Raw genomic sequence first — 72,089 nt, 5'->3', positions numbered from 1 at the left:
AAGAGAGAACATGGAAACTGATGCAATTAGCAATTGCATTCTGGCTATCTGCCCAAAAAAAACCCACGTGAATCAACAGCCAGATGAATTATTTCCATCCATGCAAATTCAGAGCACCTATGGATGCTCTTTTGATTCACCTCCAGGATAGAGTGGTACCTCTGGGTCACGGTTTGACTCCAGCCAGCATATGTCCCCAGAGGGGACAGAGATGGCACACCCCTGCCCTGTGATGTACCAGACAAATCCTCCTCTGCGGTGCACTACATACCAGCTTCTTCCTTCCTGTGGCCTTTCCTTTTGCCTTTATTTTGAAATGAACTATATCTGCCTTTGGACCTCCAAACAGCCCCATAGCACGGGAGATGATAAGTCTATCCAGAAGTGTTTGCTGAGCCTTCTGCCTGTCTGTTGAGAAGAGCAAGGCTGTGTGTGCGATATGCAGGGCTGTTCATGTCACTCCTTCCATTTAGCAAACAGAAACATAACATACCTTTAAAAAACATGCATTGAATTTGTTCCTCTTAATCTAATTATCAGATGGGTTCTTTTAATGGAGAGCATGCAGCTGGTTCCCATCTCCTCAGCTGTAGCTCACTTTTAATGTTCTTGTTTGGGTTTTTTTACCTGCTTTGGGATAAATTGAGAAAAAGTTTCATGAAATGGCTGCTGTCAGAAGGAGCCGCCCAGCTCCCCTCCCAGCCACACACCACAGACTCCCACCAGCATCCTTGTTGCCAGCTCTTACACTTGTCAGACCTCTCAGCAATTCCCTTCCCTTCATCAAGTAGGCAGAAAACTATTTGCTCCCTAGGTGCTGGATTGGTTCTCTGCTGGCTCCGAGAACTGGCCCAGTTCATTGAGGGGTCAGAAAGCAGTGGCAGCAGCAGGAACATGCTGCTGGAAGCAGGGAGGGGAGGATGGGAGCAGGTTATCCTTTTGGGGCAGCTTGCAGCTAGAGCCATGACCTGACACCAAACAACGGTGGTCACACGCCACTGTTCTCCTGGCCTTTCCTTTGTGCTGAATCCAATGATGGAGCAAATGCAGAGTGGGTTGATTCAGCTGGCTAATCTGGCTGAAAACAACTAATTTTAATGGCATGGTGTATTTTGCTGCAGTTATCAGCCAGATGAAAAGATTCTCCCTGTGGGCACACAGCCACCAGGTGCAATATAAGGAAAGCGAGGTGAACAGGAAACCTGGACAACAACTAGTTTGTAATCCCAAACCACACCCTAAGGAAGTAGCTGTATCAATCCAGCCACCCCACTGTTACTGGAGTAGTCAGATCACTAGTTTGCTTCCCTACCAGTGCTCGTCTGCTCTAATGAACGTATTTGCAGTGCAGGAAGGGTATTTTTATCTTACTTAGCCTGCATGAGTAGAATTGCACTTCAGCAGGCAATTTCAATCTCTTCTGATTTGTGGACTGTGACTGGAGAGGCAGATCCTGCACAGTGGGACTAAATCTGTTGACTTCCTTTCCTTTGTGGCTTTTGAGGTCCTTGGAAGTTGTTCACAGTGTCAACAACCGTAGACTGAAATCTACTGTGCAGCAGAACTGCAGGAAGTCACACTGCCATCAGACTGGTGATAATGTTATGACATAATTTTCTTCACTCTCTCTTTTTTTTTCTTTTTCTCATCACGGATAATAAAATCAGAGCAGATGATGGTGCACAAGGCTGGTGAACAAAAATGGGAACTTTGAGTTACGCTTCCTCACTCTGGTTTCCTAGTGGACAGCACAGGACAAATTACGGAGACAAGGATTTCCCATTCTCTTTATCTGTGAGTAGCTGTCCTCAAAGGAGATAAGCAGTTAACATCCTTTCTTACAAAAGTAATGCAAGATCCTTTGTTGCAAGAGACTCACAAATCTAAGTCTGTGTATGGGCTACACTAGTAACTGTGCCTTGGCTTGGCTTGCAGATGTTCCTCTTTGGAGACACTGTGCCTCTCCCCATCACTGTGCAGAAGACTGTGATTTTGTACGATAGGGTTTTAGTAGCTTTACTGGCTTGTACTGAAATACAGACTCTTGCCTTTTATGCCACCCTTTCTCTCTCTCTTTTTAAACTGGCTTTATTCCCAGATCTGGTTCAGAGCCCAGCCCCATAAACGATTTGAGTCAGTACAATTGTCAGGGTGAAGGTCTGCAAGAGGAGGAGTGTGAATGAGGGAGATGGCAAAGGGAGGTGCAGGCAGGATCTCCTTAAGCTGTCAAACCCTCATTTTTCATCCAGCTGGAGTTCAAGACTGGCACATTTAGTACATCCGTAATTTGACCCAGCCCCCTTGGCTTAAAATGTCCACACTTTTTTTACACTCCTTCTGGTCCATATCTTGCTGATGCTTGAGAGGAATTGCTGCTGAACGGGTCATACATTTTTCCTCTTAAATACAGGGAGATGTGAGTCCTCTTAATTTCACATATTTTGCTGCAAGATAATGAAATCTGTGAATGAGGAAAGACATATTAGCATACAATTTACAGTAGTAATGGAGTAATCCACTGGGGACCCATTGTGGTTTGGGCTTAACACAACAAAGAACCAGCCCCGTGGCCACTTACTTAATTCCCCCTTCCCACACACACACTCTCTGGGATGGGGAGAACAAAGGCCAACTAGAAGCTCATGCATCGAGACAAAGGACAAGGAGAGTTCTTCACTGATTAAGATCCTGAGCAAAATGACTCAACTTGGGGAAAAAGAGTAATTTGATTTCACACCAATCAAACACACACAGGACACAACAAAAAGAGCAGGGCTTGCATACCTCACCCCACCCCTCCCTTCTTCCCAGGCCCAAATCACTTTGTTCCCAGTTTCTCTCCCTCCTTGCCCCCAGCAGCACAGGGGGACAGGGGATGGGGTTTAGGGTCAGTTCACAGGCTGGTAGTTCTTGCTGCTCCTTCCTCCTCAGGAAGAAGGATTCCTTACAGTCCTTCCCTGCTTCCCCACAGGGTCCCTCCCATGGGAGAGAGTCCTCCCCAAACCTCTCCTTCATGAGTCCTTCCCATGAGGTCCAGAGCAAGTTGCTCCAGCCTGGGCTTCCCACAGAGTCACGGGCTGCTTTGAGAACAGCCGCCTCCCCTGGCGCTGCGGTCTTCCAAAACTGCCACTGGCAGCAAATCCAAGCCCACTGGCAGCAAATCCACATTCACCTCTCTTGGCACCTCCAGGGAATGTTCCACCACGTTCCTCCATGAGTGTAGGGGGACTGCCTGCCATCTCTACATAGGCTGCAATGAAACTTCTGCTAGGACACCCTCTTCCCCTTCTTCCTCACCAACCACTGGCACAGCTCTGCCTTTCCAGCTCAGCTCCTTGTAACTGCTTCTTTGCTCAGGTCTTATCTGAGTTCTTTCATATGTTAATCACAGAGGTCCATCTGTTGTCTCTCTAATGGCTCCTTGGCTGGTTTTGGAGCAGGGGGAGCTTCTCAGCTTCTTACTGGAGCCACTCCTGGGGCCCTTTCCCCACTACCAAGAAAGCCACCAAACTGCACAGGACCTCATAATGTATCTCATGTAAAACAGGGTCTGGGATGGCTGTGAGTTTCATCAGGTAAAAACAGGGCACGAGTTCTCAAAGGAAAAGCTTAACCAAGGCGATTACATCTTACCAGCCAGATTTCTTCACTGCATTCCCGGGAGAGAAGTATCTGAATGCCTGATTCAGTGGTGATGTGCTCCTACACATCACTCCTAAAATAGCAAAGGTTAACAACACATAAAATGTCAGCCCTAGGTCCCTGAGGTAAAATGCTATCCTGATAAAAGGAGCAATTCTCTTCCGTCCTTCCATCTGCAGAATCTGTAGAAGCTGGCCTACACTTAAAGAGCTTTAGCAGTGCAATTAAGTGAGTTAAGAGCTGGGTCTTTTTCTGACAGAGTTACTCTGACAAAAGCCATCATTTGCATGTAGCTGTACAGACATAGGCAGGAAGAGTGTGTCTTTAACCTCACTGAAATACAGCAAAAACCCCACAAATCGCTAGTGTAGACAAGCCCTTAGGCTCCAAAATATGTGAACATAATTCCTTTTGTGTGTTGCTTATGTTACAGGCCATCATACAGTGCCTATCATTGTAGTAGTTGAGTAGCCTCTATATACCAGCAAAACAGTATTTTCCAGCTAGAGAACAAGTTCTGATACTCATAACAGCAAATGACATTTCTTTCCAGATCAAAACATGGGGAAAGAAATTCCTTCCCAGATGGAGTCCTCACCATCACTAGTGGTGTGCCCACCACCTCCCAGTAACCTGTTTGACACAGCAGACAGCAGGCTCTTGCTAATCCTCTCTATTCAAAAAGAGGGCAGTAGCAATCTTTGCTGGTTGAACCTTATCACTGTGGTGCAAAGTGCTGCATTCAGGTCAGTGAGTTTCATTCTGACCCCCTCACTACATTTTGCATGCAAAATGTAATTGTCTCACTGTTGATCACTTTAACAGAATAATCTAGTCCTGAGGCTTTGGTGGTCCCAGAATAGGCTGGTCTTGATTAGGACTCCCAAATCGCACAGAAATAAGTCAGAGTATCCAATGCCACTGGTTTGATGAAAATAATACTTATTTAGAGGCAAGTGCTCTAATGCACTACAAAATATCAAATAATTTTAATCTTTTTACACCTACGAGTCAGGAGAAAAAATCCTTCAGTAGGACTGTAAAGTCCTGAAGATTCAAAGAAGAAAATTTCTCTCATCAAATGTGAAAGAAACAAGACAACTTTTGCTATCATTTGTTAATTGGAAAAGAATCTGAGTTTTCAATTAATTTTCTTATTTGAAAGAGCTTGTTTTCCTCAAGTTGTAAAATATATTAGAGGAAAAACATGTTTTGAAAGAAGTTCTTTTTTTTATTTTTATTTTTTTTCCCAGTGACTAGTGGCAAGATCTTGCCTTCTAATGCCTTACAGGAGTTAGCTTGATGATTCTTTCTGACACCCTAAAGACTCTACAAAGAAGTGAAAGGATTAAATATATTACTTGGTCACTGTGGAAAATCATAGCCAGGGAGTCAGAACACCAGGAGCCTAAGGTTTCTATGGCTATTTTACAAGACAGTTAGCTTCATCTTGTCACCCACGTAGAATTGCAGCACTATTTTATTTTCTTTGAACAAACAGGCTTATGGCCATTTTACCAGGAAAGATCATGGAGAAGCTCATCTTGAGTGAGCTCTCACGGCAAGTGCAGTCAGGGGATCAGGCCAGCCAGCACGGATTTATGAAAGGGAGGTCTTGCTTGACCAACCTCATCTCTTTCTTTGACTATGTGACCTGCCTTTTGGATGAGGGGAGGGCTGTGGATGTTGTCTACCTGGACTTTGGTAAGGCCTTTGACAGTCTCCCACAGCATCCTCCTGGAGAAGCTGGCGAATCATGGCATAGACAAGTGTACTCTTCGCTGGGTAAAAAATTGCGTGGATGGCCAGGCCCAGAAACGGGGTCAAGTCTAGTTGGCAGCCAGTCACCAGTGGTGTCCTTCAGGGCTCCGTTTTGGGGCTGGTCTTGTTCAATATCTTTATCAGTGATCTTGATGAAGGGATTGAGTGCACCCTCAGTAGGTTTGCAGATGACACCAAATTGGGTGGGTGTGTTGATCTGCTCGAGTGTAGAAAGGCTCTGCAGAGGGACCTGAACAGGCTGGATCCATGGGCCGAGGCCAGTTGTATGAGGTTCAATAAGGGCAAGTGCCAGGTCCTGCATTTCAGTCACATCAACCCCAGGCAATGGTACAGGACTGGGGAAGAGTAGCTGATCTGCCTGGGAGTAAAGGACTTGGGGGTGCTGGTTGACAGCGGCTGAACATGGCCCAGCAGTGTGCTCAGGTGGCCAAGAAGCCAGGAGTAGTGTGACCAGCAGTAGCTGGGAGGTGACTGTGCCCCTGTACTGAGCACTGGCGAGGCCGCACCTCGAATACTGTGTTCAGTTCTGGGCCCCTAACTATAAGAAGGACACTGAGGAGCTGGAGTGTGTCCAGAGGACAGCTACCAAGCTGGTGAAGGGTCTAGAGAACAAGTCATACGGCTGAGGGAACTGGGGATGTTTAGTGTGGAGAAGAGGAGGCTGAGAGACCTCGTTGCCCTCTACAGGTACCTGAAATGAGGTTGTAGTGAAGTGGGTGTTGGCGTCTTCTCCCAAGTAAGTAACGACAGGACCAGAGGAAATGGCCTGAAGCTGTGGCAGGGAAGGTTCAGATTGGCTATTAGGAAGAATTTCTGTACTGAAAGAGTGGTCAGGCACTACCCACAGAGGTGACTGAGTCACTGTCCTTAGAGGTATTCAAGAAGTGTGTAGATGTGGCACTTCAGGGCATGCTCTAGTGGCCAAGGTTGTAGGGGTTTTTTGTGGATGTTTGTTGGTGTAGTGTGTGTGCTTGTTTGTGTTTGCTTGGGGTTTTTTTGTGCTGATGCTTGCTCTCAGTGATCTGAGAGGTCCTTTCCAACCATGACGATTTTGTGATTCTGTGATTTACTGGTCTCACTTCTAGAAGGCCACTTAGTAATTGCAAAAGCTCAGACAAAGGTAAACAAAAGCTTTGCACAAAGTCTCAGCCATCCCTATTTAGAATGGAGGCTGCTTGGTATCTGAAGAACTGAACTCTTAGTTACCAAGGGATATAATAAAATCTTAAATAATCTGCAGACTGTTAGAGGACAAATAAAGGCTCTGGCTGGGAAGTTACTGAATATTCAAGGATTTCCAGTATCCTGTTTCCTAGGTACCATTAAAACCTCACAATCTTAAATTCCACAGCAACTCAGCTCCCCCTGTGATACCATTATGTATACATGGCTGGACACGAAGTATGTGCCAGCTCTCACCTGACAGCATATTGCTACATGCTATAGCATGTAAAATCATCTCTGTCTGCTGACACAAGAAATCCCTCTTTAGCATTGCTTGTTTTAAACACCGGTATGGTGTGTGTTTGCATGGGTATTTGTACATAGAAGAAACTCATCCTGTCGTTATTCACTTGAGAGAAGAGGCCAACTCCCACCTCCCTACAACCTCCTTTCAGGTAGTCGTAGAAGGCAATGAGGTCTCCCCTCAGCCTTCGCTTCTTCAAACTAAATCCCAGCTCCCTCAGCCTCTCCTCACAGGACTTATTCTCCATACCCTTCACCAGCTTGGTAGTTCTCCTCTGGACACGCTCCAACATCTCCATGTCCTTCCTGTAGTGAGGGGCCCAGAACTGGACACAGTACTCGAGGTGTGGCCTCACCAATGCCGAGGACAAGGGCATGATCACCTCTCTACTCCACTGGGCACAGGATTCCTGATGCAGGCCAGGATGCTGTTGGCCTTCTTGGCTACCTGGGCACACTGCTGGCTCATGTTAAGTCGGCTGTCAGCCAGCACTCCCAGGTCCTTCTCTACTATTGAGCTTTCCAACCACTCACCCTCAAGCCTGTAGCTTTGTTTTAATTTGTTTTCATTTCTGAGTGCCTCTGATGTCCTTATGGATGAAACATCCCTGACGGGGAGCTGGGTGCAGCCACTGCTCAGAGACATGGCTGAACCTGTCCTGTGGTGTGTGCGTTTCCATCCCAGCGGCTTTGTCTGATGCTAAATTGTTCCTCACATTGCCTAACTGTCCTCTCATCTTTGGTAACAGCTGTGTTTAGCAGCTGGCCATTTCCTCGCAAACTGGTGAGCTCACTGCCTTCAGACCCGTGTTAGAGAAGTTTACACGTCACTTAGGAACAGGCTGTTCTTCACACACACTACAAAGGCCCCATCTGCATTACATAACAAAATTAACCTGCGTACACCACTGCGGCCACTTCGCACTGCTGGGGCTGTTGGAGAGACCTGGAGCTCAGGCTGCTTCCCGTGGCTCTGCAAGGCAGGAGGATGCAGCCCCCTAGCCTGGCTGGTCCCCACCATGGACCCCCCTGAGTCAGGGCTCAGCCCAGCAAGACTTCAAGCCACCACCACAGCAAACTTGGGCACTCATGCAATTTTTTCTGAAACTTTTCCTTGTCCATTTTTGATGTAGCTGTTGCTTCCTGGATTCATACCATTAAAGCTGTCTAATTTGGTTGCAGAAAATGTAATTGGATGGATCGCTGGTAATGTCAGCTCACCAGACAGCAGGCCTAGTGACTTGAGGAAAAGAAGCAAGCAGAACCAGAACAGCCAGACTCCTCTTCTTGCCCTGGCACTTGCTGGCTTTTGCACCACTGCGGGCAGGTCACTCAGCCTTCCCATGTCTTAGTAAAACAGAGACCCATCCCTGGAAAATGTATCAAGGTCCTCAACAGAAGGAAGTCCACAGGGTGAAATGTGGGGATTACTGCTAAATGTTAATTGTTCAGATTTTAGAAAATAATCAGCTTTATTACAGCATCCACAGTTTCAAGGCTGCCCTTAACAGAGACCCAGTTGCGACCCCATCTCCAGTACTGTGATGGTGTGTAGTTCTAGCACAATTCCACAGTCATTCATGTCACTCTTTTCACTCTGGATTAATAAATCACATTTTCTTAAACAGTCTTGTTTTATGGGAATTTTTGGCCTGATTAGGGTGTTTTCAAATATATGTGGCCACATCCAGTTAAGGACAAAAATAGCTTTAATATGTTGGATAATATATTGCTAGACTGAACAACATTCAGCAAAATCACCCAAATGAAAGGTTTGCTGCTCTGCTGTTATGATGTAGGGATCACTGATAGTACCTAGTGAAATGCTAGGTGAAAGTCAGGCTACATTGCAAAGCCAGATACAATTATCTTGCTGTTAACAAACTGTGTAAAATTACCAAGTTTGTCTAACCTTGAATTCTTCCTAGTTTCTGGGGAGTTTATGACCCAAATTCCTTGAACTACATAATAAGATGATTGCTAAAATATTTTATTTTGGTTGTGTGCGCATGAAATGGGGCAGACCAGTAATACACCAGAGACTGTGTAGAGCAGCAGCTGTTACATTTCTAAAGAGTATTACTGAGCTTTTTATAGTTGGCTGCAGTTGACATCACAGCTAAATAGAGTCTTGCTCTAAAATATGTTCCATCCAGCCTATGCAACCTTAAAGCCATGCATTGCTAGGTTTTGGGTCACAGGATTAGGTCACAGGAAGCAATGTGATGCCAGCATGGAAGTAAAGGCCTCGGGATGTGTTTCCTTCTTTTTCCTGAATCTATCAGGAGAAATGCTCTTGAAAGACTTCTTCAAGAAGAGCAGCTGCCTCTGGAGAAGAATGACAGGGTGAAACCTCTCATCTCAGTGTTCAAATCTGGCCCCAGTCAGAAATGACAGACAGCTGTAGTGACCTAGCCAGCAGGTAGCTCTCTTAGTGCCTCTCAGATCATTGTCCAGACCAAAAGAGGCTAACATCACAGTTCCTGCTTTTACACTGGTGCCACCGTGATGCTGCTGGAAGTTGGGCAAAAGCAGCTGTACAGTAAAAACCATTGGTAAGCAGCATCACACACCCAAGCCCCTTTCTGGACTAGACCAGCAGCTTCCAGAGCTTTCAGAAGAGTGCTCTGCACCATACTCACTATTAAGAAATTAACAAAGCTGTTTGGGGTAAGCTTATCCAGAATTTGAGGGTATTGAGGATAATTGTCCTTGAGCTGCAGTACAGACCTCCTGAACAAAATCTCTGCGCTGCTTTAAATACTGTCACACCACTGCCCTGAGAACTTTCTGCAGTAGCACGAGGGAACACAGTTTGGAAACAAGTCCCATAAACCTGAAGAAGGGAATTCACCACAGCGTTTCAGAGCACCTCCTGCCTGTACTCTGCAATCTCTGGAGCTAACAGAAGGGGACTAGCAACTAAGAAAAAGAGTTTGGAAAGAGTTTGGGCCAGGACAATCCTCCATGCTGTTCACCTGGACTACTATGGCACATAAAAAGCCACACACTTCCTCCACCTGCTAGAGAGATATGGCATGAGATACATTATGTGCTTTTCCCCTGTGCCTCCCTGGCACTTCCCCTCTGAGTCTGTGAATGAAGATTGTTTGGTTACCAGCTATGGTTTCCTCAAAGATCCTAGAAGACCTCATGGGGAAATTTTGATGTCTTCTTTCCCTGACCTGCTCTTTTGCATCTTGCAGGGACTTACCGACCTGGAAGAAGTCCATTGAAATGGGCATGCCAGGGTTGTCTAGCTTACCTTCACCAGGAAGGGCTGTGAAATGTGAGGAGATGGCACATCACCACAGTCTGAGAGCCTTCCCCGGGTGCTGATTAGCGGGTGTGACAGCAGTGTGTCATGGGTAAGAGCTACTGGTACAACGCCTTTCAAAATCTGCCACTGTTTACTGTCTCAAGGGTGTGATGGCACATGTTTACCTTAAAACTGCATGGACAGAAGCCTCCTCTGTGCTGGAAAACTGCATAATGCTCATAGCCAAGTGTACTGGCATGTACCTAGTGCAGCAGCCAGGAATGGTCAGCACTGCTTTCCCCCTTCCAAAATGTCAAAGGAATGCCTCTTTAAACATGTGATACCAGTGAACACTGAAGTCCTCTCCAGCCTCACCCCAAGGTTGTTGCTACCCTCTTTATACTTTGCTCCCAGCTCGCACTACCCAGAGGGACCAGCGCAGAGTGTCACATCATCTCCTTGCCAGGTAACCCATGGACTTCATGCAGGGCAATTGAGAGCAGTGCCCTACAGCATCCCCACAGCATTACTAATGCTGCCCTCTGCTCTTCTGTGCTGTCATAAAAACACAGTTCTAACAATAGTATCTCCTTTTACAAGCACTGCATTTGCTTCAAGGAGGTGAAAAATAACAGTTTGCTAATAAAATCCACACTAGGAGTATTTTGCTACTATAGTTCACCAATAAATAGGTCTAATGGAGGCACTTCCTCACAAAAAAAGTGCCAGCCAAAGCAGGTACATCCCTTGCTTATTTCTACTGCATCTGCCAGAGACACTCCTGGCAAAGATATTTCCCACTTAGCTTTCCCCTTCCTTTATACCATGCTTAAGGGTCAAATCCCAAATGGTCCAAACTTCACACGGCAAAAATAATTACAAATATTTTAACTATGGCTGTTCTGCAAGTTCTTCAAGGAGCACTTCATGACTTATTTCTTTAATGAATTCTACATGCCTACATAGAGAATATCAACAACCTGGACCCACAGATATAGAGAGGATTTCAGAGGAGTTGCTCACCTTTTGTTGTGAATTAAAAATTAGTGAGTGCATTAACGAATAAAGAAGGTCTGGTTGGGGTCATTAAGGTTGGGAATAACCTTGGTGACAGTGACCATGACAAGGTGGAGTTTAGTATTTTACAAGGGAGAAGCAGAACAGTAAGTAGGATTGCAACCTTGGACTTCCATAGGGCTAACTTCGGACTCTTCAAAGACCTACTTGCAGGAATCCCACGGGCTAAGGCTCTGGAAGGAAAGGGAGCCAAGGAAAGCTGGTCAGTTTTTAAATACCGCTTCCTCCAAGCCCAAGATAGGTGCATTCCTTCGAGTAAAACGTCAGGTAGAGGTGGTAAATGACCTGCATGGGTGAGCAAGGAACTTCTGAAGAAAATCTTGTGGAAGAAAGAAATTAACAATTTGTGGAAGAAGGGACTTGACACTTAGGAGAACTATAGGGTTGTTGTCAGGGTATGTAAGAAGGCAACAAAAAAGGCCAAAGCTCTTTTAGAACTTAAAACTGTCAAAGGAAGTAAAAGAGAAAAGAAAGAGCTTCTTCAAATACATCAGTAGTAACAGAAAGAATAGGGAAAATGTGGGCCCACTGCTGAATCAGGTGGGAGCCCTGGTAACAGAGGACGCAGAGAAGGCAGAGTTACTGAATTCCTTCTGTGCTTCTGTCTTTTCACCCAAGACCAGCCCTGGTGAATCCCAGACCCTGGATGTAAGAGATAAGGCCTGGAGGAAGGAAGACTCTCCACTGGTCAAAGAGGACTGGGTTAGAGATCAGTTGGGTAAATAGAATATACACAAATCCATGGCCCTGATGGGATGCACCCACGAGTGTTGAGAGAGCTGGCTGATGTTGTTGCTCTACCACTCTCCATCATTTTAGAAAGATCATGGCAAACAGGAGAGGTGCCTGAAGACTGGAGGAAAGCCAGTATCACTCTAGTCTTTGAAAAGGGCAAGAAGAATGATCCAGGAAACTAAAGACCAGTCAATCTCACCCCCATCCCTGGAAAAATGATGGAGTGACTAATTTTGGAGGTCATCTCTAAGCACATGGAAGAGAAGAAGGTTACCTGTAGTGGCCAGCATGGATTTACCAAGGAGAAATCATGCTTGACTAATCTGATAGCCTTCTATGATGTTGTGTCTGGATGGATAGATACAGGGACACCAGTGGATGTAGTCTACCTTGACCTTAGCAAGGCTTTTGACACTGTCTCCTATAACATCCTTGTGAGCAAACTCGGGAAGAGTGGGGTAGAAGAGTGGACAGTGAGGTGGATTGAGAACTGGCTAAACAATAAAGCCCAGAGGGTGGTGATCAATGGTGCAGAGTCCAGCTGGAGACTTGTAACCAGTGGAGTCCCCCAGGGATCAGTGCTGGGTCCAGTTCTGTTCAACATCTTAATCAATGACCTGGATTAGCAGACAGAGTGTATCCTCAGCAAGTTTGCTGATGATACAAATCTGGGAAGATTGGCTGATTCACAGGAAGGCTGTGGGGCCATTCAGTGAGATTTGGACAGAAAGGAGAGCTGGGCAAAGGGGAGCCTAATGAGGTTCAACAAGAATAAGTGCAGAGTCCTGCTCCTGGGAAGGAACAACAAAATGCACCAGTACAGGTTAGGAGCTGACGTGCTAGAAATCAGCTCCATGGAGAAGGACTTTGGAGTCCTGGTGGACAACAAGTTATCCATGGGACAACAATGGGCCCTTGTGGCCAAGAAGGCCAAGGGTATCTTTGGGTGCATTAAGAAGAGTGTGTCCAGCAGATTGAGGGAGGTTCTCCTCCCCCTCTACTCTGCCCTAGTGAGACCACATCTGGAGTATTGTGTCCAATTCTGGGCTTGCCTGTTCAAGAGGGACAGGGATCTACTCCAGAGAGTCCAATGGAGGATGATTAAGGGGCTGGAACTCCTGCCTTACTAGGAAAGGCTGAGAGACCTGGGGCTTTTCAGTCTAGAGAGGAGAAGATGAAGGGGGGATCTAATTAATGTATATAAATACATGAGGGCTGGGCATCAAGAAGGCAGGGACAATCCCTTTTCACTTGTGCCCTGTGATAGGAGAAGGGGCAATGTATTTAAACTTGAGCACAAGAAGTTCCACCTCAACATGAACTTCTTTACTGTGAGAGTCACAGAGCACTGGGATAGGCTCCCCAGAGAGGTTGTGGAGTCTTCTTCTCTGGAGACTTTCAAGACCTGTCTGGATGCCTTTCTGAGTCATCTGCCCTAGTTTTTGGTCCTGCTATGGCAGGGGGGTTGTGCTCGATGATCTTCAGAGGTCCCTTCCAACCCCTAACATTCTATGATTCTGTGATTCTGTGTTTCTGACTGTGTGATGTGGTCCACAATTTGCATCTGCTGAAAACACCGGCAAGAGTTTGAGAACTGACCCTGGGAAATGTGGACACAGAAAAGAGGTCAGGCAGACCTGCAGTGTCTGGTCTTCTGCAGCTTTTTGTGCATACACACTTTACATGGTCCTAAGTAAAATTCCCATCTGAAACCAGCTTTTCCACTTTGGTTAGCCAAAGGAATCTGGTGAAGCTGCATTGCTGCAAGGTTAGATAAAGGTCTGGAGAGGAGGAAGCAGGCACTAATTCTGCTCTGCAACAGGAACCCTTTGTGTCTCTGCCAGCATGCAATAAACCTTCCCTACAGCAATGGGACCACAGGCAAGTTTATGGTGGGGTTTGATGTATAAGTCTGGACAGCCCAGACCTGGCTAATTGCTCTTAATGGCAACCTGCTGCACTGGAAAGCTGAAATACAAAGACTTGTTTCAGATGAAGGACGTCAGTGCTCACACACACATTCTAGACACTTCATTAAGATGAGGAAAGAGTGCAACATACTGCAGTTTGCTTGTGTGGGCACCTGTGTGGCTCTTCTCATCTCACAGATAGAAATTATCCTGCTCCCTCAAGCAGAAGCCTTGGTCCATGCAGCCAGTGGAAAGATCACCATTTGTCTGAAGAGATGCAAAATCAAGCTCTGTGGGCAGGGAGGATCAGTATTCGGCCTGTCAGGATTTTTAGTGGCAGGAGGTTCCCTGTTTCTCCTGGACTGCTCTGTACAGGCCTTTACTCCTCCTTCCTTATCTGATAAGAAAGATAAAACACAGAGGAAGGAGAGTTCAACCAGGAGAGATTAATCAAAGGAAATTCCTTATCTTCTCACTTTTGCCCTTTGAAGACTCCAACTTTTTTTTATCCTGGCAAAATTTGAGAGAAATACAGCCTTTTTTAAAATGCTGCAAAACCAGAATGCTGCTATGCTGGCACTGACCAATACACACAAGATATAAAAAAACTGGGTGATGCTGTGATTGGTGTGATATTGTTCCCCTTTTTTAAATGTCCAGCCACTGGCATAAAGATGTTTTCTACATCAGTGAGACTGAGGGAAGTGGCAGAAGATAGCAGCAGTGGAACTGCAAATGGAAACCTACACTACAATGCTGCTGCATCCCTTTCTGATCACTCAGCCTTGCAGCAAACTCTGGTCACTCCTTTCTACCTTCTCTTACCTCAAAAACCGTAAGACAGCACCCCAGATATGAAGATACAACAGCAAAAGAGGAAAAATGTGGTCTTTCAAGGACCTGGGGGATGGCTAAGACGGCAGTAGAGAGCTGCTACAGTCAATGGCACCTGGAGTCACTCTCCAGCTTGGATTGGAGTTGTCTCATTTGGAGTAATAAATGTATTTGCTCTTTGGCATGTGTCCAGCAGCATGGAGAAACTTCTGGGGAGTGGGGAAGAAAAGCCATCAAGGCAAGAATTCTTAAAACCTCCAAGTAATATTTATAAGACAGGCTTGGTCAAATGCAATAGAGACGGGAAAGAACTGGAGGGACTAAAAGATAACAGATAAAGAGATAAAAGTCCCAGGAAAATGAAAGCGAGGAAGACCTTCAGACAACAAAGGAGAGGATTAGACTAAGGAGGTGACAAGGGTGTGCCCTTGGCAAATGGGGTCAAAGTAAAATAGAAAAATAACCCTACTAGAAATAAAAGCAGAGGAGCTGAGCTTGAATAATGGGGGAAGAAAGCCAGCTGTCATAGGAAATGGAGATGAGAGAACGAGAGGCATTTTGAAGGTCTGATGCAAGAGCTGCCTGAGCAGAGCATCCTGGGGGTGGGCACCAGCCCAGGGGGAGTGCAGGGACGTCCTAAAGAGTGTTTGCAGAGAGAAGTGAGGAAGCACACAGGATGGTATTGGACAGTGTTTGCAGAGAGAAGTGAGGAAGCACACAGGATGGTATTGGACAGTGTTTGCAGAGAGAAGTGAGGAAGCACACAGGATGGTATTGGACAGTTTATCTGAAATGGCAGGAGGATGGGATAGTGGGGGAGGAAGATGCAGATACTTTTCTGTACAAATGCGTGGAGCTTCTGTTTAAGTCAGACACTAGAAAATTGTGCCATGGGCTTACAAGAACCTGGATAACCCACGGGAAATAATGCCTACTGGGTTAATTGTGTGGTATTTTCCTTTCTTTTTCTTTTCTTTAGTGTGATTTTAAATAACAAAGAAATATGAGTCAATTCATGCACGGAAGATAATTCATCAAATGGCAGAGAAACTTCTGCACTCTCCAACTTTGATCTCTCAAAACTGCTGATTTAATGATCAACTGCAAATCCCCAACTTAGGTGGCACTGCCTACCTTCCATCTACCTGTTAAAGCTGAAAATCTTCCAACCTGTACAGAGTTCGGAAATTCTTTGAAATTAAACACCCCAGAAAAAAATGCTAAAGCAAACCAAAATAGTTTTGTTACAAATGCCGTGATAGACAGGAGAACAACAGTCCCTTGTCTCCAAAACTTAACTACAAAATAAGCTGGGAAGTATTTATAATTAATTGTAAGACTGAAGCCAGAGCACCAGCCTTGGCACATGCCTGAGCAGCAGCAAGGAAGAGTGGAAAGTCAGTTGAAGGATTCTCCAGTCAGTACCACTCAGAGAGGGAAGACTTGTGGATAGCACCAGAGCAGCCAGGAGCAGAGAATGATACTGGATCCATGTTCATATTGTAACAGGTATCTGACCTTACCAAGAAAGCTCTAGTTCTCTGTGGGTCTTTTTTCTCAATAACCATGAGATGTAAGCTTTACAACAACAAGGGACACTGAGACAGATACCAAACACTGCAAGACAGAAAAAGAGAATCTTGTGACTGTCCTTTGCTGAATGTAGAAGAAAGACCTCACCACATGCAGGGGATGATGATAAGTGTTTAGGAGTCTGACAAGAAAAGGTACAAAACAATGTCTTAACACTGCTTGCTAAGGCCAAGGAGCCTGAAAAGGAAGGCAGGAGACTGTTCAGAGCTTTTTTTTCTGTTTCTCAGTGCTTTCAACAGAGGATGTTGCCTTTCCACTATATATCACCCTGCCCTCCCCCGCCAGCCCTGCTGTGTGTGTGTATTCTGGCAGCACCCTGCAAGGCTGCCTCTCCTAAGTGCGTGCTGTATGAAAGGGAGGTAAACAGGGTCCTGTCTTTTTCCTTAGCTTTTCTGTTCTTCTTTGTTTGTTTGTTTGTTTGTTTTGTTTCACTGCAGAGAAAGAGCTTATTCCTTTGCTTGTACAGTGAGTTAATTAAACATTACTGGGAGTTCAGATAACTCAGTAATTTTATGGAGACAACCACCTGCATCAACAGTTGTTATAAGATGGGGTATGACCTTGTTCAGAGTATGCAAGTAAGCAAAGCAAGATGTTGAGTTCTATTACATAGCAGCTTTAGGTTCTCTCACAGTACCACATGATATAAAATCAGAGAGATAAATTGCAACAAAAAATTGTTTAAGCCTAGAGCTTGCTGCCACAGCAATCTCTGTGGGATTGGCCACTCACTGGGGAGGCATCATTGAGAGTAAGGTACATGCATCCTGCCATGCTCAGGGTATCTCAAAACTCAAAGGCAGGCTGAAGTTTAACAGTGTCTAAATTCAACCCTAAATATCCCCTGCCCTTTCTACCAGCCTCTCCTACCTCCAGCGAGCTTCCTCCCTATTGCCCTTTTCTTTCCCCTTTCCCACCCCCACCCTCAGCTTTCAACTCACTCACACTCCCAAATCCTTGATCTTCCTCTCCTTCCAAAGGCCGGGAGCCAGCTGCCAACCATCAGACATACTCTGCCCTTGTCCCTTTGCTACCTCTGGGTCTCTTCTGAACCTGGGCATCTCACCCCAAATCTGTTCCTGTTGGGATTTAGCAAATGCAGCCCCTTGATCTTTTCATATGCATTTGCCAGGTTTTTAGGCCTCCCCCACTTTCTTCAAGGCTTTCTGTATGTCTGAAGCTCTTATCAACTCCTTGGAACAGAATACACGAATGGCACCACCAGGTCTTGAAGTCACGTCTCACACCTCTCAGGAAATGGCTTACCCCACCAAGTCACATCCCCCTCCTAAGCACAGGGCTTAAGTCACAAGATAATACTAATTCCTTGTTGCCAAAAACAGAGAGAGAAAGCAGTTTAATTTTCAAAGGAAAATAGATCACACATATATAGATTTAATCAGATCCTAGCCAAGCAAGACAGTTATCTTTCAGAGAAGACACACCTGCCTGTCACATTGTATTTATTTTAATCCCGTGGAAGATGCGTTCATAGAGTTGCTGGGCAAGACTGGCCCTTTACTTTATGAGCTGATATAACTGGTGGCACTGCAGCTGGGCTGGACTGCGTGAGCACTGTGCTGTGATGGGGACTGATGCCACCAGGGTCTGACATCATTCTGGGTCTCCAATGCAACAGGGTCCATCACGTATTTCTTACCTGTAGGGGGGTTCAGCCCAGCCCCCCTTGGTCACAAGTCAGGATTCAGGATACTGCAGCCACACAGCCATGGGTCAATGGTCAGCCACACCACAGGGACAGCAGCTGCTCCCTTTCACTCCCCAGCCCCAGTGTGCAGGAGTGTGGCTGAGTCACGCTTCTGACCTTGTAGTAAGGCACTGGATCCACTTTACTGTCTCACAGGTGGAGGGGAGCTTGAGGGTCAGAGACAAATACAGCCATCTCCGTTTTATCGATGGTGAAGCTGAGGTACAGAAGTCAGCATTTTGTCTGGGACCACAAAGGAGACCAGAGAGAGAGCCATGAATGCAACAGTGGCACCCTCCGCATGCAGCACTTTTCAAACAAGGCACCATACTGATCACCCCCACCACACACCTGCAATGGGAATGGCATTGCTCAAAGCATGAGCGTGCCATTGCCCATCCCTCCACATCAGGTATGCTTCCCAGGATGCCCAGGAAGACAAACCCCCTCTTCTCTGTAGAGTGCTGATCCCTGTCTTCAGGGAGGCTGCGATCTGTTCTGGGACTCCTCTAGGAGAGGATGATGTGCAGGGTGAGGCAGTGAGGACATCCTCAGCACCCTGCTGGGGCTCTGGTGAGGAGGAGCTGTCAGAGACACAGCTGAACTTCCAAGATGGACAGGCAGCTCAGGTCTCTCAAGAATACACTACAAGACTTCTACAAACTATGCCAAAGTGAGGAGTTCACACAGGGAAGACCTGATATGCCTTTAAAGCATTTGAAGGCTGGAGGGAGCTTTGCGACACTAACTAGAAGCAATTGGAGGGAAATTAAGCATTCAGCTAAAGATTTCCTCTTAGGCAAAATAAAAAAACCCTCAAAACTGAAGACTGGCATGCAGTAATGATTTTTCCTATCAGGGCCCTGCTAGAGAAGCTGGAATTTATACAGCATTTTCATGCCAGCAGAAGCTCTGGAGCAAATGTAGTTATGTGTGCAACCATAAAAACGTGCCCGGTCTGTAATTAATTTTATTTGTGAGATAATTATACAGGCATTGCTTGTTCAGTATACCTTAAACTTAAGCTAAGTCTTAGCAGCAAAAATGTGGTTTTGGTTTTTCTTAAACTTTCTGTAAATTAATGAAATCAGGTTTGTGTGAACAGTGTTCCTTTTTTTGGACAGTCTCCTAGTACAAGCTTTGGAACCTGTTGGTCAGCTTCAATTAAAGCTGATGTACGAATCAAGATCTCCAAGATACCAAGAGTCTTTGCAAGTTTAGTCAGGTAGACAAGAGAATGCTTAATTTGCACTACTAAAATATTCAATCTCAGGTTTAGACACCAGATAATTCAGGTTAAAGACAGTCACCAAAATGGAAAAAAAAAAAAAAAAAAAGCTTTGCTGGAATGAGAAAATACCATGAAAGAGCTGTCTCTCTTCAGAGTCCTAGAAGGAACAAAATTATGTGATAAGCTAGAGGAGTTTGAACACAGCCAAGGCTGCACTAATGGTTAAAAACACTGCATGGTGCATGGCACATCCCATCGTGTCTCATCCCCTCCAGGACTGAGCAGCAGCACTGCTCCTGTGTGTTAGTTATCTAAAGGGGTGCATTTGTTTTGGCAGCAGACACAACTGAATGTCACACTGCCACCTACTCCTGCTATGCTTTCTGGGATGTCTCCCGAGCCCCAGCTTGTCAAGCCATGTAAGGCAGGATCTTAAGCTGCACATTTAAATGATGACCTTGTGGCTCTCAATAGCCTGAGAGGAGCTCCCTAGCTGGATGTGCAAAAGGCTGAAAAGTCAGCAGGCCCGGAAACCCTGCAAGGGCACATCTCTTTGTCCAAAATCTCAGTGTTTCAGAGGCTGTCTTATAATTGCTGGATGCTTGGAATTGGTAGCGGTGACATGATAATATGTTCTCCACCTGCAGCTTAAAGCTGTGTTTTCATGGCAGGTACAGGTGCATTTTGTATTTTGAGAGTCCCCTCAGTGCAGGTACCTCAGTGCAGGGATACTGCCAGCACGGACAATAGCATAAGGAGTTTCTTGATAAATAAATGTAATAATCAGCCTCCAAAGCAGGCTTTAATCCCTGTTATCTACACAAGACAGTCTGCTCTTCCCTTATAGATACCTATCTCACTTTTAGACATCTTAATTTGAAAAAGTAAGCCACTTCTGGACTTAGGTCATAGCTTCTGCATCTTGAGGGAAGAAAACCCCCTCCTTTGTGCCTAGACAGGGTACAAATCATAGAATCATAGAACCATTAAGGTTGAAAGAGACCTTCAAGATTATCGAATCCAACCGTAATTCAACTACCACAACTGCTAAACTATGTCCACATCTAGCACCACATCTAACCACTTCTTGAACACCTTCAGGGATGGTGACCCCACCACCTCCCTGGGCAGCCTGTTCCAATGTCTCACCACTCATTTAGTAAATAAATTTTTCCTAATATCCAACCTAAACCTCCCCTGGCACATCTTAAACCCATTTCCTCTCATCCTCCTCACTACTTAATAAGTATGCAGAACAGGAAGGGACAAAAGTCTGAATTACTTCCTAAATGCTTAGGCACAGCTCCATGCAGTTGCTGGCACCTTCAAGGCATTGGAAATTTCCTTGTCAGACTCTAAGGGGCACAGCAGGATGCAAAGCTTCTTGTTGGGGAAAGGAAACTCAGCCAAATCCAGATGCTGTGTTTTTCTTGCTGCAGGAGGCATGCTGCAGCACCTCACTGGCACCATTTTAAGCACACCACTGGGATGACATGCTGTGGGAGCTGCAGAGCAGCGTGCCAACACTGGAAGGGGAGACAACTGGTAGAAGAATCAGTAAAGAGCTGTCTTTTGTGCCATTCTGCTCTCCTAGGAGTGGGCAAAAGCCTCCTACTGTGATCTCCACCTAACAGCACACTCCTTTACAATTAGAGCACTCTCCCCCTTGCCTCTTTTCCGTCTTAGATCCCCTTCAAACCACATCAATACAGAAGGGTGGCCACGAGGATCCAGCAGAGGAAATTAGTGTGTAATGCTCTGAGCAACAGGAAAATAAAATTCCTGGACTCTGGTCTTGCCCCAGAATTGGCTTTTGCATCCAGCACGTACTGCTAGTACACAGGACTCATCACCAAGATGTATCAACACGCTCGTATCACCGAGTGCGCTCAGAAAAGGAAACTGAGGCAGAGAGAGTGGATGTATACAGGGGCCAGCAGCAAAGGTGTGCAGCCAGGCAGTGAAGACAGGCCTGCAGTCACTCACAGGTGAACTGTGGGATCATCTGCTGGAAAACACAGTGGTCTGCAGATGAGTGATTCAGTGACTGGACATGAGCCCTACACCCTAGAGCCTGAGTGTGTAATTCCAGGCTGCTCACGATTCAATCCCAGCATTGCAGGGGCACCCAGCTTGTTTTATGGAGCTTCCTACTCCGTATTGCAGAACTAGCTGTCAGACTGCTCTGGTGTACAAGATCTATTACAATGAAGTTTTTTTCTTCCACTGTAACAAAGTGGGCTTTTGTTTTCAATGACCTATAAATGTTGTATCTGTGTCACTTACTGAAAGCTTTCAGGCCTGGGAAACGTCTCCACTAATTTCCTCATCAGGGGAAGCATGTTAGCTGCTGTTACGAGATAGCTATTGGCACACCTCCGATACAGCAAAGTGCAAAGGGAACTGAAGAGGCTTTTGGCCTGAAGGGTATCAGTAGCAGTCAAGAGATCAAAGAGTAAGCCCATTTCCAGATTTATGAGTTGGGAATAGGTCTGTTAGCTCCCAGTACTGACTCTTCCCTGAGCATGTATTCAATATATGTTGTTGAAGTAGTTGTCTTAATGGGAAGTCTGACGCTGAAAACCAACACTCCTGGACAGTCTGTCTCAGTTTCATCCTCTTCTAACTCATCATCAGATCCAGTTGGTGGCAGTCCTAGGAGCACCCCCAGATGGTGCTGAAGTGCCTGGGCATTGTGAGCGGGAGCACAGAGGCATTAGCAAGTGGGTAGAAAAAGGTGATGACACCACCTTCTGTCTCTGCCCAGTCTGCCGGGGCTCTCCAGGTGCATTTAATTTGCATCTTAAAAAGAAAGAGCTGTTCCTGCAGCAGACACAGCAGGAGGCTGTACACCAGCCGCACAGCTTATAGTAAGGAACTGCAAAGTGAGCAGCTGAGAAGAGATAACTTTTGTTTACTTTGAGTCTCACACCATGCAAGATCCCTTGCTCTCCAATGTGGACAGCTGCTGGAAAACACCCACCTCTAGACCAACAGCTGGAGGAAGCAAACTCCATACCTCTATCAGCCCAGATGTTGTACTGAAAATAATCCACCTGTGGGATTAGGCCCTACACGGGGTGCCAACAGCCCAACACCATGTTGTTTTTTCCCACAGAAGGTGTATGCAAACCCTGCTCTGCTCTCCCTTTTGCTGCCCGTGTTTCGTGCAGAGGCTCGAGGGCTGCCAGCCATCACACATCCCGTCGGGAACGGTGTCGAGACCTGTGGGCTAAGCAAGGCAGCAGAGGCTCGAGCAGGCACCCCATCGAGGTGCTGAGGGTGAGGTGGATCAGCAGGGTGCCCAAACCTCCGCGCCCACCTGTCCCAAGAGGCCGTGCCCTTCCCGTCGAACACCCGCCCCTGCCGAGCCCCCTCCCCGGCTATAAAGGGCAACGGGGCAGCCTAAGCGCTCTCCTCCCCCGCTGCCATGGCTGCGCTGCACGTCGGGGAGCCCCCAGCGGAGCCGCCCGACTTCCCCGCAGGCAGGTGGGCGGGCGGTGGTGGGCACGGCCTGGCCTCACCCGTCCTCAGGGCCCTTCCTCCGGCGGAGCCGGGCCGGCCGCCCGCGGGCCGGGCCGGGGGTGCGGCGGAGCCGTCGGAGATGGGGCCGGCGGCCTCGCAGCGTCGGAAGCGGACCAGCTTCACGGCGGCGCAGCTGGAGACTCTCGAGCTGGTGTTCCAGGACACCATGTACCCTGACATCTATCTGCGGGAGAAGCTGGCCGACGCCACGCAGATCCCCGAATCCCGCATCCAGGTGAGGGGCGCCGGCTGCACCGCCCAGGGCCACCCCCCGGCCTCCCTCCTGCCCTCACCGCTGCCCTCTCTCCCCAGGTCTGGTTCCAGAACCGACGAGCCAAGTCCCGCCGCCAGCGGGGACCGCCCCACCCCAGCTCTGCCGTCGAGCCGTCGCCGGGCTACCCGCGGCCGCCTCGCTTCGGCCCCCTACGGCCCCCGCAGCGGCCCCGCTACGCCCTCTCCAGCCTGACCCAGCTGGTCCAGAACAAGAGGGGCACGGCCCCCCACGAGTGGTCGCCGGTAGCCCCCTTCCCCCCGGGTCCCGGCTTCGAGCGCTTCCCGCCCAGCCAGCCCGGCGGCGCCGGGGCCGCCTCTTTCGCGGGGCCCCCGGCGGCAGCAGCCCGCCCCTGCCCGCCGGCTCGCCCCTTCTGCGGGCAGTACTCGCCCGTCTCCGACGCCGAGGACACCAGCGGCTACTCGGGGTCGGGCTCGGAGTGGGAGGAGAATGCCCTTTCCGCCTTCCGCCTTCTCTGAGAGCAGCCGCTGGCGGGGCGCGGGCCGGGGGGGCTCAGCCCCGGCCTGCGTGCGACATCCTCACCCGTCAAGCCCCGTCCTGGGGAATGAGGGTCAGGGAGGATCTCGCATCCCCGCACTAGCTCACCCCTGCTCTGCGACTGTTGCACTTTATCCGGTAGTCAGTGATGTTACCTATTTATTTAAGAAACATACGGGTCAGCTCCATCAGCTGAGGGCATTTTTCTACGCTGTATTTAAAGACTTCTGTTAGGATGTTTTATGTTCTTAATGAACCTTCTTTAGTAAAAAAGCTAACCAAATCCACTGTGGGGATGGGGGCTGGTCTGTTGTAAATTTTTGACAGAGGGGAAAAAAAAAAATAAAGGTTTACATTTTTGCTCCAGTTGTGTGTGTACCCGGGGCACAGGTCAGGTGTCTTACCTTGGCTGACATGAGGCAGAGAACAGAGGTGGTGGATATCCCAGCTGCAGGTTCTCTTCCCAGGTCCTGAAGAGCCAGGGCTGCAGTTCAGGTGTCAATAAGAACCCTAAGGACAGGTTACGAAAACTGCCTTAAACCATCTCTCTCACTATTTGCTTTAGATGGGCTCTGAACAACCGCTCCTGCACAAAAATGTGGATTATGTGGCCCAAGCAATATACCCACAGTTCATTGTCATGCTCTGTCACTTACACCAAGGTTAATGTTAACTACAAAAAAAGTAGGAGAGTGTTTAATGAAGACTGAAAGGCCTTTTTAGATCTGCATTTGAATATTAGGGATGAGACAAGCTGTTTACTTGATAGTGATCTGCATGACTGCACTGAGAACATCAAAATTAGTAGCAACAGAAACCTCTCCTGTAATTCAGTTAATTTACTAAAGAAGACTATTACTGTATGTGCATATTGAGGAAAAGGCCAATTCTTCCTGCCTACAAAGCTACACTCAAGTAGAGCAAGTTGTAAGACTGCAATTCTGAATGAGCACTGGAATGCCATGATGTTCTGCTGGTTTGGAAGCTCAGAAAGGGACAGTGACCTGCATACTGGTGGCAGAAATACCCTATAGAAGGAATTATTCCCCATTAGAATAAGGTCACCATTGCACACAATGTTTTAGTGTCACCCCATAGCATAACTGTGCTTGCCAGATCTGGGACAGCTGAACTGTGGTTGAACTGCAAGCTTGTCAAGCCAAGCAGTGCAGCAGCTTAATACTCTCCCTCCAAAAGACCTGTCCTTGAAAAAACAAAAACAACCAAACAAATCAGATTCCATCTGCCCCAAGTGGACCTGGGTGCCTAAGGAGCTGTTAACATTAGGGGTTGGAAAGACCCCAGAAGGATATAATTATTGTGGAGACTGGAAATGGGACAGATGGTTGTTGGGGTGGGGCAGGGTGAATTGGAGTGTATTGACTGTAAGAAACAAAACTAACTTGTTCTATTCCTGCAGACTTAAGTTACAGTAGTTGCAGTGAGCTCTTGAGATTCCTACTACATTTAGGCCATATTCAGCAGAAATGGTCATATTGTTACTGTATTTCACCAAACCTCAGTAACATGAACTCTGACCCAACATGCCATTAACCAAGGAGAAATGCAGCCTCTAAAGAGGCAGCATGTGTGTTCACATTGCCTATGCAATGCCTATGCCTAACTTGTAAGTACAGAAGCAGCATCCTGACAGGGCAGTGCGGGACTACAGAGATTAGTACAGTTAAGTCAGCAGCTGCTGCTGGGAGAGGCAGCCCTTGCCTTTTCCTTGAGCTGGCACCTGTGCCTAGCTCAGCTGGCTGAGTGCACCACAGACAGAACACAACAAAAAGGATGACCTGTTCTTCAGCAGCATAGCTCCCTGAACTGGCACAACTGTGAGGTTTATAAGCAGCAGGTGACAAGGACAGGGGTGTGAGGGGCAGCTCCTTTTTCCCGAGTTAACAGTAGATAATGTTAGTTACTGTCAGACTAGAGCTATATGCTGTAGGTTAGGCTTTGGCACATTTAAAAGGTTGGTGGGAAGGGACATTTCTGTCTTCTTTACCAGACAGACAGTAACATGACAAAATAATGGGTAGCATAATTAAAAAAGCAATTGCAGGTGTTTTCAGTTATCAATTAAAATAAAACTTGGGGGAAAAAAAATAACATTTGGGAAAAATCACATAAAAGAGAACATAAGGGACACACAGAATAAAAACAGGGTCTAGATAACATTGAAACTGTGAGAATTCGACAAAACCAGATTCCAATTAGAGAAAAACACTCCCCGAGTACTCAACAGCCCAGCCTCGAGACAGGCCTGCAGGACAGATGGAAGGGATGGAAAGGAGCACTCACCACAGCTTATCTTGGTTACAGCCTTGAGCACTGGGGGAAAACAGATTGAGTAATTGAAATCATTGTGTTAATATATGAATGAGCCATTAGCATACTAAGATACACACTGACAGGCTAGAGGGACCCCTACTAACAACAAGCCCCTAACTCTCTGAGCTTGTGCAGTGAAATTCCTGAGCATTGACACTTCAAATGGAAGCAAGAGATTAGTGACCAATCGTGTGTGCCAGTGATAGAATAATGTTAAAGTTCTTTCTCACGTTTTGGTTATAAAAGTAGCACTTATGTTTTGGGAAATTGATTTGCTGTGTGGAATACCACCCTGCTCCCTTTTCTGTGCAGAACTGGATATTAAAGCAAATATCTTGACTCTGTGTGTGGATTGGCATCTTGCACACTGGGTAATGGACCCCACTTTCAAGACAACAGTTTTGGTGACCCAGATGAGACTGTCCAGAGCCTTGCTTGGATTGTCTTGCCTTCCAGTGGTGATCGGGCTGCCTGGGGCTCCAGCACCCTTGACCTGATCTGGGAACTCTGGTGGCTTCTTTTGTGTCAGGAAGTGAGCAACTCAAAAGTGCAATACTAAAAGAGATATTTGGCAGGGGAGGGGGGGAGGAGGGGAAAGCAGTCTCTTTCAGTTTTATTGGTACCATAAAACAAAATAGGGTTTCACATATAGACACATGGCAAGACAAGGGGGGTTATTTGTCTCTGCCAGAGCTGAGTGTTTGAAACAGTGGTCAATCTTTTAAGGTTGCAATATGGGTATGACTACCTTCAGTGAGATACCTCCTCACTCTCCTCTCAGAAGCATCCTTAAAAAAATTGGAAAATACTTCAGAATGTTCTAATGACAAAAGAGAACATTATAATATATTGCAATTGTTGGCCACTAAATGGAATGTTGAATTATTACATTATATTTCAGTTGATGATGTTTTGTAGCAGTATGGGTAAGCGGGATGTGGTGCTGTATGTGGATGTTTTTTGATTTTGTATAGAAGGCCAGAGATTCAAAAGAGGTATGGTATGAAGGAGGATTATATTTTGTATGCAGGATTAAGAACTATTAAGAAAGGTTGTTGTAAGTTGGTCAAAGGGGATGAGGATGTATAAGATGTGAGGTTGTTGGTGCCCTCAGCCCCCCTGAAAACGTATCACCTGAGTATGAGAGGAGTGAAAAGGGGCGGGGTCGGTGAGTGGGCAATCAGAGAATACAGATTGTAGCCTGATTACCAGTGTCCTGCTGTTCAGGCCCCCTTGAGACAAGCAGTCAGGGTGGAGGGTCAGCCTGTTTTTGTGTGTGTCTCTGTTAAATTGGAAACAGTCTGTGGTGTATCAGTTTAATCCAGAGGGGATGTACAGGCTAATCAAAATAATCATGATGAGACATAACCCCACCTGGGGAGATATTTTTTAGAGACCCTCCTCACTACTGAGGAAAAGCAAAATATCCACAAGGTTACATTAAATAGGTTATGCCCAGGGAGAACCCAGACTGGGATCCTAACTCCGGGAAGCACCTGGACGGACATAGGTGATATCAGCCCTCTGTGGGGTTTGGCTTGGAACTCGTAAACAGAAAAACTTGTCAAAATTATATGAGGTTAGACAGGGGTCTGATGAGGAACTCTTTATGAGAGGCTGTGTGAGACTGCTAGAAAGTGGACAGATTTGGATCTGGAGGAGGAAAGAAAGATGTTTAACATGCTATTTATTGGTCAGTCAGCCTTGGATATCAGAAATTGCTGAAAATGGATGGGGCAGGAGGAATGCTGATCTCACATGCTTGAAATAGCATACAAGGTGTACAACAATCAAGGTGAGGAGGAGAAAAAAAAGAACAAAATGAAATTGCAGGCATTTTTATTAGCTGCCATTATAACTGAGAGTAATTTTGAGAGACATGGGAGAGAAAAAAGCAGAGGCTAGGGCAGGGCGAGACATACAAGATCATTGTCTATGAGAGATCACTGAAATCGAGCCCCCTTAGGGTTAAATCAGATTGCAACTTGCCAGGAGCAGGGGGCACTGGAAAAATGAGTGCCCACAATAGGAGCAAGAAAGATAGGGAACAGGAAAATTTGGAAACCGATGTGAATTTGATAGTGGTGGAGGAATCTGACTCAGACTGAAGGGGATCAGAGGAAATGATTAGTATTTCCTCATCTTATCTTCTGGTTCCAATTAAATGGGGGGGCAAATTTGTAGATTTTTTTGTTAGATAGTAGAGCCACAGATTCAGTAGTTAGTAGTTGTAAGGGACCTTTAAATAAAATTACAGTACCAATTGCTGGGGCAATTGGAGAGGCCATTCCTGAAACCAGTGGACTGCACAACGGGAAATAAGAAACTAACTCATGAATTTGTCTATATGCCAGAACGTCCCCTGCCATTATTAGAATGTGATTTTTTGTGCATATTGAATGCTCAAGTAACCTTCTCTGAGAATTCTGTGCAGTTACATAATCCATAGGAGATGGCATAGAAGGCACAGATTTGCCTGCTACCAGTGACACCTTCTACATAGGAACCTGAACACAACATTGCAGACACAGTGATAAATGCAGTGATTCTTCTGGTCTGTTTTTTGGAAGAACCAGGTACAGCAAAGAGCGTGACACCTGTTAAGATAGAGTTAAAGCCTAGAGCTCAACCAGTAAGAAACAAACAGTATCCCTTAAAATTGGAAGCCTGAGAAGGGTTGGCACTATTAATTAACACCTTTTAAAAATACCATTAAGAGAATGCCAATCTGAATTTAACTCCTATATTACCAGTAAAGAAACCTCAATCTCAAGAATACAGGTTGGTTCAGGATCTAAGAGAAATCATTTGGATAACTGTGGATGTGCATTCTGTGGTTCCCAACTCATATACATTGCTTGCATCTATAACTAAGACCAATGTTTATTTTCCAGTTTTGAAGGGCACTTTCTTCTGCAGCCTGGCAGACAAGGCAAGGTGAACCATTATAGCATTTGAATGGGAAAATCTGACAACAGGGATGAAAGCACAGCTGTGTTGGATGGTGCTTCCAAAAGGATTAAAGAACAGCCCTACCCTGTTTGGTAACACACTAGCAAAGGAACTGGAACAGTGGCAAGGTAACAACTAACACATCACACTTTTTCAAGTATATTGATGATACACTGATTGGTGCCAATTACAGAAGAGGAACTTCTACAAGGTGACTGACTACTAACAAACAGGTCTGTGCCAGCAGACCTGATTTAAAAGATGAATCGCTGAGTAATTCAGACATGGAAGTGAGGTGTGCCAGTGATAAAGTTCTTTCTCATATTTTTGGGCATAAAAGTAGCACTTGTGTTTTGGGAAACTAAGCTTGCTTTTTGGAATACCACCCTCCTCTTTTCTGTGCAGAACTGGATACTAAAGCAAATACCTTAACTCTGTGTGTCGACTGCCTTCTTGCACCTCAGGTAATGGACCTCACAACACAGGGATCACTACAGTTTTGAGAGGTAGATTTCCAAGGGTAACTCAGCAAAACTAATGTTCAGTATAATTTTGTAATATTCCTTGTAGATTTTCTAACTACCTTTTAAAACATCTACTCACCTTGTCCTTGTGTTTCATTTCCATCAATTAAATTAACTTCTCTTAAAAAAAATTACCAGGGACCATTTGCAAGAAAGTTTGCATTTTTGTGAAATACATCAACTCTCTTAGGTCAATTTATTCAGTTACAAATTTCATTGAGAATAAAAGATTTATGCATTTCTCTTAATTAATAGAACAAGTTTAGCTAAATATAAACTCTGCGCTCAAGTTTTGCAGTGGCACAATACCAACACGGAATACAGAAGCATCTTTAAACTATACAAAAATTTAAAATTGAAAATAATCCTGTTTACATATTCTTTATACATTAACATATAAAAGACCTCATTTAATGAGGTATCTAAAAGAATCAAAAACATCTCTACAGCTATCTCTGAAAATTCATATCTGGAAACAGTTCATAACACAGAAGCTTTACAAGACTATTTAAACAAAACAATACACACTTTTTACAAGATTAACATTTCAAAAGGTATTCATAGGCAGGTTGTCACTTTTTATTTTTGCAGTTTAGCTCACTGGTTATCCTTAATTATAAAAATCTTACTATTTATACATGTTGGATATTGTTGGATAACCAGTAATCTTATTTAAAAATTGTGCAAAACAAACAAAAAATTGGAAAAACAGTATGTTTGACCAGTTGTTTATATAAAATACCAACTAAAGCACTTCTCTTGCCCCATGTGAAGGGAAAAAGCCATAACCAATCTCCTGGAAAATTACCAGTTGCATTTTATATTCCTTCATCAGACTCCTTCTTCAAGTTACAATAAATTATAAGCTCCAACAAGATATTGACTGCTCGACAGACCTGCCCAACATCCCCAAGTTGACAGCTTCTGTTTGCTATGTGTCCTGCTGCTGCTTCTTTAGATCAGGAACACTCAGCCGGCATTGTCACCAGGCTTCCTGGAGGCTGAAACTCTCAATACCTACAAAGCGTAGCTTCACATAACAAAGACTTGCCATGTGGCTACTGATTTGAGCCATTTCCTCTTCCTCTCTTCTAACATACCAGAAGAGCCAACAGCAAGAGGTGTGCAGAATTTGTCTGAACTTTTGAAAACTAAGTTCAAATTATATGAAACTATGTTTTCAAGTTTATTATAATAAATGCAATTACCAAGAGATTACCAGTTAGCAAAACTACTGTATGTGAATAACAGAGAAATCTAATGTAACACTGGTTTTCATAAGCAGCAGATGGAATATATTTAAAAGGGTCTTTTCTGAGAGGTTTTGTTTTCCCTTCTTCTGGCAGTTAGGATATTTGGTGATGCCTATATAAAGGAAGAGGATTTTCCAGAACTACTTGCTGTACACTTGAAAGAAAATTTTCAGTCTCTGTTGGTGTTATTAGCTGCAAAAGCATGTAAATTTCCCATCTGGCTCAGACCACTCTGAATATGTGCAACATGGATCTCAACGTTATTCTGAAAACAGCTACAGGAAGGAAAAAGAAAGAGTGTTAAACCCCACATTGAAGAGTTGTGCCTGGATATTTCTACAGTGAAAGTCAAGGTATGAACATTGCCAATGCAAAAGTTCAGATGAATCAGAGATTAAGCAGTACATGTAACTTCATGCAACTAGTAATTACTAAAGTAGTAATGCAACTTCATAGAGACATTATGTGAAAATAGCACAAAGACCTGCATAGAATCAACAGTTACTGACTTGGGTACTTAAAAAAAGACTTTAACATGATCAGAATTAATGAAATAAAAATATTATGAAGACATGCTAAAATGCCCTAAATAAGTACAATGAAATGGAAGCATCATTACTTTCTTTGCAGTGTACATCAACCTTTAGTTGAGTCCATTGCAAAGGGCAACTTACAGTGTTGATCATAGGGAAGTTTCACTAATGTTTGGGGTTTATTTTTGTTTTTACTAATGAAAAACGGTAGAAAATCTAATTTCTCAATAATTATTTTTAAATCAAAAGGTCATCCTACAAGCTTTGCAAAAGAAGAAAAATTTGTGTTTGTAGTGTCTCATTATTACCTAGCAATAGGAGCATGGACACTATAAAGGAATACTTAGCATTAGGTATATTTTACTAACTTATGTAATTTAGCAGCATTGTAATGATAAAAAAAAAATCCTAGTGGCAAATTGCTGGGGGCTGCAGTGTACTCCAGACAAGTATCACCACATTTTTGCTCTTTTTGTAATGTTGCCCTAGGTCCCTCCTTGTGACAACTGTTGAAAAATGGCCCATCTAGACTAGACGGACCTTTGATGTGGCTCAATATGGCCATTCTTCTGTTTTTTGGTTTAAAATATTGCTCATGGAAGCTGGTCAGAAGCTATAATTGTTTCATAGGACAGCTTTTGCTATTTACATACAAGAGGTTGAGTAAGTATGCAGAAAGAATACTGTAACTCTATTGTCCTGTGGCTTAAAGAACTTCTAATACATTTACTTGGTGGGTTCTGAAGTCGGAAAATGTTATAAGATAACTTATTAGTTGTCATAAATTACTGAAGAGCAAGAAAGTCTAGCTGTTGCTGATCCAGTTTAGCACCTTTTTTCTTTTTTTAAAATCAGGTTACTTCACTGATAGGTTCAAACAGAAAACTGCTATTTTCAGATTCCCTTTAAGAAGTCCCCTTTTAAATGGGATAATTCTTATAAGTAAAAGTTACCAGATTAAAACCCTTAATTATAATCAAAGTTCATCTCTGAAGTACAGTAAGAATTGCCTGCTGGCATAAAATGTGTTAAGAATGAAATATCCAAAACCTAATACCTGATATTTGAGGAGTCTATTGAATTCTTAATGTCATTTAATGAATCTGTTAGTGATTTAAATTCAAAGGAATTCAGGTCACCTCCTTCTGCTAGACACTGTGGAGAGAAGAAAACAAAAAATGTTCTCAGAAACGGACAGAGCATTAATACTGTGCATTTTATGAGAGAAAATATTTTTTTCAAACATTTTACCTTAATCTGCAGTAATATTGCTGTAAGTCTAGAAATAAGATCAGTTAAATTTTCACTTGCAACACAAAGCTGTCCTGCTGTTGAGGAATTTGCTTGCCTGACTATCTCCTGAGCTTCCTCTTCACACCTACGCCTCAGATCTGTGGGTTGGTCTGCAGGTTGGAGGCCTTGGTCAGGAGCAAGCTGCATAGGTGTAATAAAAAGATAAGAAGAATTAAGATCTCCTTCGGATTTGGTGTAAATGAAATGACAAATTATTTCAAAGAGAGTTCATGGTATATAGCATGCAGTATTTTTTCCTCAATTTTGTACATGCATGTCTATTTTGAAATGGTCACCGGCATCAGCAAAAGTGTCTGCATTCTGGTAAAAGAAACAGGGTCAAAGGCAGAAACAGAGAAGGAATCCAATATAGCTGCAAGTAGTTTCACTTCAAAGAGACCCCCACCTATTCCCTATTCCCCAAAAATTCTCATTTTTTTAACCTAGGTTAAATAAAACCAACATGTACATAGAAATTTAGCAAAATCTTACCTCATAACAATACTGTTGAACTTTATGCAAAACTTTATTTAAGTCTTTGTTTAGTTGTTCTAGATCCAGAACAACAGTTGCATATCTCCTCTGAAACTCAATGCCTATTGGCACAGAATAGGATTTCTGTGGAAAAGACAAAGCATATAAAAGTTAATGCAATACTATACATTTATATATTTTGAACTCATCAGAAGTAACTTTCACTGGCAAATAATATTGTGATATTTGAAATCTCAGTGTTTAACAGAAAAATATCAACATACAAAACATCAAAACCTAGTGTTGCTATTTAAAACTTCAAGTGACAACTGTGTAGTAACTACCACACTTTTATTATCTTCATAAAGTGCTACAACCTGTGGTGGTAAACATTACATACAATGACTATGGACCAACCTGCTTATATCTCCAGTAGTTAGGTATGGCTTTTCTCTGCTCCACCAACAGAAAACTATCCTGTCAGTAGGACAACAGTACAGGACAATATGGTGATGAGCACCTCTGCTGTAGCATAGGAGGCACAGTTGTCTAGTAAGTTAGTGGTCACCTAAGGATGACTTGGTGCTATGTACCTTCTGGTAACAAGTAGAGATTGTGCCAAAAAAGAAAGTTACTAAAGCATATATATGATAACATAAGTATTTGGGTAAGCAGAGTTTTCCATAATAATTAAATACCAGAATACAATATGTTTTTCTTACACTGTTTTCAGAACGTGTCTTGACACTGTTTCGGTGATATTTATGAAATTGAAACAAAACATACAATATATGATAACATTTCCTCCACAAATGGTCTCTTGAAAGATAAGCTGGATGTATTTCCACTGCTGCTCAGCCACAAGTCTGAGATACAGGTACCTCATACAATCAAACCTGCAGCTCTAGATTTTACACCAAGAGATAAAGCAAATTGCAAAGTCAAGAGCTTTCATCAGGAGGATCCAGGACAAACACTCAAAATCAAAGTTTCAGTTATCAGTTCAAAGTTCCTCATTAAATTTAATCACTGAAATGATCCCCAGGGATTTACAAGTCTAAGTACCAAATTAATAGGGCTTTAAACTAACATTGTAACTTCAGAGTTCACTTAAGAGCAAATTGCAAACCAGCATAAATTTGACATATTTCCTGCAGCTCTGGAACATAAGGAAAAAATTGTTACTTTAAGACCTTCTCCAGTGACTACCCTACTCCAGGTTAGCTGTGAGAGCCACAGACAATTGTGAATTCCCCATCAGAGAGGAAAGGGTATTCTATGCAAGTGATGACGAAATAAGTATTTCTCAGCACCAGCACTATTTCTGATGTGGGAGAAATCCAGTATCTGGAAACACTGACAAACAGTTGAACTGGCAGATAACAGGTAGATGGCCTGCAGTAGATGGAAGCAAGGTAACATCTGTCACTGAGCCCCTATATGCTTCCCTGGAATGACCAGCATCATCTTTACCTTGTCTTCATTGTAGGTCAAGTGAAAAAAATGAACTAGACATCCTTTTTATTTAGATTTGTTTATCCAAATGACTTTTAGAAAAGCTTTTACTGTTTTATGTACATGGTAACTTGCCTATAGCCTGCAACCAAGACTAGTAATGTCAACATGCTTAGCTATTAATAAACTGTCCTTTCAGAAAAATGAAATAGCTCCTCTGAAGGCATCTCTTGCCTCATGTAAATTTTTATTATTATTACTGCCAGATAATAACGGACTACATACAGTACCAGTTCTGATTTTTGTCAGTTCTGTTTATTTTTATATTGCATCATTCACAAAACTACTGTTTTTATACTGAACAGTTGTGTTACTCTTAACAATTATCAAATCACAATTGTATGATTATCAAAGTCTGACCACTAAACTATACCTGAATGAACTCAAAGGATTCTATTTCAGTCGTGTTCAGGTATGTTACCGATGTCTGAGTGCCAGAATAAGATTCTTTTTCAAAGAAAATACATATTAAAGGAGAAACAACATATACTCAGTTTCCCAAACATAGATGGGATTACCAACAGACAAAGAGGATCAGAAGACAGGCTAAAGAATATGGCCCAGCAGAAAGGTATCATGTCCTCTATTTTTATCAGGACAACCTTTAATAGTAAAGGGGGTTGCTTTACGATTGCAGGTTTACAAAGGCAACAACTAAAGGGAAGAACTTCAAAAGTATTTCAAAGACCTTATCTAGGCTACAACTCAGCTAAAATACATTTCTTTCTAGACCTTTTTCTTTCATGTTGCTTCTTTGCCCTTGCAATTTTGTTATTTCCCTTGATCTTCTTATTCTACAATACAGTTAATTTATGACTTAATAGCTGAGTGACCTTAATAAGCAAATTTTTGCCAGAGGAAGGCTACCATAATTCCTATGCATTTCCTTAGCTATGCAAAAGTTCAAATACCTCAGTTAAACCAAAAAGTTTTTAAACTTGTTTTAAGAAGAGTTGGTAATTTTTCAGTATCAGAGTTACAGCTTGCACTGGTATGTCTTAATCTTGCTTCTTTTTCCATCTATTTTAACTTTGATATGCAAAATTAAAAGACAAAACATTTGATGAATGGAAAAAAAACACAGTAACTGAAATGATAAGGTTTTGAAGAGCAGCATCACAGCACAAAAGAAGAAAATTACAGACACAGGGATAGGGCAGTAGGAAGCAGAATGAAAGAATGTACATGTGCACTGAAAGGACAGAGGGAAATCTTACCACTATAAATCAAATCCTTCAACATTCAAATGTTTTACATGAACAACAACAACAACAAAAAAAATCATCATTTTTTATTTCAAGAAATACAAAGCATCTGCTTCCCCTCCACAAACCCTTAGCCTTCTCTGAGTACATTGTAGAGACAACTGTTTGAATGGATGCTAGCAGAAGGTTGAGACTTATACCTTTCCACTGCCAAGTTGACTGATAGCCATGGGTGGTAGAATTTTTATAATTTTGATTTACTGATGGATGATTAGATAAAACCTAGCAAGAAAAACAATTCTTCTGCTACTAATTATGCTGTAGCTGCTTTGGTATTGTAATTTTAAATGCAGGTCAAGGGCACTCAGAGCTTATATATAAAATCTTTAAACTGAGTTACTGTTTTAGCCAGAAAGCTAAGTAAGTACATACCACCCACAAAATAAAATTATATCCTACCATATAAACTTGTACCCAAGATTCTCACAGTACATTATTTCCTTACTTTGTGACAATTTACAAATGCTATGTCAATGTTAACAGTAGTTTCCAAAGCGTAATGCTTTCAAAAGGAAATATTTGAAACAACTGACCTGAGTCATCTTTTAAAAAAAAATTAAAAATTCACATTATAGAAAGAGATAAAATATAGATTTTTATCTAGACTCTAGGTTTTTTTAAATCTATTTGCACTAGCTGTTAAAGCATATCCTGTTTTAAGAACTGAAGAGAACATTCTCACCAGCTTTTCTGCTTCTGTATTCATCTCTCTCAATTGCTTGATGTGTTCCTTCTTGATCATGAGGATTTTTGATAACCTGGTCTAAAACAAAGGAACTAATTTTAGAATGAATAGGTCCTTAAGCAGTTTTGAAATGCAATAGGAATTCAATGTACTAAAATCTGTGTTTCTTCCAGAATGTTAAAATATATTTCTCAGTTGCAAGTAAATAAAAATTAATTAAAATTAAATAATGGATTTTCCAGATATTTTTAAAGCATTTTAAAGTACCCTAGATTGGAGAAAAATGCATCAGCTAGAAATACCCTATAGGAAGAAAAATATTATTTATGGCCAGATAGAGGCTAAAGCATCAAGAATCTTCTTTTTTTTTTTTGCAGCCTGAAGGTAAGCAAAGAGTGTTATCACCATGTACTACAATTAATATCACTCACCTTACCAAACCTTTTGCTCACAGTTCTCAGCCTGTTCTCAGCTGTGCCCTTGACTGAGCACCAGCCCTTTGTGTACACTCTTGCAGTAAAACCTGGTATAGAGATTGGATCTATTTTATACAGAACAACTCTGGACTTTACATTTCCTTCTTTCGTAATGGGAATACCCTTTTTGTGCTGCCCCTGGGACTTAGCAGGCTGAAGTGGAAATAACTAGGAGTGCATCACTCCTAAAACTATTAATTCTCTTTAGGGGCCCAAGAGAAGTCCTAGCTGAGCTACAAGCAGCAACAGTTTTAATATTAAAACAGAGCCAAGATTTCATGGTTTATAAACTGCAAATGGGTTAACCGCATCTTAGTAGTGAAACATGGGACTAGGAGAAATAGGGATTTCTAGTTCAACATACATCTGCTTATATATAATATCCCTTGTCGATTTCCAAGTTCAGTCTTAAAGCAGACAGGTTTGTTGCCCTCACAACACCTAATGGAAAATTGCTCCAGGACCTCTTTCAGCTAATTATGATTCATCTTGGGATTTCCACGTTAAATGCATCCCTGTTTGCTTCACAGCAATTTGTTCCGATAAAACTGTTTTTCAGCTAAACATAGGCTCTTCCCTGTTTATTCACAGACAGTAAACATACTTCTTCTCCACCGTTCTTCCACTAGACTAATCACAATCCAAGCCTTTCCAGTCTCCACTCCCGTAAAAGGCTCTTGATCTCCTTGACTTCTGTGGCCCTTTCTATATCTTTTTTCCATTCACTGTTATCTTTCCTGAATGTGAGCAACAGAAAGTCTGTACCAGTATTCCTAATGACAGACCTGTAAACCACACCTGTAAAACAGCACCATCAGTACTTTCCTCTTTCTACAACAAACACTCTGCCAGATGAATCTTACAATTGGATGGCAACTGCTGATCAGACATACAGAGGCAATACTTCATAGGCTATCACTCTTCCAATTCTAGCTGCTCATTTCTATCCCTGCGCTCTTCCCCAGTGCCCATGCTGAGCCAGTACTTGCATTTTTGCAGCTACATGAAGAACCCAATCAGGGAACTGATAATGACAAACAATACATTCCAAAAAGGAAGGGGAAAAAAAAAATTAATTATTACTTGTGAGCTGCATTTCTCCCTGATCTGGCTTTGAACACACCACACAAATGCTCATGTTGGCAAAACACACCTAGGAGGAAGGAGAGCACTGTATACCATGTGATATTGCTGCCAGAGTTAGTTGTCAAGCTCTACTGTCATCACAATCTGGCAACAGCCTAAAACACCAAATTCATCCTCCTTGATGAAGCCAGGGAGTCCCCAACCTAATGCAGAATATATTATTTGTCCCCTAGACTTGCAAGGTGTTTGGTGCTTAACTTGTACTTTGATGCCCAGACATCTTCAAGGATGCAGGACTCTAGTTCTCCAGCTAACAATTTTGGATTTTGAATTCATACTATTCCCAAAATACTCCAGTGACCAAGCTGATTCTTTCTACAAGAAACCATGGCCATTCACTGTATGTAAGATGTCTAACAATTTTCTCTAATTGGTACATTAAATAGACTTCCATTTTCATTTGCCAGTATCATCAGTGAATACTTCAACTACGTTCAGCCCTATTTTCCTTGAGAAATTCTTGTCTAACAGCTCTATTTTCAGCATAACTCATCCTGTTTACTGTTATAATTTATAGCTTTCATTAAATTGGAAACAAGTTATTAATACAATGATTTTCCATTGAAAGAGATGGGCATACTGGTTGGGCTGTTCATTTAGATTTCTGCTTTAGATTTAATTTTTTAGTCAAAAGAATATTTTTAAGAACACAGCATTTCAAAGTAAAATCTGCAATAACTTACTACAGTATATTGTAAACATTTTTGTAAGATAGACAAAAATCTAGTATTCATTTTTGGATTTTTTCCTTCTGCATTTAAGTTGAGAAGGTAACTCATTTTTCTACAGCTATCAGGAAGATGCTAATTCACGTTTCTGACAGTGCTGCACTGACATACTCTCTCTACTGGGCATGCGGGAAACCCTGCAATCTGTTCTGTCCTGGATTGCTTCCTTCCCTCTTTTTTCCCCCCAAAACAAGCTGTAGCCAAGTGCTTGGAAAAACATCCTCCAAATTTAATACTGACTAAAATGTAAGAATGTTATCTATAAATTTTGACTTGCAGCATAGTCTACGAAATACTTAAGGATACATAGTGCATGTAAGCATGAACCTTTTTTACTTGTTTCTTGTTGACTTTATTCTTAACCAGTATTAATTTTTGAGCTATTCTCCTAATACGCATCCTTGTCCACCGTAAAAACCAGAAAGAATAGCAGTCTCTGATGCAAAAATGCAAACATGTAAAAATTAATATAAAGATTTAAAAACCCTAAAACTTACTGTAGAACTGTGATTAATGTTTGCTTTCAACTGCACGTTCTATGTAAAGAGAATACCTCTAATACTTACTTAGCAGTGTCTGCATGTGATTTTGGCTGCACTTTCTTTTGTTCCCAATTTATTTCAGAACACAAAGAATTAAGAGGCTGGGTTGAAACCTGGGTTTCAACCTGGGTTGAAAAATGTGTGATGTATTTTTTCCTGTTTTGTACAAAATAAAGTTTTCCCATGAAATTGTTTATTCATGTTATGATAAATAATTGTCTGGCAATAGTTGCGCAGTAAGTTTTATTTGAATCAAACATTTTGTGATAATTTACTTCCTGAATAACTACTAAATCAGAAGGAGGGCTTCTGCCTTTTTACTGTACCAATGCATAAGAACGACTAGAACTTACTTAACAGTCACCTTTAACATAAAAATATCTCTGTACTGCTGAAAGCAGTGCAATCGATCATCACTATTCAGCAGTTTCACATATTTCACAACACCAAATATTTCAATACCATGCTTAAGCTTTTGATTTAAAAAAATGATGCTTAAAATACTTGAGATGGTAAGTGTAAAAATAATGCATAATCCTTCAATAAGCGTTTTTTAAGCCTTGCAATTCTTTATAAAAAACCTGGGTAAATTATTAAAGCTGCTCACCTACATATATGCCAAAAATCTGTGGCTTGACTTTGTTCAAAAGCTTTTGAAAATCTTCAAGCAAAAATACGTAGTAACACGGTATCTTTGTAAAATGCCACTATTTGCAACACAAATAAGAGGCCTATACTTTTAAAACTCAGATTTCCTTATAACACATAAAAATATATCACCGAACTTGACTCAGAAATCACACACTTTTAGATTTAAAATATAGAATCAACACGTCCCGAAAGCATGGCCTGTTGTCCGGTGTGCAAGAAGCCAATCCACAGAGTCGAGATATTTGCTTTAATATCCAGTTCTGCGCAGAAGAGGGAGCAGGGTGGTATTCCACACAGCAAGCTCAGTTTCCCAAACACAAGTGCTACTTTTATACCCAAAAACATGAGAAAGAACTTTAACATTATTCTGTCACTGGCACACAAGATAGGTCAGCTAATTCCTTGCTTCCATGTGAAGTGTCAATGCTCAGGAATTTCAGTGCACATGCCCAAAGAGTAAGGGGCTTGTTGTTAGTAGGGGTCCCTCTAGCCTGTCAGTGTGTACCTTAGTATGCTAATGGCTCATTAATATATTAATACAGTGATTTCAATTACTCAATGCGTTTTTCTCAGGGCTCAAGGCTGTAACCAAGATTAGCTGTGGCGAGTGCTCCTTTCCATCCCTTCCATCTGTCCAGCAGGTGTCCTGCAGGCCTGTCTCAAGGCCAGGCTGGTGACTACTTGTGGGGGTGTTCTTCTCTAAGTGGAACCTGGTTTTGTTGAATTCTCACAGTTTCACTGTTATCTAGGCCCTGTTTTTATTCTGCCTGTCTCTTATGCTCTCTTTGAAGTGATTTTTCCCCAAATGTGATATTTATCCCCACATTTTACTTATTTTAATTGACATCAAACAGATCAACTTGACATACTGAATACTTGTAAAGTTCAATGCACCTTACGTACCCAGTTTCATTGATCATACTCAGTGACAGAAGAAATAGGAGGGATCACTCCAGATACAGTTTAGCAGCATAAAGACTGTATCTTTTGCATATTTCAATTTTTAACATAATTAATCTTACAGCAATGACATTTTTATTTTTTCTTAACTAAGCTAGATGCTAAGCCACCTTTTTTAAGATTAGCTTCATACAATACATTTTCCCTAAAAAAACTGAATAGATGATCCTGTCAAAATTAATTATGTTGAATGATGGAAACATGAGTCTCATGTGAGCTACAGACACAATTTGATTCTTTTGACCAATTACATACAATCTAAAATCTGAGAAGCATTTAGCAATATTATTTCTTGTTTTTTAGTATTTTAAACACACATAATTCCAATCTCCTTGAACAGCTTTAATTGTTCAATAATTCAATTGCTTATCTTAAGCTAAGCCAACATGAGCAATTACATTCTTCCATCACCCTCAAGACTAGCTTGCTTTGATGAGTTTTGGGATTCAACGAATCTCAGCTTCCTAACATTACTTGCTTGTGCTCTTCTGAACTGGTGTGCAAAGTCCCTGAGGATAATTTTTTCATCTAGAATATATATATATATTTGCTTTCAGGGAAAAGAGGGTTTTTTTTCTTCTCCAAGAGGGTATGACATTACATAACATAAAATACAATATAATACAATATATGATAATGCACATAGGAAAACGCTGCATAATGCAAAAATATTTTATATTTTTTTAATGAGTCTAAAACTGTATTATGTTTGCAGATAGAAATCTCTTTTTTATTTAGACCAAGTGGTACAGCTGGGAAAAACGAGACACGCTTTTGGAAACAAGAGGTAGCAGTGGTCATTGAAAGAGCTTTGAACTAGGTTTGAAGGGGGATGGGGATAAAACCAGGCTTACTAGAGAGGAGCCTGGGAGCAGCATGCCAGTGCCTGTGGGTGAAGGTGCTAGCAAGGTCTTGCAGTCTGTAGTAAGTGGAGGTGGGGGGTGGTGATGCCTAGAACTTAACAATGTGAATGACAGTGGTGAGTGTTTATGTGTAAGAATCAAGGGGAAGGCCAATAAGGCAGATATCATGATGGGAATTTGTTATAGATCTCACAACCAGGATGTAGAGGCTGATGAAATATTCTGTAAGCAGCTGGCAGAGGTCTCGATTGCTAGCCCTGTTCTTGTGGGGGACTTCAGCTTCTCAGATGTCTGCTGGAAATATAATTCAGCAGAGGGAACAGACCTGGAGGTTCCTGGATTGTGCAGAGGAAAGCTTCCTGACACAGCTGGTGAGGGAGCCAACTAGGGAGAGTGGTCTGCTGGACCTGCTGCTTGTTAAGCAGAGAGGGCCTTGTGGGTGATGTAAAGGTTGGAGGTCATCTTGAACAGGGTGATCATGAAATTATCTATAGAGTTGTTCTGGTTTGGTGGGTTTTCTGGTAGTGGGGGAACGGCCCAAGTAATGGCTCGGTAAGAAGCTGAGAAGCTCCCCCTGCTCCAAAATCAGTCAAGGAGCCATTAGAGGGACAAGAGATGCGCCTCAGTGATTAACATATGAAAGAAGGGATATAACAGAGAGGGAGGGAGGAGAAGAGCTGTGCTGGTGGTTGGTGAGGAAGAAGGGGAAGAAGGTGCCCTAGCAGAAGTTTCCCTGCAACCCATGGCAAGATGACAGGCTGTTCCCCTGCACTGATGGAGGAATGTGGTGGAACATTCCCTGAAGGCATCAGGAGGGGTGAACTTGGCCAGTAGACTTGGATCTTGTGGCCAGTGGATTTGCTGCCAGTGGACTCTGATTACACAGCTGTGGAAGACCACAGTGCCAGGGGAGTTGTCTGTTCTTGAAGGAGCCTGTGACTCTGTGAGAAGCCCAGGCTGGAGCACCTCCGGACCTCGTGGGAAGGATTCTTGAAGGAGAGGTTTGTGGAGGACTCTCTTCCATGGGAAGGACCCCATGGGGAAGCAGGGAAGGACTGTAAGGAATCCTTCTTCCTGAGGAGAAAGGTGCAGCAGGAACCATCAGCCTGTGAACTGACTCTAAATCCCATCCCCTGTCCCCCTGTGCTGCTAGGGGGAAGGAGGGAGAGAATCCAGGAACAAAGTAATTTGGGCCTGGGAAGAAGGGAGGGGTGGGGTAACATGCAAGCACTGCACTTTGTGTTGTCTGTGTCCTGTGTGTGTTTGCTTAGTGTGAGATTAAATTCTTATTTTTTCCTCAAGTTGAGTTTTGCCCAGGACCTTAATCGGTGAAGAACCCTCCTTGTCCTTTGTCTTGACCCATGAGCTTTGTCCTCCTCATCCAGTGAGTGGGGGAAGGGTGGACATTGAGTGAGCAGATATTTGGCTCTTTGCTTTGTTGTTGTGTTGGGCCCAAACCACGACAAGAGTTCTCAATTCTTGGAGAAGCAAGGTAGGGAGCCAGCAGAAGTGTCAACTTGGATTTCTGAAGGGCAGACTTTGGCCTGTTTTGGAGTATGGTTGAGAGTGTCCCTTGGGAGACAGTCCTGAAGGGCAAAAGAGCCCAGGAAGGTTGGTCATACTTCAAGGAGGAACTCTTAAAGATATAGAAGAGGGCAATCCCCAGGTCCCAAAAGATAAGCCAATGGGGAAGATGACTAGCCTGGCTAAATAGGAAGCTTTGGCTGGACCTCAGGATCAAAAGGAGAGTTTACAATCTTTGGAAAAGAGGGTTGGCAACTTTTGAGGAATACCAAGATGTAGTGAAGCTATGCAGGAGGAAAATTAGAAGGACCAAGGCTGAAGCAGAACTCAACTTGGCCACTGTGGTTAGATAACAAGAAAAGGTTTTTTTCAGTATATCAATAGAAAAAGGAAGACTAGGGAAAATGTAGACCCACTGATTTATGAGGTGGCACCCTAGTGGTGGAAGACAGAGCAAATACAGAGTTAATGAATGCCTTCTTTGCTTCAGTCTTCACTGCTGAAGCTGTCCCTCAAGAATCCCAGACACTGGATGCAAGGGGAAAGGTCTGGAGAGTGGAAGACTTTCTCTCAGTAGAGGAGGACCAGGTTAGAGACCACTTGGCAAACTGGTATCCATAAGTCCATGGGACCTGATGGGATGCACTCACAAGTGTTGAGAGAGCTGGCAGATGTTATTGCTGGGCCACTCTCCATCATGGAGAACAGGAGATGTGCCTGAGGACTGGAGGAAGGCCAGTATCACTCCAGTCTTCAAAAAGGGGCAAGAAGGAAGGCCCAGGGAACTACAGAGCAGTCAGTCTCACTTCCATCCCTGGGAAGGAGATAGTGTGACTTATTCTGGATGTCATCTCAAAATATGCTGAAGAACAGGAAGTTATTAGGAGTGGTCAATATGGATTTATCAAGGGTAAATCATCCTTGACCAATCTGCTAGCCTTCTATGATGACATAAGTGGTTGGCTGGAAGAAGGGAGAGCAGCAGATGTCATCTACCTTGACTTCAGCAAGGCTTTGACACTGTCTCCCATAACACTCATTAGGAAACTGAGGGAGTGTGGACTAGGTGATTGGACAGTGAGGTGGATTGAGAGCTGGCTGTGTAACAGAACTCAGAGGGTTGTGATCAATGGAGCAGGGTTGAGTTGGAGGTCTGTAACCCGTGGTGTCCTCCAGGAGTCAATACTTAGTCAGGTCTTGTTTAACATATTCCTCAACCACCTGGACAAGTGGACAGAGTGTATCCTCAGCAAGTTTGCTGATGATACCAAACTGGGAGGGGTGACTGACACTCCAGAGGGCTGTGCTGTCAGGGCAGAGAAGGGCAACAACAAGGGCAAGTGTAGGGACCTGTACCTGGGAAGGAAGAACCTCATGCACCAATATAGGTTAAAAGTGGACCTGTTGGAAAGCAGTTCTGAGGAGAAGGTTCTGGGAGTGTTGGCAGATAGTAAATTATCCATGAGCCAGCAATGTGCCCTTGCCACCAAGAGGGCCAATGGAATGCTGGGGTACATAAGGAAGAGTGTGGCCAGTAGGTTGAGAGGGGTCATTCTCCCCCTCTCCTCTGCCCTGGTGAGGCCACATCTGGAATGCTGTGTCCAGTTCTGGGCTCCCCTGTTCAAGAGAGACAGGGAACTACTAGAGAAAGTCCAGCGGAGGGCAACAAGGATGACTTGGGGAGTGGAGCATCTCCCTCACGAGGCAAGGCTGAGAGAGATGGGACTCTTTAGCCTGGAGAAGAGAAGGCTGAGGGGAGACCTTATTAATGCCTATAAGTATCTAATGGTGGGTGCAAGGAGGATGGAGCCAGACTGTTTTCAAGTGGTTCCCAGTAACAGAATGAGGGGCAAGGGGCACAAGCTGGAACATAGGAAGTTCCATTTAAATATGAGAAAAAACTGTTTTACAGCGAGGGTGAGAGAACACTGGAACAGGCTGCCCAGGGAGGTTGTGGAATCTCATTCTCAAGATATTCAAGACCCACCTGGACGCAGTCCTGAGTAACGTGCTCTAGGGAATCCTGCTTTAGCAGAGGAGTTGGACTAGATGATCTCTAGAGGTCCCTTTCAACTCTGACAATTCCATGACATAAGTGGTCTGAAGAGTAGTATATTTCAAAGCTTATGAACAAGTGAGAAAATTAAGGGATGTGTGCATGGAAGGAAGCACAGATAAAAACAAATAGTTACTTTGTTTCAAAAGTTAATATGGATATTACCATAGCTGTCATAAATCATCATTAGGTCATTTAGGTACAGAATAATTAGCAGAACAAACACAAAAGGACAACACAACAAAATGAAGAGTTGCAGTTAACACTTACCACTTGTATGAGGAATTCTACTGGAAAGCCTCCTAGTGTTTCACTATCTGTGCCTGAAATTTTGTTTTTCCATGAAGACTGTCCTAATAAAGGATCACTGTCCTATAGAAGAAAGAACATTTAACAGCTTACTTGTAGAGGTATTTGATAAATTTTTTATCTTGCTGAATAACCTCAGAAAATCTCAAAAACTGCTTAAGGTAATAGCTTCAACATGTATCAGAAAATATTTCAATGATTAACATCACATGAAAAAAGTAACTTACCGTAATTGGAGACTGAAGTGAAGGTGTATAAGATAATCGGGGAGGGGTCATAAGGAACCTTGAAGGCCGCTGTTTCTGTCCAAAGGCAGCAATTGGCATGGTTTCATGAGGCTCGTTACTCTGTACAACAGAAAAAGGAAGGATATACTTTAGCTGACAGATTATTTGACACACTTGCTGAAACACATACTTTATTTCTGGATTCTGGACTAGGCATGTCCATCCACACCCCAAACCCAACAATGTTAAAATATGTTTGCTTTTGGGGTAGCAGGAGCTTTAAAATCATAGTCCATTGCAGGAGTTTTCAAAGTGTTAATAGCATTGCATCAAATAAAACCTGCAATGATATTTGAAAAAATTCTATTAGCAAGTTGCAGACAAACCATGACTGAAAAGGAGTTCAGCAGAAGCTCCAGACTGAGATCATGACAGACACTAGTTCTTAGACGAATTATGGGCCCTCAGCACTACAGAAGATACAAAAAATGTGAGGTCCTCTGAAAAGCTAGCAGCCTAAGTCAGACTGTTTGGCAGGAACAATTCGTGGAGCTCATAAATAGGTACAAGAGCCTAGGAAATAAGCCCAAATTGTTTGACCAAAGCATCATCCCCACAGGTAGCTTCATTACCAAAATAAGTTTCAAAATGAGGTTCAATCATGCCGTAATACTTGCTTGTGACTTTCAGAGGCCTTTTCAGACTTTGACAAATGACAAAGGGACAGGCTTTCTTGAACATTTTCTGCAAATACTGCAAGGATCCTACAGCGGAATTGTCTTTGGGATATTACACAGCTCATTCTATTTCTTCATATTAAACTCAGGCTATTATAACCCATAAAGGTAGGTTTAGCAAATTATTCCAGCCTGACTCATTATGGTTTTGTCAAAGAGAGTTACCCTGTTCTATAAAACCATAAACAATAGAAGCTCATTCCCCTGGAACTTCCCAAGCATTATTTATGCTTGTTTCTATTTTATGACAATACCATTTACATGTAATATTTTGAATTTTCTTCTTTTTGATTAAAGCATATAATTGTAGATGTTTACAATTATTTTAATTTTTTGTTACAACTATTTCAAGAATGTGTCATTAATACTTACAAGAACTTCATAATCTGGGACTGTGTGTGTTCCAAGACCTGCCCTGTCAAAAGTCACTCTGTATGTAGCATTAAGAGTGTCTACAGCATCTATTTGTCCAGTGAATAGCCCATCATGGACACCTCGCAAACGTGCTTAAATAAAAAAAGATAACAAACCAAACATTATAATATTCAGCCACTGTTGAGAAAAATAGACTTACTACATATTTTGCAAGTAACCCTTTATATGCATATTTTCAAGTCCACCAATTAAATGAAAGTAAACCCAGAAAAATAATTGTATGCAACAGAAATACTACCCAAATTTTGTCAAATTTATCTTTGCCAGTCAAGTATTTCCCAAATCTAATCCTTTGCTCTACACTTAGTTATAAATAAAACACTACTTAATACCCAATACCTTCTGACATATATTGCAGGCAAAAGTCAATGTCCAGACGATTTTGCATACCATTTCTCTTTGCTCACTTCCACTGATGAATGCATAGTTAGCAAAAGACACTCAAGGATAGAGCTCTAGGAGAGTGAGAAGCAGTGCATACTTGCATGCCTGCTCTTCAGCAAGAATTAAGGGCAGTGTTGCTGAAGAATGAAAAAAGCAATGAACAGAAGTGGCTTGAGTGGGAGATGCCATGCCTAGAGTTAAAAGCATTAGGATCACAAACAGACAAGATGGAGGAATTCAAGTTTTTCTAAAATTAGACAAAACTCACGGAATGTTTTTAACAGTATTCCTTCCTCAATTTTGTGTAAGTTTTTTTCAGTAAGGCAACATCATGTTTCAGTTAGGCAATGTCATGCAGCTACACTGCAATATCAATTGTGTATCTGTTTCAAAACATATTTTTATATTTACGCTAAAATAAATATACATTTTTATATTAGATTAGATTTAAAACCTTCAGACAGCTCTCAGATCTTTGTACTTAAGCACCTCTCTCTCTCCAAGATTTGTTAGATATACCATACATTAAAAAAAATTACACTTTGTGTAAAAATTACACAGCAGAAAAATAACTATATGTTTTAAAAAATCTTTGCAAAATACTTGGCTGTTTGTTTTTAAGAAATTACCTGTAACTTTTGTTCCTATTACAAGCGGTAATGGAATGTCTTCTGGAAGATCTTTGAACTGTGAAATATCTGCAACTTTGCGCTGCTGCAAAAGTCTTATTTTCTGCCGTTTCTGTTTTAACGCTGATCTCTCTTCCTCAAAGAATGCAGAGGAACACCTATGATACAATTAGGTAACACTATACTTAAATTCAGCACTGAGAATGAAAATACACATATGTGAAAACACATCAAATAAATAGGCACAGTTTACAAATCACTGACAGAAAATGAAAAAGTTTGCAGTGAAGTTTGACAAGGATTCCGTTGAAAGGATTTAGACAGTCTTACTCCCCAGAATTATCACTCCTAAAAATAACAGTGTATTTGAAAATACTGGTCAAGAATGCTAGCTGTTTGCATTAGATTAGAAAAGTACAACTTTTTAGGACTTTTTCCGCTTGTAGGAATCCACCTGGTGTCACAACAAAGCTAAAGCACGTCCCACATTCAGTCTACTCTGAGTATCAGTTCAACGCATGCAAGAATTACTTCCTGTGAGGTCCCTGGCTGCCATCACTTACTGATACATATAGCAGATCCCTTTCATGTGTGCTCACTAGCTCAATTAACTTCGTATGAAAGGGCACTAGACTAGGAACATAAAAGTGCACTTCACTGTCTCTCGCACTCTGCACAGGTGCAAGCAAAACTCAACAACATCTCTATTCTGCAGATTAATACCAAGCCCAAAGAGCGCTCTGGAGATCTTAAAAAAAGACTCCAAATAAATGTTTTTAAAATGAATTATTAGAGAAATTAAAACCAGACAGGAATGCTTATTTTAGGTTGTTAAAAAGCAAGATATCATAAAATTTGATTAACAAACATAAGCAAACTCTACATCCAGTGAAATAGTTATACTTCAGAATTCAGATAAAATAACTTCATGCCCATTTAGACTTGGGGTTACTTAGGCATGAGTCTCTCTTTTGTAAAACACTAACTATATGGCAGATTAACAAAAAACCAAAACACCACCACCCATCCTCCTCCTCAAAAACAAAACACAAGCAAAAAAAACCAAACCGACCCCAAAGATTAAAAAAAGGAAGTTGTAACAATGGTCCAAGAGACTGCTGAATAAGGCATCTCAGAGATTAGTTTCTCCCTGAGGTTTCTCTTCTGTAAGCTAAATTGTATAGGCAGTCTGTGAAAAGACTGAACTGAATCAGTGGATTTAAAGAATTTAGAGAAAAACTATACCCTTCAGGAAATTTGAATTCTTCTGCACAATGTGTAATATTTTATAGCTGACTTTTTCCTCTCTGTTTTGGGAGCCAAGCCAGAGAAAGTTAAGGATCTCTAAAATGGTTTAAAAAAGAATAAATGAGATGGAAATATGCACTTGTTTTGCCCATGACAAGCTCAGTTACAGCCAGAAAAAATCTTACTAAAAAATTTGCCTTCCATGTCAGAAAGCACTGCAGCACTGAGGATACATATCCTAATTTGGATACTCTGTTATCTGGAGTAGGAAGAGAACATTTCAAGTATAGGCTCATGAGAACTACATGAACCGAACAGTTGCATATAAGGAATAGGGTGTGTGGGGGAGCAAGATGTGTGCTCAGAGAACACCTTTTCAAGAAAAGGTTTTTCTACTCTCAGCTATTATTTTCCTTTACTATCTGCATGCGGCATGCAGAATTATTCTAGAAGTAACAGTTCCAGTAACATCAAAACTACATGTAGTTACTAGTTGAAAAGAAAAAAGAAAATTACCTCCGTGGTTTTCCCATTAACCGTCTGATTTTCCCCCACTCTACTCTTGTCAATTTTCTGGTTTTCAAATTTGGAAAAGATTCCTTCAGACATATACAGAAGTCATTATCGCCTTCAAATAGTGGTCTGTTGAAACATAATTGGTTCTCTGTTAACTACTCTTAGTAAACCATAGTCACAAGATTCCAAAAAACATCCATTACAAGAAACACATTGAAAATAAAAGTAGAGTTTAGTCATATAAACCAGACAGTTCTATTCCAATGACAAATTTAACCTGAAATAACTGAAAACAAAGACAGAAAGTTTCTGGGACTATTGTTCCCTTCAAGCCTTACTGTCAGGGATGTTTCAGCTGTTCCTCTCTGTTGTTACTAGAGGGAAACATCTGAATTCATCCTGCTTTGTAATGTATATAAAGGGACCAAATGAAACTTCAGCAAAGCCAATGCAGTGTCATGAGGATATTGCAACACAGTGAAGGAAACCATAAACATATGATGAGCTACTGAGAATAATCTACCTGGATTTGTGCAAGGTGTTTGGCACTGTCCCACATGACATCCTGGTCTCCAAACTGACAAGACATGGATTTGACAGATGGACCATTTGGTGGATAAGAGATTGGCTGGATGGCTGTACCCAGAGAGTTGTGGTCAATGGCTCGATGTCCAAATGGAGGCAGGTGATGAGTGGTGTCCCTCAGGGGTCAGTATTGGGACCAGTGCTGTTTAACATCTTAGTTGGAGACATGGACAGTGAGATTGAGTGCATCCTCAGCAAATTTGCTGACAAAACCCAGCTGTGTGGTGTGGTTGACACCATAGAGGGAAGGGATGCCATCCAGAGGGACCTTGACAGGCTGGAGATGTGGGCCAATGCCAACCTCATGAAGTTCAACAAGGCCATGTGTAGGGTCCTGTACCTGGGTTGGCACAACCCCAGGCACAAATACAAGCTGGGGGAAGAATGGCTGTAGAGCTATCCTGAGGAGAAGGACTTGGGGGTGGTACTAGATGAGAAGCTCGACCTGAGTCACCAGTGTGTGATCGCAGCCCAGAGAGCCAACTGCATCCTGGGCTGCATCAAAAGAAGTGTGGCCAGCAGGGCCAGGGAGGTGATTCTGCCCCTCTAGTCTGCTTTGGTCAGACCCCACCTGAAATACTGCATACAGTTCTGGTGCCCTCAGCACAAGAAAGATGGAGAGGGTCCAGAGAAAGGCTACCAAGATGATCAAAGGCCTGGAGCACCTCTGCTGTGAGGACAGGCTGAGAGAGTTTGGGCTGTTCAGCCTGGAGAAGAGAAAGCTCCAAGGAGACCTTGTAGCGGCCTTCCGGTACCTGAAGGGGCCTACAGGAAAGCTGGGGAGGGGCTTTTCATCAGAGAAGACCGTGATAGGACAAAGGGTAATAGTTTTAAACTGAGAGAGGAGAGATTTAGATTAGATATTAGGAAGAAATTATTCACTATAATGGTGATGAGGAACTGGAATGAGTTGCCTAGGGAGGTTTTTGATGCCCCATCCCTGGAGGTTTTTAAGGTCAGGTTGGATGAGGTTTTGTGCAACCTGATCTAGTGGTAGGGTTCCTTGCTCATGGCAGGGGGGTTGGAACTTGATGATCTTTAAGATCCCTTCCAACCTTAATGATTCTATGATTCTATAAAGGAAGGGACAATATGATACTGAGAAACAGACAGTACCTTTTTCCTAAACTCATTCAATTACAACCCAGATTCTCAAGAGGGTTCTAAAACACGGGAAATAGAGCCAACTTGTCATTCCCTACAACTATACATGTGAGACTTTTGTTATACCATACCTTGAGTCCACTACGAAGCAGATCAGTGTTATAGAAGTGACAGTTCAGAGAACTATGAACTTACAAATTTCTCTTTGATTCTGCGACCTGTCTGTATCTTTTTATCACTGCCTTTTACTTTGTAGTACTACATCCTTCTTGGGCTGAAAAGACAAGGGAGCAGCAATAGATATGCCCATCTAATGGCAGGTTAATCACTAAAGACTATATGCAATTGAAAGAGATCTAGCCTGGTGAGAACAACAAATCACTGCATCCTAGATGAAGCAACTTTTTTCCACTCTCGGCAGGGTGCAGGGGTTTAGAGGGGAATATCCCCAAACACAGAACAAAGAGGATCTTGGAAGCAACAGTGCTTTCAAATATAGAGGGTGGTGGGAGAGAGGGAAGGTGCATAGAGATAAGGAGACTCAGGCCAGAATGGACATTTTTGCAGTAGAAAGGTCTGTAGCTGTGGCATGAAGTGAAAATGAAACCACAAAGGATGATTAATGAGGGTCAGGAAACAGACAAGGAAGTGTAAAAAGGAGTTATATTTTATTCCGATTTACTGTTGCTATCATAAGATACCTGTGTAAAAAACAGCTATGATTTGTGTGGGGGTTTTTTTGCATTTTTTTGTTTGTTTGTTTTTTTGAGAAAGAGAACCTCTACTTGATTGATTTTCACTTGTTCCTAAGCAGGCAAACTGTAAACCCACAGCATCCACAGAACTGGAAGCACTGGGAAATGGTGTAAGCAAGCTACAGCTGCATCTGTTTCTGAGGGCCTGCGATCACTGTAAGTAGCTCTATATAAGTCTCTGTGTGTCAGAACTCAGTGGGATTTTACAGTAAACATTCCCCTGCGGCAGCATAGAGATAATCCAACTGTAACAGCTTCAGTAAACACAGATGGTGGTTGTAGAGATTAAAATATTTCAAAAACTTATAGTTGACATGGCATTTAAATTGATTATTTCAATTTTGGATGAGACAATTTGATTAAAATGTGTTGTACTATGAGCTGTATCTTAGCAGTTGACAGTTGGCTCTATGCTTTAAACTTCTTTAAGCTTCTCATTAAGTCTAGATCGTATCACTCAAAACAACATCAAAGTTTTTCTTTCAAGGATACATAGTTTCTTAGCAAAATGTTATAATATCTTAACATGATCGTATCTTACTAACGTTGCAAGCATACACTGACAACTATCAAAGTTTTTCAGAATAACCTGCTGAAGTAGAATTCTAGTCTACTGGTAAGATTTACAGTTCCTCAGACAATTATTTGAGAGAATAAACTAGAAGTTCTAAAAATCATAATTATAAATGTCACATATTAAAATCACCACTAGGAATAAATAGGGTTTGGGTTCTTTGCTTTTGATTTTTTTTTTTGCTTTGTGATTTGTTTTTTTTTAAATAAAGGGGGGAAGCATGGAAAGACTACTTCTTTCAAAGGAATTAAATCCTACAGATGATGAATTTCAAACTAACAAAAATGGACGTGTAATTTTTCAGCTTGTGATGAAAATATCCTAAAATGTTTTTCTGTTTCTATGACTGCCTTTGCAGTCAAGGAAAAAAATCACAGGAAAAAGAGTAACTATTTTGTTATTAATACATTCTGGAGAAGAATGCTTGTTAACTCTGAAGCTGTTCTTTAGAATGTTAAATAATAGTGTTCCATGTATTATCTAGTCTGTGTAGATTTTAAGTTTCCATTAATCAATAATGATTTTTACATTTTAGAATTTTTCTTTTTCATTATTAGGGACTAAACATAAATGGTTCTTTTAAACAATTCACACCACCTTGCTAGTGGCGATAAGAGAACATGTGCCAGACTCTGAGGCACGATTTGCAGAAATGGTCTAGAAGACAAATTAGGAGATCCAAGGATGCTAGTATCTAGACAACAGCTGAATAAGTCACAACCAGGAGCTCTATTAGTGATCACAATAAAAACAGGATGATGGGGAAGAAACACCTGAAATCAACATTTACACCTTTCAGGAAAGCAGCACCTTATGAAATAGCAGTCTCCTTCCCCTCCCCATGTCTAAAACCAACTCAAGGATTCAAAAAAATCTGTGTGTTCTGATAACTTCATGATTTAGGTGCTAAACACATTATGAATAAAATCTTGTATTTGCTAGAGGCGGAGGTGATAAAAATAAAATTATTTCAATGAAGAAAAGCTTTCCACAGAAGACTACCCAAGGAACTACCCAAGTAGGTTGCTCATTATAAAAAAAGAAAGCCCCCCTCAAACCATGAATAGTTTTTCATAACTAATTATTTAAGAATAAACTTTGGAGCTCAAGTTCAGAGAATGACTTATTTCTATACAAATAAGAGATAATTATGTAAAACAAACATACTTATCTATATTTGAATAGAACCATTCGTATATGCACCACTTGTGAGCTTTGGGAAGTTTGAGCAGGTTACGAAGCCGTAAACCAATCTTCTGTGATACTTTCTTGTCTGGTGTTGACATTGTTGAATTAAACTTCTATGTAATAAAATAAAGGAGAACAGTTAAACACAGTCTAATATTCTTCAATAATCAAATAATTAAACCAGATTTTACTGACAAAAGTTTGCACGTCAATAATTGTTACATTTTAATTGCACATACTGTTTCATGACAATTTTTTTGTTGCAGATCAATAATAATCCTTATTGCATTACATCAGCAATACAATCAAACAGATGGCAAATTTTAGCAGGATCAATACAACAAACTATATACAAAGCTCTACTAACAGAAACATTTTCCGATACTTAAACTATTGAAACAACAACAGCATGGCACTAAAGTACACACAGACTTGAAATGTTTGAGGCACCAGTGAACACTGCCTCAAGTGAGCACGTGATGTTGTGGCTCAGATGCCACAGCCACAAGCACCAACTGCCTCATTGGCACTGGTGCTTCTACTCTTGCTAACTCTTTTTCAATTGAGGATGAAGCTAGCACAGGAACATCATACAGTCAAAGCTTTGAGCAGAGTGTCTACTTTTTAGAAAACTGCAGGCATAAACAGTGTAGACATAAGCAGTCAAGTTTTAACTACACATGAAAGCTATTTTATAAATTGCAGAAAAGACAATGTTTTAGATTGCATGCATAATACATAGACCTGTGTTTAAACAAGACAGTAGAAAAATAATTCTGCAATTGTTTTCCAGGGACGGTTATCTTAACTACCAGAAAGAAAAAACTAATTCTCCAAAAGCTGTTATTTTTTTTGCAAATATTAGTTTAACTGGGTCCCCATACCATAATCAGTTGTTACCCTTTCTCAAATGCTCAAAAATATTTTGACCTTTAGTAGCAGCAATAATAGAATAAAGCACAAGGTAGGCTCCTCGCTGGCTCCTGCTGAACTTAATCACTACTTCCTCAATACAGTTCTTCTTTATCCCACTGGAACTCTAGGAAAAAAAAGCTTAGCAGGCCAGCAAAACCTGTGAGATACTGCATCCGTAGTCCCTCACAAATGTTTATTTAGCAATCACTGGTCCTCCTGAGACGGACATTTAAGTACAAACCAACTGGGCAAACATTATCTGTGCCTGTCTGCTCTTAAGAAATCATGGTAATGAACAGAGAGAAATGTCATGGTCCTAATCTCTGACAAAATGGACCCAGCAAAATGGCAACTTCCCCATGCAACACTGCACAGTGAAGTTCTGAAGACAAATAAGACCAGTATTCCAATAGTACTTTTTCAGTGTGACAAATTCAGGCTTGTAAGGTGATAGTACAGAGAAGTGATTTGGATGACAAAAGTATTGGAGAGCCAATTTTTTGAAATTAAGAGATGTTGCCCTAACACAGAAAATAAAGTCTGAGAGGAATTACAGTTGCTCTTTCATGCTACATCAAGGTGTAGACAGTCAAGCGGAGTAGAAAAACTAGCTATTTGAATTGGAGGACAATCTTTACAGGATCAAGAAGGTATAGATGGCCATGAATACACTTAGACTACAAATCTAAAACAAGTTCCTGTTAGAATACGTTAAGTTCTATAACAGTCTTTTAAACTATGTAGTCAGTGCAAGAAAGCTAGCCAGTTTTTAACTTAATTTGTGCAGACTACAGAATACGATGGTTTGTGGGAGCAAGGTGGGCAATCAGTCTGGAATCCTTTCTTGCTCTGTATGCTTATGTCCAGAATAAAAAAGAAAAGATACTCCTATAAACAAACTGAAGAACCCAGTTTGTGAGGCAGAGGAACTGTCTATTTTGAATTGTGGCTTACTCCTAGAAACAGCTTTCCTCACAAGAATACTCATAAACTGATAATGCAACTTGAAAAGCAAAAGTATTCTAATTTTCAGCTAATACAGATAGGCTTGTTCCTCTTTTTTCTAAAAATATCTGCATCCATGTAGGTAGGTACCTGTGGAACCATCGCAACCTTCTGATTTCTTTTGGGTGACCTTGTGCTTATTTGTCTGTTGTCATCTTCACAGAAGAGTCGACTCCGTTTTGAATTTCTGAAGGGCTGCATGTATCAAAATTAAGAATGAATTACAAGAAAAAAAGTCTGATTTCTCATTTCATGCATAGAATTTACAGTGAGAGAAATGTAATGCCTTTTTTCTTGCCACCTATTGGTTTCAAAGCACATGGTACACAATAAATAGGGTCTCCTAGCAGTTAAAGAGCTAAGGACTGAGATAAGAGAAGAAGGAATTTAGAATTCTATGCTTTCCAATGCTAACTATAACCCATTACTATACTGCTGGCCTAGTTCCACATAAGTATTTAGAAGCTAAGTCCCACTTGTTTCCAGAGGAGTTAGGTGTCTAAACACTTGTGTATCTAAGCCTAAAATAGTCCTTGCTTTGGCTATGGGCACATCTGTTAAATTATTCTCAATTTTGAATAAAAAAGTTTATTCAAACAGCGTACTTGTTTTGGTATATTCTCAGTAAAAACATTGACTGGATATGAAATTTTTGCAAAGATTTCTTACAAGTCTAATAAAGTAGTGTGGGTTTGTTGCTTTTTTAACTCCTTGAAAGTGCCGACACCGCAAAATGCTAAGAAGATGAAGTCTGAAGAAACTAAAGCTTGAATAAATTATGTGAAAATATCAGAAAATAATTTAGAATTTATGCTAACTAAAATTTACTTATGGATAAGATCTTATACCTCAAAGAATTAGAAGGCTGATTGAAAACAAGAAACCATATTGCAAATATGCATAGTGAAAAAAAAAACTTCTATTTAGTTATTCCTCAGCATTTTACCCTATGACAAAAACTCGAGAGCAAGCATCTTTTCTTTCCATGAAGATTTTGTGGCCCAGATACAGGAACGATCCACAACTGAAATGTGACTCCTTTTCTAGAATTCCAAGACATTGGACATTCCTTCTACTTCAGACTATTTACACAGGTGATGAGTAAGTGCAGAACAAATGCAGATTTCAACTCTTCCAGTAGAGACTGTGAAAGTGCTACAAACTGATATGGATATGAAATCTATAACACTCATAATGTGAAGAATACTGAGGACAAAGATAAGCCCTTAATAGGTGTCAGAAAGAAAATAAATCAACAAAGTGAAATAAAACTTCACTAATAAGCATTCACACTTAAGAAAGACATTTAATAAGTCTATGACTGATTAAAGCAGCTGCTTGAAAAATGACTAGTGGTAGCAAAAAAATCGGTCTGTCACACGCCATGAGAATAGCTGGAGCTTTCCCAGGGAAATGTGCCTTTCTTACTCTAAATTATATATATACTCTATAACTATTCAAGTGTATTTAGGTAACAGTAGTGCCCTGTATGTGCTGAACATCTAAGCAGATTCAGCACACAGAATGTCCATTCCTTGTAGATGTTACAAAGCAGGATAAAGATACAGACTGAACAGAGGAACCATATATTGGTAAGGTAACCAGATGATGCCCAAATCATATTAACACAGTAATTGGTTTATCATATTAACTGTTACGGAAGTTTTTTTTCTCTTCACATCTTCCAATTCACTAAACCTTAAGAACAATCTTAAATTTCAATTACAATACCTTTCTGTTCTCTTACAACACCTCTGCCGTCCTTGACAAATCATCACTCTAGAAAAGAAAGGTCAGAACTATTCTAACTTTTGAGCAAGAAAACACATCCACAATCCTGTTCCAACAATAAAAACCTCTTACATCACAGAACTCCAGGACTTCGTAATCACAACATTCTGCCACAGGATGAAGCGCCACGTTCCTACTGAATATTTGCAATATTTTAGTCTTGACATTGGAGTTGCTGGTTCCAGAACATTTTTCATCTATACAGTTCTTGATTTTCTGACACTACACCAGATGAGAAGCATGTCCCATCACAGGGACCCAAATCTAAACAAAACTTAAGGGTGCGTTCAACCTTATTCTAAGGCTATGATCCAGATCAGGAGAACTGTTTATGACCTTCAACAAGAGCTGCCAGATTCTGTTCCAAGGCACTATTCTAAATGAACAAGTGTTTAATCTCTCTGGACTGCCAGAGCCTCAAACAAGAATAAAATAACAAGTCTTGCAAAAAGGTATCATCCATGCTAGCTAAATAGGTCAAGGTGTTTTTGGAAAGATTATTCAACAAACAGTACAATGTATCTGCAAAACTTCCAGTGTTCAGGGAACTCAAACTAGTACAGAAGACTACATGACATCTCAGCAACATAAGTCACTGCTAACACATCAGACTCTCATCTGATCTTTCTCCCAGCTTTCTACAGCATAACGAGATACATTCAAAGTCCTTATTTTTAATACCTACAGCCAGAATAACTAAAGATTGACAAAGTTTTCTTACAAATGTTACGGCTAGTGACTTCAGTTCTTTAGCACATGTGATCTTCCAAGTTACCAGTAAGGTTTGTTTCTGTCACAAGATGAGAAATCCTGTGTGGAACAGCTGAAAACTGTGGCATGAACTCTGGCAGGAACCAAGGGCCGTCACAAAGTCCTGGTCACTGTCTGGAACTGCATTTTGTAGACCTTACGTTCTACAGCATAAACACATAGCAACATGTGTGCATATATACCTGAGTGAATCCCACCAAAATAAATACCTTCTCTGAGTTTCTCTCTAAAGGTAGACAATTACAGAACAAGCTACTTTTGATAGATGTTAGTCACACTCCTTAATGCACTACTGGATGCCGCTCAGATATTCTTATGTGCAGAGCAAGAAGTGCAATAAGTTTTCAAACATAACGCTTCCCTTCCCATAAACAGTTCACAAAAAATAATGATGTGAATAAAATCAGGTTGGTGTCCTGGTTGGAGCCAAGATGAAGCCAATTTTCCTTTTACTGATTTTTTTTTTTCTTCAGTGAACTCCTTTTAAGCAGTACATAAGTTTTTCAGCTAGTGGACTGATAATGCCTGGATGTTTATAGTTAGTGGTGAGAGACCAAGGACATTTTCCTCTGTTTGTTCAATCTGGTGCTTTGGATACTAGAGGAACAGAAAAGTCATATCTGCAACCCTCCCATAGGGAAGAGCAGACTAAACAGGCAGCAAAACCTGCCAGAGATACTCCATCCCATTGAATTGAGGGATCATGGAAATCAAGCCCCTTCCTTTTTCTTCTTCCCCTCTGTTCCATCCATGGCCAGCATCCAGGGAGGACTCCATTCATCCATCACTGTTGATCCCCAGGCCTGTGCATTCCTGACCCTCATAACTGTCCCCTCAGCTCCTGTCTGCTCTGCTGCTCTCTCCAGCAGCTCCAGGATATTTCAAAACTGCTCACAGCTCAGGAGATGTTGTGGGAGTTGTTGGGGATAGGGGAGGCAACAGTGTTTTGCACATTCCTGAACACATTTTTGTATAATTGTACATATTTTCTTTTATCATTAGGATTTAATTAAAGGTGTCTAGTTTAGTTTTCAATTTGGGAAGTCTCTGTCTTAATTCTCTCTCTCCTTTTCCTACCTGGGTGGGAGTTGTTGTCATTGATTTAATTTTGGTCACAATTACTGTGGCCCCAAAAGAGTACAGGTATTACAGATACAGACAAACAAGGTACTGGGTGCAGTATAGCTGGTGGCAAAACCAAAACAAAAAAAATCACATAATTCAGTAGGGTAGACAATGTTGACAATAATCGAGAAATGCTCAAATGTGATGCAAAGGGAAAGTAAACAACTATGAATATTTCAAAGAGAGGAAGGGAAACAGTCAACCCAAATGCTAGACACATGGCCTTGGAGGCTGCAGGATCATTACCTTTTATTTACCCGTCCCAAGGTTGTTCTTTAACATAAGGTCTCCTGTGAGACCTCTCAGAATACTACACAACACTGACATTCCTTTATTTTTATTAAAATCTGTCATGCAGAAGGCACCATGATGGAAGTACATTATGACATTTTTCCTTCCTTTATGCATCAGTTCTCAGCCATAATTAGAAGTGAGATAATTTGTGAGATAAAACAAATAGTTGATCAGAAATGGCAATTCCTAAGTTCACAAACGGTAGATAAAGTACAAACACACACATTTTACATGGCACTTGCTTTACGGAAAAGAGAAAATTATTATGAGCTATCTTGAACAAGGTCAGCAATGTAATTTGTTTGATTATTCATTTATGAAATACATTTTAACCTCTTATTCAAATAGTGCAGACCACTTGTAAAGGACAAAGTTTAATATTTGGAAACTATGAAACTATAAATCTCAGCCAAATTTTTTGCTCCTTAGATTTATGGTATTTTACCAAACATGAAGTTGTCTTTTTATTCCTTCTTACCATTTCCACTGCAGAACCAGCATTCTTGCTTTTCCAAATGGGTGCTTTCTGCAGAGGATTATACTTTTCATTCCACGAACTGGATAAACTTCCCTCTGTTGTGAAGGAATCATGTAATTAATATACATACACAAAAATGTATGCTTTAACATAACTACTATCCAAAGCTAGTATAATGTCATCAACTACTAATACATTTTTGTTATTTGCAACATCATCTTTGGGTTCAACTACAGAGGGGTTTTAATTTAAATATTTTTCTTAAATGGTTCTGAACTCCAATTAAAAAAATTGAAAGAGATATTCAATACAAGGAGAAACATGAACAAAATGTTTTTTACTTCTGACAACATTTAGCTTTCTTGAAACCTCCTGTGCTCCAATCAGTTACTTCTACTTCTAGGTTGACACACAGCTAGATAACTGTACTGTAGCTGTAACTGAAACTTGGAGAAGATAAAGCTCTAAAAGACCCAGCCTTCTTCTGGTTCTAAAAAATTATTAGGTGGGTACACAGCAACAATAAAATTTTATTAAAATAGACCTATATTAGCTACAACTTATTAAACAGACCACATCTTCTTCCTTGCATAATAAAAGCCTTGTAATACATAAAGAAACTTCTATTGTTTGGCAGACTACAAGTATTCTGAAAAATATGTAAGAAACAGGTTTTTCATTTAGCCCACAACTTGCTGAGACAAAACACAATGGGATTGTGAAATTACTTCCTAATGTAAATTTTGTCAAATGTACAGGTCTTGCTAACAATCCTTCTCCTATCGCATCCTCAAGAGAGAAAAGATTACCTCAGTCTTCTCATAAAGCCTGATGCCTAGGCAGTACTTAGGAAGAAAAGATGTTCCAGGAATTTCACTCAGAAGAGCAGTGTCTAAAAACCCCACAATATATGTAGTTTCAACCACTATGGATTATTAGTCTATGGAAATAACACACATTTCAAGAAAAGATCATCTTCAGCGTGATTTTCTCGAACTTTCTGAACCCAGAAACTAAGTACCCCTGAAATTCAGATTGGGTATAAGTAAACAACACATTAATTTCTTACCTTTCAAGCTCACAAGGGCTTTTGCTGAAGAACCTGCAATATATCAAAAGGTCCACATAAATCCTAAGTTATTTCACACCATACAACCTATGCACAATCTACTCATTCTTAACTAATTCTTAGGCAGAAAGTCTTTTACAGCTGAAAGAATGAACCCTGTGCACCCTCCATGGCACTAAGTATAGCATTGTATGTTTATTACGCAGTAAATCTTGAAAGCCTATATTCATGTCCTGTTTTGTTTTTTTTCCTTTAGTTTCACATCTACAAAACAACTTCAGATACCAAGCACTTTTCTTTAACACAGCAAATTCTGAAAAGGCTTTAAGTATAAACAAAGTACTTCCATACACCTGCTTGTTTACATAGTTGCAAAGATAAAACTGACAAGGAAACAATGAACAGGGTTTTATTTCTACCAATTCAAAATTCTTTAATGCCAAATATTTCCATGAAAGCAGTAGTTTATGCTCTCTAAGCTTGGTTCACAAGCAGAGAGATGGGTAATTTATTGCCCCCTGCTGGAACCTGCTTATTCAGAAAGGCAGGAGATTGAGATATTATAAATGTGGATGGGATCCTTAGTTTGAGTCGTTCAAACTCTGTAATGCATCCATCAACGTTTCACTGTTCCCATTCCACTTCATCTGTAGTGCCTCTGCAGTGCTTTTGGACCAGGAAAGACAAATCTGGACCAGACTACTGCCTTCACACTCTGGTATTTTCAAATATCTCCCAAGGAATGAGCTATTTGAAACAACTGCACTAGCAGAGAGGAAAGATACTTCTGCATGACAATGCTTCCACAGATTCATGCTTTTCTCTCAAAACAATTTTCCAGTCATGTTCCAGTGTTGTAACCACTCCTTGCATTGCATCCTCTTCTCCCTCTAACTCTCCCTGTTCCCTCTTTTAGATTATCTTTGGAACTGCTGTTCCAAGAACATTTCCAACTCCAGAGGTCTGGAAATTCCTTTTCTTGTGGCTGCCCTGTATCTAGGTCCTAACTCTACTAACTTCACAGTGCCAGTTATCCTCACCTCTAAGAGGACACATTCCAAGAAATGGCCCAGAGCCAAAAAATGAAGGACTCTCCCTTTCCAGGAGAACTGAGCACTTTGGTTCGGGGTGGAATGTTGAAGAGAATACAGGTACTGCAATGGCAAAAAAACCCCCCTTATATTCCTTATTTTCTTCAGCACATTATTTTGTTTGCTACCATCTCATTAGGCCATGTGTTAAAAAAAAGTTAAATTAAAACATTTTATAATCTTTAAAAAACTTAAAAAAAATGTTTAAGATATAAACCAGAACTAGTTTTTAGTCTTTGGTGGTTTAGAGGGCCTCCACCAAAGTATCTCTCAAGCTGTTCAAATTTACAACAGCTAACACATAGGAGACTACATGTCAAAAACATGGTGACAAACCTGGGCTATACTGTTGCCCTTCCTGCACATTTATTTTCTGACATACCGCCTTTGTAGGGTTGGAGACCTAACAGTTATTGGTACAGGAACGTGCTTCTGTGACCCAATTCACAGTGAATTCAGCCCTTGTAAGCAAGCTCTGCGTTAAAAGTATCACAGGATTAAATAATTCTTTTTTGTTGAATTTCATACTAATATTCAGATACACTGCGCTTGCATAAATACAGGGATATCCTGTTATTAACCAAGAATGCAGTCCTGAAAACAACAGTAAGAACACTGAAGAACTAGTGTCCCACCCAAATTAACACAAGGAATGGTGGTAAATGTGTGCAGGGATTAATAAGTACATGCAGTTTAAGAACATGGAGCAAGTACATGTCATTGGGGAAGGAGAGGCAGAAGCAGGGTGATAGGGATTGTCAAATGGAGGAGATGCCGGCTTTTCAGAATGGATCACTATTCTGAAAGATCTCAGGCACTTAATCTGTAAAACTGAACAAACTTGTTTTGTTTTTTGACCACCTTCCGCATATGAATTGAGTTCTATCAACTCAGTCATGGGCGAGAACATCAACGAAGTAAGCAAAACAACTCACCAAGAGGCAACAAACTTGCATATGGGGGGTGATGTCAATCTCATAGCTGAAATGCCTGAGATCCTTTGCTAGCCAACAAACTCAGAGGCTTCATCTGGGAGACTGATTATGGGTCAGCAGAGCATTAGAAACAACAGGTAGTGAAGTGAGGCAGAATGCTACTGCACTACCTTCTTCAGCTTTATAAGACCACCACTCCAAAACAGCATTAAATGCCTGGGAGTTTTACACATGGGATAGTTATCTTCAACAGATGCAAGTTGCAGAAGATTATTAACACCAACACTTCCGTAATTTAAAGGATTAAAATACATATAGGATACCAAATGATAACGGAGATGTCCATAAGCTTAATTTTACCTTAAATGCAATAATATGATAGATGAGTTTTCTTGTCAAGTTCTTCTGTATTGATTTTAGGAGCTACCTGCAACACCATGAAACTCTCCCTGCTTTTTCCATTTAGTCTGACAGTACTGTGGTCTGCACAGTACTGTACATACCACTAGGGCCACAAAACCAGAAACTAGGATGATCTTCCAAGCAATAATGTGTTACAATAAAAAGCAACTAACATTTAATACACATAAAAGCATTTAAGATACTACAGAAATTGTGATTTAGTTTCAGTAAATTTTATCTATCCTATCAAAATTTTTAGTTTAAATCATTATTAGTTTTATAGTATCCCAGCCTCACATTAAATGCCAGTAATTTTGTATACTCCTGGGTCTGCATAACAAATATATAGTAACAGGCAGTCTTTTTAACAAGTAGAGACTCACGTAGAACAAACACACATGCTTAAATATAAACACCTACTATGACAATTTCTCCAAATATCAAACACTTAAAAGACAAACAGGTGGAAAGGAACAAATAAGGCTTATGCATCATTTGAGGTATTACAACCAGAATCTACTTCCAGCTCCTGCATGTTCAGAGGATCATGGAGGTGACTTTCTTAATACTGAGAGTAAAAAACCTCAAGCTAGGGAAGAAGTACAGCCAGCTCACCACAGCAGTGTCTCAGGAATTAGAAGGCCTGCTTTCAGTAGCCTACACTGGTATACTATTCCAGTGCAAACTCTACAATTGGCTTATCCTCATCTTTGTATCCTACTACGTATTGCTTTGTGTATGTTTTTAGTAAATTAATTACTTAAACACAGTGTTCAAGCTTGACTAAGTCTGAAGAATCAGGAAAGGATTCAGAACAGAGGTAGAAGAAAGATTTGAAGATGTAAATACATGCTTTATTGTGAGAAAGTCAAGACATTCCAATCTTGTTCTTCCCAAAGAAGGTCAAGATCTGCACTGATCACAAGTATCTACAAAAGAAGATAATTCAGACAGCCTTCTTTTACAAGGAAAGGCATAACTAGATCTGTTTGTTAGGAAATGACATTGGTTAACTTCAGGTTAGCAATGAATGCTAGGTGTAACAAATTTTATATATTAAGAAAGGGCATGTCAGGCTCCCTGTCATTCAGTCTTTAAACCAAGTTTACATATATTTTTAAAGAAAAAACTATAGCTAAAAAGCATGGAATCAATACACAGAAATTCCAACACAAGTATCCTAGAATGCTTAATGAAGAGTATAAGATTATAATAATGGCTTTTTCTGGACCTAGAAAAAAATATTTGTAAAGTACATGCACCAAAAACAACTGTGTGCATTTAATATGATAACAGGAAGCTCATTAATAACTAGCAGTCAGGAACAAGTGTATTTATGTGTTTTACAACACTTGCAAGAAGTGATTTACAGGAGCCCATGTAAAACTGAATATGAAAAAATAAATGAACATAAAAATAACCCCAAGTCTGCCAAGTCTAGCACGATACAGGCTCTGATGTTTGCATGCTGGCTAGCTAGAAACCTGTTCAGCTCCAGCGGCTGCCAGTGTGAGCTCAGGCTGGAGGTCAGGCTGATGAACAGCTCCGCAAGTCTTCACTGTCGCTGGGAATCACTCTTCTAGCTCCAGCCTCCTTCCTCCAGCACAGGGAAACACATACAGTGGATTGCCACCAAAAGAACCTAGAAAACCCCTCTAAACGTTCTGCAAGCAATATGAACAGACTTCAGAAGAAACTCTGATAGTTTTTCCTCAAAAGAATATTTCTGATGTAGAGACAGGCTTTGAGGAATGGGAAAAAAGCACAAAAGGTTTCTTCCTTTTCAAAAATTAAAGTTTGGTTTACAAAACAAGAATTGATTCCCTCATCCCATTTGAAAATACCAAAGAGGTGGAATATGACTGCAATTCAGTACAGGCAGTTGTGGATGCCCCGATGTGTTTTCATATTTTCTTTGTAATGAATTTTTAACTGCTGATTACAATTTTGAATATAAAGTTTACAAGTAACCAAAGGGATGTTCTACAGCTATATGTTCTATATCAATATAGAAAATTCTAGGATCCAGATAAACAATTACATAATGTAAAACCTTTCCTCTCCAGACCATTACACTATTTTGTACACAGCTGAGGAGTTATTTTAACATTGGTTGCATGACTACCTCAAAACCCAATTAAACTACATCAGTGGCACTAAAAATGCCATGAGAGAGAAAACTAAAGGAGAATAAAGGAAAAACATGAGCTTTTATCATAGACTGAGTCATTAACCCTCTGAGAGATCATTCATCTACACAAGCATGGCACAAGTTGTTTCAGTAGAGGAAGCATCTCAAACAATAGGTCACTAAAAGGATAGCTTACTTGTGAAAGTTTAGAAAGCACACACTAGAGGAAAAAGTGGCTTTGGTGGCTTTTAAGGTGCCCTAAAATTTTTGGGCTTGTCGAAGAGGTAAACAAACAAACAATAACTTCAAGATGAATCAGTATTTCCCTTATGTTACAAACCCACTAATAAATTTGTGTATTTTCAAATCCTAAATTAACTACTGAATGGAAGTCAGTTTTTCAGCCATGCGAACCCTTTTAAAGGACTTGTGCAGACCACAGTACCAAAATCCTCTTTTTGGAACACTGCGTTCTCACAACGGACAGTATGTAGATACCACGGTAATGTACAATTTTAAAGGTAGGCAGCAGAAACAATCCCAAAATTATTAGTTGTGGGTACTATGTAGGAGCCATGAAACTAATCTTGAGCCTTATCCCAAATGCTGTAATCTCAGACGGTTCTGCTGACTTTTTGCCTCAAATGTCCAGAGCAGATGGTGCTAGGCCCACAGCCCCTTTGGACTGGAAAACCTAAGTGGCAAAAGGTATGCCACATCCTTCCTCCAGCCATCCAAGCAGACTGGCTACGCAGGGAAACGGTGTCTGTGAACCACAGCATAAGATTGTGCTGGGGGTAAAGATGACGATTTCTGTATGAAGTGCTGCCATTATGCTGCAGCCTCCATTCACAGGGTAGAAGGTCATAAAGATCCTTGTCCCCCTTCCCATCTGCCTGTCCTAAAACATAACCCCGTCTTACGTCTACCAATGTCTATGGTATCTACCAAAATACGATTACTGTTTTCAGCTTTTGTACTGTAAAAGATTAACAACTGACATCACCAGTACACTCTGGCTTCTTTCTCTGACTCACCTGCCACTTCTTGCACTAGCAAGGAAAGGCCTCAACTATGAGATACACAAGTAAACTTATGCATTGCCATCTTCTTCATTTTTTAGGTTGTCAGTGTTAACTATCCTATCCATTTCAAAAGGACAGAATGTCAGCTTTAAAGAATGAAACATTAGCAGCTTCAGCAGAAAAAGTAAGTACATACTATGGGAGACAACAATGTGCATAGCATTTATCCTCCTCCTGGACTAAGGAGGAACTGCCCAACTGCACTACAGAACTTGCCAGAGGGCAATACTCAGAATACTCTGGGACAAATTTTACTTAATCAGATTTCAAATTTGAAAGTGAAACTGCCTAGTTCTTACTGTCACCACCCATGCTGTGCTTACTTATAATTATTCTTATAAGAAAACTCAGTTCTAGCCTATTACTTTACTATAAAATACGCAGAAGAAAATTCAGAGGGAGTATACGTAAATCTGAAAGTCCGGTAGTCGTTAACTATTCCAACTTTTTTAGGAACTTATTTTTACACCATTATGGGAGACTCCAAAAACAATTTTGAAATGTTTAGTGTTATATCCCTTATAAATTAAGTTGCAGACTGAAAGCCAACATGCAGTCAGTGCTATATCAGTCAGGGCTAAGCTTAAAATATAAGTACGGGCTGTAAAAGTACAATCTGTGGTGATAGTAACAGTGTAATTTAGAAACATCCAAGTTCACCAAAATTGCAAAGAATAGGAATGGAAGCACAAGGCAAACCCTCTTTGAAACTTTTGCATTTCTAGCGGTTCACCAACACTAGAGAAAAACTGAAGCTCCCTCAATATTTGGTGAAAAAACCAAAATATCCCCCATTTGCACCAAACTTAATTAAATACAAACCTTAGGGGCAAGGTCAGCACAGCAGAAGCCTACTACCTACACAAATACATGCACTGTGTGTTTACATTACCTGCCAAGCAGATACCATGAAAATGACACTACTAGCAAGGGTCTGTAATACAGCACAATCCTAAGTGAAACTGAGTCACACACTTGTCTCTAATATCTGTTACAGGAGAAGTGATGGACCTGTTAGATGTTTCTGATGCCCCTATAGGCAATATAAAGGTGGTGACGAGAAGAAAAATTTATTTTTCACACATTATGTTAATCTTCTTGAAACACGTGGTGCCTTCTTTGGAAGAAGGCAAATCAGGAACAGCAACTTAAACACTGCCCATTCCAGTGAAGAGGGAAAGTAGATCCACTAAGCATTAAAATGCTGCTAATTATTAATTACAGTTGTCTCAGCTGGTCCATGACTTACATTAATCAGATTCTAATATGGTACAGCATACACAACTGAGCTGTAGCAAATCGAGAGCATCAGTTCTACCCTTAATTTACAATGGTCCTTCATAAATCTGTTTGATTAAAACAATGACACCGGCCACATAGGGATATTGACCATTTTTTTGCTTAACAGTTGTTGGACCTGTAATGAAGATCCACATACCTCAGTCAGAAACCAGATATCAACTTTGAGTCACTTCTGAGAATCTGATACAGAATAGTTGGTTTGTTCATGCACTTGCATAGTGATGTGCAAAACAGTGTCACCAAAGTATGTCTACCCTCTTGTATGCACATTTATTGAAATCAATAAATGCCCTGCTTTAACCCAGCATGTATTTATGGTTTCATCTAAAGTTTTACAATGCTTTATATAAGCCCAGTTCTGCTGCAGCTGTATACAGAACAACAATACGTAGTATGTGACAGACTCTAAGACATTTAAAGCTTCCTGGGTGTTTCAAAAGCAATTATTTTTTTAAAGCAACACTAAGAATAACTTTGAGAAAGAAATGGCTATTTATCTATATACTTTCCTAAATTGTGGAACAATTTAGTGAATACTCAGATCAAATTTCTATGAGGGCTTGAAACCACTAGACAAAAATATGGTCAAAATTCAACTATGTCATGACTATTGTTGATTTAGTCTACAAGGCTACAGGGTCAAGTCACCAAGAAAAAAAACCCTTCTCCAGTAAATGCCTTCTGCGTTCTAATCAAGTGAACGCCAATGGATTCCACACACAGATCAATACAACAAAATTTCCATGGAAAAATTATCTAATTATTTTTCTCTTTAGAAGAGCAAAGCTCATAGAATTTACAGACAGTGCAGGGCATTTCTCTACCAGGTCTTACCCTACTCCCTAAGTCACTTCCAACAAGAGATACTGCTCTCCAAAAAACTCTTGTGAATTTAGAGATGCATATTCACATATTACCTTTTCTTTACCGAAATAACTCTAAATAACCATAGTGAACTTGTAGAACCAATATACAAGCAGCATCTGCAACTATCCATATCCATGACTTGGGTCTGTATGCAGTTGTGTATATACACTCTAAGCAATTCCTTCAGACTGGCTCAATGCTTTTCACACCTTGTTCATTATTTGCACCTTGTGCACTGTCTCTGATGAAAGCCTTCTTAGCCTTCCAAACCGCCTCACACAAAGTCCACCCTTTCCCCTATCATTTTCTAGATCTCCTTTACTTAGACACTGTCTTCAGTGGCAAATGCCAGAACTTAAAACACAATCATTACAACAGCATGCAATAGATATCAGCTGTTGATTTCACACTCTTCTCTGTCCTGTGGTTTCTCAGACTGAGGATCACTACTGCTGCTTAGTGCATACTAGAAGTAAAAGGATAACAGGAAAGACAGCAGTACAGAAAGGGATAAAACCATTACTTTTTTGAAAATACAAGCTCCAGTTCAGCTTAGAGCTCTGTTCTGCCACTGCTGATTATCAAAAAATCCTTGCTTTTTTTCTTTCAGCAAGCAGCTTAGATGTATTGTGGCGTACGGTCACGATTAATCTAGTATCTGCAGTACACCGAAACTGTCCCACTAGTAACTTCCAATACTGCTGAAGAGCACAGAGAAAGCGCATAAGAGCATGACCAGTTTCTCCTTTTATGCCCTATCATCCTTCACGTTTTCTCTTTCTGGTATAGCAGTACCTTCAGTTATTCACTTGTAAAACTTGTTCTTCCTAAATTCTATTGCATTCTTTGAAAGAAGACATATCAAGGTAGCGTGTAGATATTTTACATTGTGTAGACATTTACAATGTTCTCTTCTATAACACACAAGTATCTTGCCTATAATTCCATATATGCAGCAACATGTGTATCTTTCTCATCTATACCTGAGTTTTAACCTAAGCCTCGTGTGCATTGAAAACAACATTCACACAAACCCTAACAGGTCTGTATGTCAGCAAACATGTATTTTCATACTTGGTTTCCTACACTTCATTTCCTATACAGCTAGCGTCCAGCTGACAGTCAGCGCAGGGTCTTTGAACTCTCTTCCCTCCGCGTTTATCAGTGCCCCCTAGATGCAATGTGCATACCCTGGTCCCCCCCTCGTCCTTCAGAGGTGCTCACACTGTAAACGGCACACGCTGGGAATACCTAGGTTCTCCTTTCCCCCCTAAGACGACAGCCGGGACAGGAACGCCAGGTGACTCACCCCTTCCCCGGGGCAGGACGCTACTTCCCGCGCACTGCCCTCACTCCCACAACTAGGGCAGGCTGTCAGGTGTGTCCCGCCAACTCCCCCGCTTCCTCCCCTCCCCGCCCAGGTCCCTGTTGCCGTGTCTCCGCCCCGCGCCCGCCCGGCAGGTGACGCCGGCCAGCCCCGCCGCCTCACCGGAGCGGGGGGCTCGGCCCCAACATCCCCCGGGGCAACGGGGGTCGCAGCCCCGGGAGGAAGCTCATCGCCCGCCGCCCCCCCCCGCACCGGCGGCTGGGCCGGGGCCTTGCCCGGGAGGGGCAGCGGCGGCAGGGGGGGGGCCGGGCCGGTTGCCAGGGAGGAGGCTCCGGTTCCGGCCCCGCACAGCGCCCACGACAAGGAGGAGGGAGGGAAGCAGGCCGGCGGCGGGGCGCAGCGCGGGTGGCCCGCCGGGCAGCGGGGGGCAGGGAGCGGCGGAAGGAGCGGCGGAAGGAGGGCGGGCGCGCGGGTCCCTACTCACTCTCGTCAGGCAGCTGATCCAGCTCCGCCATCTTGAACGAGCCGCGCCGCTTTTTCAAAGGCTGCCTGGCGCGGTGCATTCTGGGGGAGGAGACGGGGCCTTCGCGCGGGGCGGCGCTGCCGCGCGGGGACGGCGTTGGCGGGCGCGGGGCGCGCGTGCGCGGCCGGTAGCGAGGGGGGGGGGGGGAGGTTCCCCGGGAGGGCGGGGCGGGGCGGGCTGGGTTTGGTTTGTCCCGACCCGCCTCGGTCCGGTGGGGCGGGCAGGGGGGGACAGCGCCCGCGGCAGAGCGTGCCCAGCCCCTCCGCGGCCCCGCGGGATGGCGGCGACTGCCGCTTGCTCCGAAGGGTCACCCCAGAGGAGCCGTGCTGGCTTAGGTGCTTTAAACCTGCCCTATATTATACCCACCTGCCTTCATGAAATGGTCATTTTCCCGCTAATACCTACTTAATTTCCTTGTTTCTGCTTTTCACTGTTGGCTGTCCCACCACCGAAGCAAAATGACTGCAGGAGTGAGACCTGAGGAGGACAAAGGCGCAAGAGTAAAACCCTCCGTGCGATCGGCCCTGGCCCCGCAGGCACAGACCGTGGCCCTCCTCCCGCAGGGTCGACCCAAGTGCTCGCTGAGTCCAAAGCCTGAAGGTCAAGGTCTGACTTCTTCCCAGGCACTGCTGGGGAGGCCGCCAACAAGCCCCTGGCCCTGGGGGGTTGCTGCCGAACAAGCTCCCGGCCTTTCCCTGCCCTCTGGTGCAGGCCCCGGCCGTCCCGGCTGAAAGCTTTCTGCAAACAGCAGAGGTAGTTTGCTTGTGTAGTCCCCTTAGATCTCTGCACCACAGAGAATTTTACAGCTTCAAGCTTTAAAGCATATAGAAATACAAGCACAGAGATACTCTCATAAACCAGAAATGCCTTAAGTGCTTATGGACCAGACTCCTTATGTGTGCTGGGCTTTGGCAACAGGACCTACTGCTACTTATACCAACCAAAATTCCTTTCCCTTTTTTAAATATATATATATCTATA

At 41.9% G+C, this 72,089-nt stretch overlaps 2 protein-coding genes across 5 annotated transcripts; one reads left to right on the top strand and one right to left on the bottom strand.

Moving 5' to 3' along the window:
• Positions 1-22,668: 22,668 nt before the first annotated feature.
• MIXL1 (Mix paired-like homeobox) lies at positions 22,669-23,513 on the top strand. The gene is made up of 2 exons (XM_051613679.1): positions 22,669-22,998; positions 23,076-23,513. Exons 1-2 carry the CDS (start codon positions 22,669-22,671, stop codon positions 23,511-23,513), a joined length of 768 nt encoding a protein of 255 aa, XP_051469639.1.
• Positions 23,514-29,486: 5,973 nt separating this feature from the next.
• On the bottom strand, positions 29,487-71,566 carry LIN9 (lin-9 DREAM MuvB core complex component). 4 transcript variants are annotated; one of them, XM_051613676.1, is made up of 15 exons: positions 71,514-71,566; positions 61,446-61,478; positions 60,377-60,471; positions 56,008-56,112; positions 53,977-54,110; positions 49,792-49,917; positions 48,028-48,185; positions 46,952-47,085; positions 45,843-45,962; positions 45,577-45,678; positions 36,358-36,438; positions 32,914-33,039; positions 32,380-32,562; positions 32,186-32,283; positions 29,487-30,870 (listed from the first exon to the last, which is right to left on the bottom strand). In XM_051613676.1, the coding sequence occupies exons 3-15, from the start codon at positions 60,377-60,379 to the stop codon at positions 30,765-30,767; spliced, it is 1,476 nt and encodes a 491-aa protein (XP_051469636.1). In that variant the 5' UTR covers positions 60,380-60,471; positions 61,446-61,478; positions 71,514-71,566; the 3' UTR covers positions 29,487-30,764. The 4 variants fall into 4 exon arrangements, with proteins under 4 accessions (XP_051469636.1, XP_051469633.1, XP_051469634.1 ...); XM_051613673.1 differs by lacking the exon at positions 71,514-71,566 and adding an exon at positions 71,070-71,148; XM_051613674.1 differs by lacking the exons at positions 56,008-56,112; positions 71,514-71,566 and adding an exon at positions 71,070-71,148.
• Between the last annotated feature and the right edge of the window lie 523 nt (positions 71,567-72,089).

Source organism: Apus apus, chromosome 3 (genome assembly GCF_020740795.1).
Source record: "Apus apus isolate bApuApu2 chromosome 3, bApuApu2.pri.cur, whole genome shotgun sequence".
Taxonomy (NCBI): Eukaryota; Metazoa; Chordata; class Aves; order Apodiformes; family Apodidae; genus Apus; species Apus apus.
Note: the sequence above shows the minus strand (reverse complement) of the source record. Positions and strands in the feature narration are given on the sequence as shown.

Coding starts and splice junctions, on each gene's coding strand:
- MIXL1 (XM_051613679.1), top strand. CDS start 22,669: ATGGCTGCGCTGCACGTCGGGGAGCCCCCAGCGGAGCCGCCCGACTTC. Junction 22,999..23,075: donor TCCCCGAATCCCGCATCCAG/GTGAGGGGCGCC, acceptor CTCTCTCCCCAG/GTCTGGTTCCAGAACCGACG.
- LIN9 (XM_051613673.1), bottom strand. CDS start 71,148: ATGCACCGCGCCAGGCAGCCTTTGAAAAAGCGGCGCGGCTCGTTCAAG. Junction 61,479..71,069: donor GGATCAGCTGCCTGACGAGA/GTGAGTAGGGAC, acceptor GATATATTGCAG/GTTCTTCAGCAAAAGCCCTT. Junction 32,284..32,379: donor CAATATTACTGCAGATTAAG/GTAAAATGTTTG, acceptor TTCTCTCCACAG/TGTCTAGCAGAAGGAGGTGA.